Below are 67,833 nucleotides of genomic sequence, written 5' to 3' on the forward strand. Positions count from 1 at the left end.
ATTAATAAATTAAACAAAGAAAAAATAAAATATATAATATTGAATTTATACAACTAACAAGTAGAACCTCTATTAAATTATAAAATTTAAAAAAATTTATAAATAATTAATATCTAACTAGTTGATATTTATCCAAAATAACAATATATTATATGCCTACATACATTATTAATACATACACTTAATATGATAGTATATATCTATTTCATATATGGTTCTCACATACTCGTATATGAAATTATTAAATTTTATTGACTAATTATTATACAAATTGTAAAATATACCTGTGAAGTATATTCATTATATAGATATAAGTAATTAGACTACATATTATATATTTAATTATAAAAGTGGTATGTTTATATTATTAGCTAATACACACATAATATATATAAGATGTATGTATATATTTATCAATATATGAATGAGTTTTAATCGAGTCGAGCTAACGAGTCGACTCGAGCATAAACGAGTGGGCTTTAACAAGCCTTAGCTGAGTCGAGTCGAGTTTTGTCGGGTATATGTCGTTTACAAATCGAGCGAGTATTTGCTTTCACGAACAAGTTTTTTTTTTTTTACAAGTCGAGTTTGATTTGAGTTTAATCGAGCGAGTACTGAGCGGGCTATCGAATAGATTGTTTCATTTACAACCCTACTTGAGAGGGGCTGTGCAAAGAAGGGAAAGTGAGGGCTTCGGTAGTCTTCGTTTGGGAGGGGCTGCATAGAGAAGGGAGTGAGGGAGAAAGGAAGATTGTGACGTGGCGACGAACCGGATTGATAAGTAGGCATGTGTGTGGTGTGTGATAGGCAGACTAGAGGTTGAGTAGAATTTTTTATTTTTTTATTTAAGGGACAACTCTTTGAGTTGTATAGAGATGACTTAACAACTTATTAAATAACCAAACAAATATACATATTTTGAGTTTAAAAGTTATTAAATCATCATTTTTTTAAAATCTTATTGTCATTCTTGTTTGCTATCCGAAGAAAAATAAAGAAAAATAATATTGTACATTGCCCAAACATTCTTGTTTGCTAATTTCTTTTTTGTTTTACTGTTTCTGCCTCCGAGCACGGTAATTACTATTATAAATTTTTTAAAAATATTATTTGTAGTTATAGTTTTTATTTACATAATAATATGTGTTGATGTATCATTTATTAATATATTAGAAATTATAAAATTTAAAATTTAAATTTTTAAAGAAAACTAATAAAATAAAATTGTAAACAATATCATAAGTACAGCCTTGCAGATGAGATGAGTTGAGATTAAAATTAAAAATTGAATAAAATATTATTAAAATATATTTTTTAATACTATTTTTATTTTGAGATTTGAAAAAATTAAATTATTTTTTTTATTTTATATAAAAATTTTAAAAAATTATAACAATTAGATAAAATAAAATGAGATAAATTGAGAACTTACCACCCCTATACAGATAACACAATACTCTTCTTGTTTAGATTGAATATATTTTTAAATTTGAAAAAATACATTCTTCTTTGCTTAAAAAAAAAAAGAAAAAAAAAGGTAATTCTTGCCAGGGTGTCAACTGTTCCCTCGGGTGATCAAACGGAGAAAATCTGTAAGTTTAGCCGCGTCATCACCAAGAGCGATTCTCTCTCTCTCTCTCTCTCTGCATTCTTAAAATTTTAAAAATACAGTTAGCATTTTGCCCCAAAGTTGTCTCTCTCTCTCTCAATCGTTTCGATTTCTTCTTCTTTTTTATTTCATGTGAAAACTAGCAGCTGGATTGTTTTCCATTGGGGGGTTTTTTCTTTTCTTTTTTTCCCCCCCCCCCTCCCAAAAACTCCATCGACCTCTATTCGGAAGCAAAAACCAGTAGAAGGTTATTGATGTCATAAAGTTTATTATTATTATTCAAATCCGTGGAGTAAGGAGGATTTTGGTCGGGATCGGTTCGCCGAAAAGTTTGTGGAGGTGGTGGGGTTAGTCTCCGGCGACAATGGCGAGCGACTTGCCGATGGGCTCTCAGCTGGAGCAGATCCACGGTGAAATCCGCGATAATTTCCGAGCCCTTGCGTATGTTCCCCATTAATCTCTCTCTATCTCTCTCTCTATGATATGCGTGATTATTGTGTTATGGTTGTGAATATTGCTCTTTGGCTTTAATTGGAAGCTAGGTTTCGATGAGTCCATTGTTTGAAAATACGAGGTTCAAAGAATAGGGGTGGGAACCAATTACTCTCCACGAACACTCAGCTAAATGAAAGAGAGCATCTGGCTTTGTGACCAGAGCAATGCTTCCATTATTCGATACCTTTAGTGCTAGATGGTGATTCGTGGCTACTGACTATGCATATTAGCTTTTAACAAAAGACTATGCCTATTCCCGAAAAGGGTTACTTCATTGCCATGCCAAAAAGATTCTTGCTTGGTGCTAAGTAATATTGTGCTCTCTTAGCTGCCAATGTTTCTTGGTTGGAGTGTTGAATACTTTTTTCGTGCACAGTTGATATATTATTATCGTGGATGCCTTTGGTTTATGTCATTGACAAAGGTAGCTAACTTTGGTTGTCTCACCTAATTGTGTTATTCTCCAAGGAGAGCACGTACCTGTGCTTAAATCTCTCAGAGCATTTACTGCTGCTAAGTTATACGAATGCATAGGCAGCTCTTTAGAAACTTGTGTTGGGTATAATGGAACAGTTAGATGGGTTCAATCAGATTAGTAATAATTGTGTGAGAAAGCCTATTGAAGAAGAAAATAGAGTACAAAGGCATATAAGCTGGAGGATGTAGTTTTCAGTTGTTAGTATGGTGATGTGCTGGTATTAATATTTATCTGTTAGATAAGAGTCGTAATACAGTGAAGTGCATTTTCTGTATTTATCTAATTTGAAAGTTGAAGAAAAGAATAGTTCCTTCCCACAACGCCGGTGTAATCTTGTTTTGTGTCTGTAGATTTTATTGATGAATGCTTCTAGCAATGACTAAAATTGAATTCATGATACTGGGGAACTTGCTGTTACCGATACTAAATCGATGTTGTGACTATCGATCATTTCTCTCAAAAAATGTCTACACATTTCTAAAGAAGAGGTGCAAATGTCCACCCATCCTTAAGATACACATTCCCCTTTATATAACTTGGGCTGCACCCCTAGTGCTTATAATAAAATTTAGTACCTCTACTTATAGAAAAGAGGTGGCATAAATCTACTTTGAGAAGAGGATAATTTGATTCACCTGCGGGTGGAAGAAGGTTGATATGGCTACATTTGAGGTTTGCAATGTTTGCCTCACATGATTAATATTTTTTTATAAATAATTTTTTTTTATTCATACGAAAATAGGCATAGCCCAAATACACAAGACCTCACACAATTTATATAGTGTGTATTGTGCATGTACAGTAAAATAAGTGTTTTTTAGGTAAATTGGTGCGGCTAAGGTAGTGTCATCTTGCCCTCTACCCTTTCCCATCCAACATCTCTTTCTTGACCAGATCTACTTGACATTGTACAATGCTTTGAAAAGCTTCCATCTCTATTTTAATTTATTTTTTAACCTTTTGGTATCTTACATTTAAGTTCTTGTGTAACTAAGTTTTTACAGTTTTCTTTTGTCCCCAATCAATGTTCCATCTCAAGCAAAAAAGAAAAAAAAATTCCATGTTTATTTGAAAGTTCCATCTTGAACGAAAATGTAAGAAGTTTTTATTATATGTGAGCAAAATTTTTATTGATAATAAAGAAAAGGAATAGCTCGAGTACACTAGCTGTATACAAGAGGTGACATCTCATAAGTAGAAGTAGATACAAGAAGTCCTGAAAGCTTAGTCCATTGAAATCTCTAGCTATTGCCCAAAGGAACAAAGTGTCGAGAAAGAGGCTCTTAAGTTCATCCAATGTCCTTTCTTGATCTTTAAAATGCTGCCCATTCCTTTCTTTCCAAATGCACCACAAAAGGCATGAATTTTTTTTATAAGTAAAAAAAGACATGAAAATTATCTTCCACACTATTGTAAAAAGGTCTACCGCCCTCCTGGGCATTGCCCATGCTAATTCTATTCTACCAAAGAAGTCATTCCACAGGGTTAAAAGTTATTCCCCACTCTTCTTGCACATGCAACTCCAATCCATCCATCACAATGATCTGGCCTTCCTTAGTCAAGGGTTAAAAGTTTTCATTGAGTGCTCATCCATGACGACTCCCGGAATGCAAGAAGCTTTGAAGATCGAGAGTGGTCAATGGATGAACTTAGAAGCTTGCAGGTTGGTATGATTTTGAGGGAAGAAAACATGTAGCTGCCATATGGAAGATGATTTCTTTGTGCTTGATGTGGTGTTTTTGGTTGGAAAGGAATGAGAGATGCTTTGAAGACAAAACGTTCTATAGGAGAACTTAGGGACTTTTTCTTTAGGGGAGGTTTGGATACAAAAAGCCTTTTAACTCATCTTATCTCATCTCATCACATCTAGTCATTATACCTTTTTCAAATTTCTACACAAAATATAATAAATAATTTAACATTTTTAAATCCCAAAACAATAATAATATAAAAAATAATATTCTAATAATATGTTATTCAACTTTCATCTTAACTCATCTCATTTCAACTTATTATCCAAATCTCCCCTTAATACTTTGTGTATGTGAACTAAGACTCTTGTACTGAATGATGATAATTTTCTGGATTTGTAATAATCTTTTTTATTTTATTTTTATTTTTATTTTTTTTTTCTGCTTTCGAGAGTGTAGTAGGTATTTCCTTTGTATACGTCTTGTGTACTTGGGCTTTACCTATTCTTGGTAATAAAATTTCTTATTAATTATCTTAAAAAAAACTTGAATCATCATTTGACCGCTCACAATGCAATGCCACTTCATAGTCATGGATTGATGTTGTATGTGCAAAAATAATGGAGAGTCCGTAGATCATCTGTTACTTCATTGTGAGATTTCTATGACCTTGTGGAATGACTTATTTGCTTGGATGGGCTTAGCTTGGGTGATGCGGAAAAGGGTGATTGACCTCCTAGCTTCTTGGCGAGGCATCTGGGGCAACAGTGTGGAAGATAGTCCCAATTTGTCTGACGGTGTATTTGGAGGGAGAGGAATGCAAGAAGCTTTGAAGACCGAGAGCGGTCAATGGATGAGATTAGATGTTTATTTTTCAATACTTTACTCCATTTGTCGATTATAATTGACTTTAATGGCATGTCTTTTCATGACTTTCTTGTATCGTTAAACTTGCATGCATAGGGCGACGCTCTTGTATATGTCCTGTATACTTGGGCCTTTGTCTATTTTATGCTCAATAAAATTTTGTTTACCGATCAAAAAGAAAAAAAAAATCCAAGGAAATTGTCCAGGCAAAGAAAGTTGCTTTAGTGGCGTCTTACTCCTCCAAATACTTTTCCATCTAAAGGGAGAACTCACTTGAGAGATGAGGGCCTTGTAAAACGAACTTACAATGAATTTCCCTTTCTTGGAAGGACTCCAAAGTATCTTGTTTGAGCCTCCAGCTCCAAAATCAATAGAGGACAATAAGTTCAAGAAATCAGTGAGGGCACCTATTTTGAGTCAAATAACTCTCTAAGGAAACTTAGGCCTCGTTCGTTTTCTCAACTCTTCTCCACTCAACTCATCTCATCTAATCATTACAATTTTCCCAAATTTTCATACAAAATAAAATAAATAATTCAACTTTTTCAAATCCCAAAACAAAAATAATATTAAAAAAATATATTCTAACAATATTTTATTCAACTTTCAACTTTTATCTCAACTCATCTCATTTCATCTGCAAAAACAAACGAGACCTTACATTCTACTAAAGAGAACCACAAAACAATTCTAATGAATCAAACCATTGAAGGCTCCTTCCCGCGTGCAATCCTATGGATAATTGGGAAAGCATTCTTGAGAGCCCTATCCCTGCACCAGAAATCATGCTAGAACTTTATCTTGGAACTATGCCCTAGCTCTAGTCTAGTGTGTCTAGAGAAAACCCTCCATCCTTTTTTGATACATCTCTACAGACCCACCCCCATGCAAACCATGTACCTCATTTGAGTACCAGCCTCCCTATCCACTACCAAACTTGGAGTCAATTACTTTCCGCAAAGCTGCCCTCTCCTTTTGGTAATTCCACAACCACTTTCCTACTAGTAAAGCTCGATTGAAGTAGGATTTTTACCATGTTTATCCAAAAGTCTCAAATATGAAAGTTTCAACTGATCACAATGTTCATTTTGAAAGTGATGTTTTATGACAGGAGAGAGTTTTCCTCCAAACTTGGTTGGAGGGAATTTCCTCCAATACATTTATAAAATTGACAAGTGTCCATTGAGGATGTGACATTTAGATGTTTTTTTAAAATTCAAAGTAAAAAATTGGCACGTGTCCATTAAAAAAACATGTACTTCTCACATGCTCAAGGGATACATGGCAATTTTTTATACTTCTCTGTCGTATATGAATTATTATATGATTTAGGTAGTCCTGCAACTTTTTAAAGCTTTAAACTCTCTCTTAGTTTAATGTTCAGTTCAAGTGAATTAGGGGTGGTATGTCCCATTTACAAAACATTGGATGCCCCGCATTCTGTAGATATAATAATTTCATACTCCTCCGGGATGCTGTATACTCTCTTAATATCATTTTTTTTACTTGTTTCCGATTTCACATAGACATCATTACTGCAGATCACCTTTTTATTTTGTTATTAATATGTTGAATTTTGTTTATACAATTTCTTAAGTAGTACTTTATGTTGATTATCCGGCCTCCCTTTTGTTTGGGAGCTGCAGGATAGATACTTGTAATTCTTTAATGATTGTCTGGATACATTGCTGGGATGACTGGTTGATGATTATGATGGTGTTACCTCTTTGCATTCAGAAATGGCTTCCAGAGGCTTGATAAGATCAAAGATTCTAATAGACAAAGTAAACAGCTTGAAGAACTTACAGGAAAAATGAGGGAGTGTAAAAGGTACGTCACTGGGTCTTTCATGTTGGATTCTAATTCTTCAGAGAATGGGATTTTACTTATTTTATATGTAGCATTGTTTATATCCTTAACTCCCCTGCCCCAACAAAACAAAAAACAAAAAAAATTCTGGTTTGCCATTCATCAAACATTTGTGCATTGAACTTTGGTGTGGAGGATAGGAAAGTGTCCAACCATTTGTCATGTACCAAAAACTAATGTACGAATATTGTGGATAACAGTTCTTGAGATTTGTGTGTTTGGGATTTATACGTTATTAACTCATATTTTAGTAATTCATTTCAGATTAATTAAGGAGTTTGATCGTGAACTTAAAGATGAGGAAGGGAGAAATCCTCCTGAGGTTAATAAGCAACTCAACGATGAGAAGCAGTCTATGGTCAGTATTTGGAACCTTCTATGTTTATTTTTGGTGTTAATGACATGGATATACACATGCATTATAAACACACACATGCATGTACGTCTGTCATACATCATGTGAAATGATGCACTGCTTTTTTTTTGTGCCATGGTGCTGCTTATTTTTGATGCTGTTTGTGTTTTTTCTTTTGAAACTCAGCTTATGTTGCAATACTTCACATTTGCAGATCAAAGAGCTGAATTCATACGTGGCATTGAGAAAAACGTGAGTGTTGATATTCATTTTCTTTTTAAGGGTCAGGAGTTTGGATCTGTTCTGTCTGGGGTTAACTTGTTTTAGAATGATACTACTTGAACCATGAAAGAAAATATTCAGCTTATCACTTATAATTTGACAACTAAATTAAAAAATTTACTTGGTTGTCATATTCAGCTAGCAAATCTAACAAAATTTCTGTCCACTCTTCATCTGCTGGGTATTGTTGGACTTCAAATGCATGTGTAATAATCTCTTTTGCTGAACCACAGGTATATGAATACCCTTGGTAATAAGAGAGTTGAACTCTTTGATATGGGAGCAGGGGTTAGTGAACCTACGGCTGATGACAATTTCCAAGTAGCATCATGTGAGACCCATCTCCACTCTGATTCACAGATTGTTCCAACTTGTTTGATATTATTACCTGAAAATAGCTGTGCTAATATGTTCCATTGATGAATATGTTTTGTGCTAGACCTATGGATGCACTTTGAACTTGATATATTATTAGCTGTCAATCAACTAATTCTGTGTTAACTGTACCTATGCCAATTTTCCTTTAATTCAAAAGCTTCAACCGATGCAATGATAACTGACACAGCCTTTGGATCTGGAATAGATCCATCTTCATAGATGAGAGTTGTGGGAATGCGGCGACACAACTATTCTACTAATGTTGTGTCTACATTTGATATGTGAAGACTCCAGCAAGAGATTGCATGCATCCGTAGGGATTAGTCTTGACCCAGAATGGGTTGGAGATACCCTCCTTCACTAGAAAAGAGAAAACAATAATAAGAAAAATGAAAGAATGATGTGGTACTCTGAAAAGAAAATTCTGTGGAGTTTGGAAGGGGCCGGAATTATTTCATTACTAGTCAAGAAAATTCTGTGGAGTTTGCTTAATATTGGATGGAATAATGGTGTTTTTGGATTGAGGCATATGATGATTACTTGGATTTTTATTTGATGATATATTTGGCGAGCATTCCTCACAGTGACGGACATAGTTTAGGCCTCATTGGAGATATGGTATGCACAAAAAGTTAACTTTTTGGATGAGGTTAACATTTCATCTAAATTCTCTGTCAAACATATTTGGATCAATTTCTGACTGTGGAGAAGTGTAATAAATTTTGCTGACATATTATGGTAGAATCATCATCTCCAATTGAAATATTTTTTCTACTGAGCTCTAGATGGTTCTGATCTTTGATTTACTTTAGAGACCTAACGAACTTAATGAAGGAAACTCACCTAAGTCATCTCCTCATCGTTTAAATGGATTCCGTGAGTCCAATCATTTCCTGAGAATCTGAGTTAAATTTTTTCTACTCAGGTCTATAAGATGGTTCTGATCTTTGATCTACTTTAGAGAACTAACGAACTTAATGAAGGAGACTCACCCTAAGGCTGTGTTTGGATGCTAAGGTGATTTCAGACGATCTAAGGTCTTGTTCACTTTTACAAAACTTCTCAACTCATCTCATCTAATCATTACAACTTTTTCAAATTTTCACATAAAATAAAATAAACAATTCAACTTTTTCAAATCTCAAAATAAAAATAATATTAAAAAAATATATTCTAACTATATTTTATTCAACTTTTAACTTTTATCTCATCTCATCTGTGAAAACAAACGAGGCTTAAGTTGATCTATAAATAGTAGTGGTTTGTGGGTTCTATTAAGATGTGTTTGAATGTATGAAGTAGGTTGAGATGAGTTTAACTTTTTATAGGAAGTTGAAAAAGTAGTAGGTCCCATCAATGATTGGTTTGAGATGGGTTGAGGTGATCTTGACATCCAAACATCTCTTCCCCTCATTATTTAAATGGATTTCCTGAGTCCAATCATTTCCTGAGAATCTGAGGGTTTTTTTTTTTCCCAATCTTATTAACTACCTGTGTACGTGAGAAAAGGCTTTGATGCCAGAGTTTCTTGTCACAAGATACCTCTAATAACACTTGATTGTATTTTAATAAGTTGCCCAAACTTCATATGACTGCGAAATATATGTGAATCAAACATTTGAAAGATAAAGAACCTGGGATTTTTATGCAGATATGTATGTATGCATGTAGTAATATCTTTTTGTAATTCTTTGCAAAGAAGAGTTCTAAAAAAATTACTTTTACGTGTCTTGTCCTATAGCAATGACAAACCAAGAACTTATCAATGCTGGAACGAAGACAATGGATGAGACTGATCAGGCCATTCAACGCACTCAAAAGGTGAAGTGTTTTGAAACATGTGTTAGCTCAAAATGTTTATGTTGCCATTATTCTTGACACTTGAAATTGACCGTTAGGTTGTTGAACAAACAATTGAAGTGGGAACTCAAACTGCTGTTACATTAAAGGGTCAAGTAAGTATAACCATGGAGTAATCTCAGTTATTCTTCTTCCTATCTGTTTGTAGCCTTCTATACTATAATCTGATATTTTGCAGACCGACCAAATGGGCCGAATTGTTAATGAGCTGGACACAATTAACTTCTCAATTAAGAAGGCTTCCCAGCTTGTGAGGGAGATTGGTAGACAGGTTGGTTCTTTCTTCCCCCTTCCCCGGGGAATACAACTTGTTTTCCATTTATTTTCTTGAAACTAAATTTATTTGTTTATTCCAGGTAGCTACAGATAAATGCATCATGCTTTTTCTATTCCTTATTGTCTGTGGTGTAATAGCCATCATTATTGTCAAGGTATTACCTCGAATACGTAGCTGTAAAATTCATTTATCTATTACCTTCGAATACTTAGCTGCAAAATTTCTGAGTCATGGACCAACGTGTTGATCCCAACTAATTTAACTTTTTGATTGAATTCTATTATTGGAGAAATCAAAACGTTTTGGTCGGGTAAAACATTATTTTTTCCCCGCGGAGGAAAAAAAGACATTCTCAAGGGAAGGAAGAAAAAATAAAAAATAAAGGTGAAAGTAAAGTATTAAGACTATAAATGAATAGTATGGTATGAATTTCTTGCTTTTTTAGCTGATTTCAGTTATGGACTAGCGTATTGCATTATGTAAATGCATTTTGTACATATATGCACACCAAAGCTTACAAAAACTTAGCGTATTTCTCTGCAATATGTACAATTTCAGATTGTGAATCCCAAGAACAAAGACATCAGGGACATCCCTGGATTGGCACCTCCAGCTCCCTCAAGGAGGCTTTTGTGGGCTGCAGAACATTTCATTTAGATTCATTATTTCGGAGCACTTTTTCCGCCCATAATGGTTTGTGTTTTAAATTCATGCAAAGGGGTGCTCAGAGTAATGCCGTTTGCGGGTCGTTTGTCGTTATTTTGTTTTTCTAATTTACTTTCCATAATTATTTTGGTTCTTGCCTGCTATGTGCATATTCTGTTTTCGATTCTTCTCTGTTGTGTGTAAATCACATGCGAGCGAGCCCTTTTTGCTTTGTTTTGAATGCCATATCCCTTTCAATGACAGCATGCTTTTTGGGTAGAGCAATGGCATGTTGTGCTAAATTAGTTTGCTCTCCACTTTTTGAGGAATCCCCACGAGTATACGAGTAAATTCTGGAAAGGGCTTTTCAAATTCTTCGGTTCCAGTGGGCAAAACAAGATTTGCTGAGATATATACCGTAGATAAAAAAAAAAAAAAAAAAAAAAAGGCATGTCCAAATCAAAAGGAAAGGTATTATTCATCATTATCTTTTTTAGGGTTGGTTTGGTTTTAGAGACGAGATTAGATGGTTTTAGATGAAAGATAAAAATTGAAGAAAATATTGTGAGAATATTATTTTATAATATTATTATTGTTTTGGGATTTCAAAAAGTTGAATTGAGATTTGAAAAAATTGAATTGTTTATTTTATTTTGTGTGAGAATTTGAGAAAGTTGTAATGATGAAATAAAATGAAAGAGAGGCCCTAATCATCATTCTTTCATCATTGGTGACCACTTCAAATGATTAAAAAATTAATTACTATAGTTAATTTGTTTACTTAAATCATTTGATGACATGTTAATGCTAGGAGATAATGAAAAAATAAATGTTAAAAGATAACGAATAGCATTTTTCAAATTTAAGACTTTGATTATGTCATTATGCTACAAATAGAAGTAAATACAAGCTATAAATATAAGTAAATACAAATGAATCGGCTTTGAATCCGGAAATGTATAACAATAATATATGGCCTGCCTTTACGCTGTCATGAATCATGCATGAGCTGCGAAGAACGTCCAATGTGAGATAGCCTCGATGTTGAAAGTAGAGTTGTTTCTTCATCAAAATCCAAATCAGAGTCGCCACTATTCCCTCCAGCTATAGGTACGAATATGTAAGATGACTTCTTCTCCAACTTCTAATCCTGTATGTATTGTATTACCCAACATTGAAAGCACAGCTATTAGGAGAGAGAGAGAGAGAGAGAGAGAGAGAGAGAGAGAGAGAGAGCACCAACATTTGAAGTAAACAGATTATTGAATGCACCAGCCTTAGTATATAAGAGTTATCGAACCAATGAGTAGAGCATATCATCCAGTAAGTGATTTATTAGGTGTGTTGTCCAGATTCCACACTGACTTATAAATAGAATTTTTTTAATATATAAAGGATAATATATGAGATTGACCTTAGTGATCCTTCCAGGCATACTTTCAGCAGATTGTTGAGATACTCGAACATCCTTAAGCTTAATGTAATTGTAGATGAAAACGCCACATAGTGCTGTAGGGGTAAAAAGGAATTTTAATGTAAAGTGAAAGTGTTGAGGTCTAGATTAGGTAGGAAATGTGTTGTGTGACTGAAAGCTTGCACTTAAAAAAGGATGGAGACTTACCAACCCCATAACCAATTATATTCAACCCTGTAATTGTGTACTCTGGAAATATGACAGCTGAAAGGGCTATCAACATCCAGTCTTTAAGAACGCCAGCAACCCGGATGGTAACTGCTCCTGTTCTACCAATTACTAAGAAAATGGAGAAATTCAGGGCCAAAGCACAGAGAGCATTGGAGAAAAAGATCCAGAAGTTAAACTGGTTCTGGGAAACTTGCATCTGAGTCTTCTCCAGTAAACACCAAGGCACAAACAAAAACACAAAACTGCATGTGAAAGTGTCAACAAGTGAGAAGCTGATACGTTTAGGTACCCACCAATGTAAGTGCTTAAAAATCATTGTGTATATAGATTTATGAAGAAGAACAAAACTTAATAGCTACAAAAGACTTCACAGAATTGTTCATCCTCCAAAATTTATATATTTTCTGCAATATAAATTGCAGTATTTATAAACCAAAAACAAGAAACTAAAAAGGTTGATGTCAACTGTTATATAATTTCGTTTGGTTATACAAACCATCTCATCTTATCCAATTATTACAATTTTTTTAAATTTTCATACAAAATATAAGAAACAATTGATATCCCAAAATAAAAATTATATTAAAAAATTATATTTTGACAATATTTTATTCAACTTTTGTCTCATCTATGTAACTAAACAAGGCAATCCTAAGCATACGTTTTCAAGAGAAAATAAGCCCAGAAACTTCAAAACAAAGTACCTGCACGGAGCTATGTAATATAAGCTGGTGATAGGGTTTAAAGTCAAGCCCTTCTTGTTTAGAAGGACTTGAGTTAAGACCAGCCTAAGAGCTTCTGCAAAGATGCCTGTAACCTGGTAAACTGTACCGAGTACATTAAAATGAATCTCCCCATATGAGGCAATGACAACTCCAATACTGACTAGCAACACGCTCAAGAACACGTCACACCTTGGTTTGTCAATGCCACACATAATAGCCATGATGAATGTTGCCATAGGCACTGAAACATCAAAATTAAGATACAAATGGCGATCTAGTTGTTAAAGAAATTTATCATGATACTAACAAAATATGCAGGTACTCCAAACATACTTAATGCTTTGAGCATCTGAATGAAGGCCACAGAAATGTGCAAGAAAGCGGTGTTACCAAACCTACATGAGAAGCAAAAACAAACTTGTCAACGGACGTCAATCCACCAACATCAAGATTGTTTCAAAAGACCTCACCTCTGATAACAGTCCAAAACCTAAATAAGGCAGTGGTGGCCCTTCTATCAACAAAGTTAGCTTCTGAAACACTACCACACATGCACGAATGCAAGCGCGCTCATATTTAAAGTAAATTTCACTGTCTATCCAAGAATCAATAAAGAAAAACTTTATTGTCTTAAAAAACCAGTGAAATCATCACATATAATAAAAAAAGATCAAGGATTTCACCTTGATATTGTGCAACAAAACACATGCATGCAGAGTAGATCCATAATTAATCTTTGGTGGGAATATATGGCACATGTTTATAGTAATAAAAGATCACAAATTACAAATAAAATAATTCAAGGGGAAATGGAGAAAAGCCCTGCAAAGAAAAAAAAAAGTAGAAGAACATAAGGAAAATCTGGATAGAAACTCAAAATGAAAGGTATGGTTCAATTATATATTTAAAAATTTAAAATGCCCAATGAGTGTGAGAGCAAGACACGGGGATGTATTTTTCAACACATTCATAGACGACTTTTCACGATGGTCATGTTATTTGATCTCCCATAAGTCTGAAGCATTGGATTGCTTTAGGCAATACGTGAGCTTGGTTGAGAATCAATTAGACAAGAGTATAGAGGCTTTAAGAGCTGACCGTGGACGTGAATATTTGCCTGAACAGTTTAAAAGGCTCTGTGATGAAAAATGAATTAAAAGGTAGTTGATGACGCCATATATGCCACAACAAAATGACATGGCGGAAAGGAGAAATCAGACACTGCTTAAGATGGATAGATCGATGATGGTACAAGCAAATCTACTAATATTATATTGGGAGATGCACTTTTGATTGCAATCTACATCCTTATCAGAGTGCTCTCCAAATCAGTGTCGTCTACTCCATATGAACTTTGGACTGGTGGGAAACCCAACTTGAATAACTTGCGGCCATGGGGTTCAGCGGGCTTCATTTACAATTCTTTTCATAAATATAGAAAGTTGGGCTCTAGAGGGAAGAAGTGTATATTTATAAGATACCTTGTTCACTCTAAGGGATATGTATTAATCGGTGAACAACCTGATGGAACGGTATTTGAAATTGAGTCACGAAATGTGAATTTCATCGAAAATGAATTTCCAATTAGAGGTGAGGTTGATAAGAGCTTGGAACTCTAAGAGCTTGTTGATCAAGAGGAAGCCACTTCAAGCATCTAGTTGAGAATGATGGAACATCTCAAGCTCCTAGGAACAATGGGAGTGATTTGGCTCCAAGTAACAAAATACCACTTGTTGGATATCCACAACAGCTTCAACCACGTAAGAGCTTACGTGGAAATGTTCCCCGTCATCGATTTGGAATTGAAGGGAAAATTGTCATGGTGAGGCAGCAAGATGATGATGGGCCTAGAACCATCCAAGAGGCTCTCTCATCTTCTACTAAAGATGAGTGGATGAAAGAACTAAATGATGAGATGGAGTCTATGAGGATTAATCAAGTCTGGAATCAGGTAGACTTACCGCTAGGCTGGAAAGCCATTAGGAACAAAAAGGTCAAACGTAGAGCGGATGGGTTAATAGAAAGGTATAAAGCTCGCCTCGTGGTGAAATGATATATCCAACAAGATGGTGTAGACTATGAGAAAACCGTTTCTCCAATAGTAAGGTTTGCTTCAATTCGCCCGATTCTAGCCATTGTAGCACATTTGGATTTGGAACTCTATAAGATAGACGTTAAAATGGCTTTTCTCAATGGAGAACTAGATGAAGAGATCTATATGCATCAACCCTTGGGTTTTGTGATTAAAGGTCAAGAGTGCAAAGTGTGCAAGATTAAACGATCTATATATGGTCTAAAGAAATCATCTAGATAGTGGTATCTTTGATTCCACAAAGCCATTCGCTCAAATGAGTTTTTGATGATCGTAGAAGACCACTGTGTTTATATAAAACGGTCCAAAATGAGTTTTGTATTGTTATCACCATACGTTGATGACATTTGGAAATATGATAAGCGGATGATTATCGTCATTAAGGAGTGATTGTTCCTCAATTTTGAGATAAATGACATGAGTGAGGTAGAATATATTTTGGGAGTTAAGATCTATAGAGATCGTTCAAAGAGACTTCTGTATTTGTCTCAATAGACTTACATAAAGAATGTCCTTGAACACTTCCAAATGAGTAATTGTAAACACATTGATAACTCCATTGCTAAAGGTGAGAACATATGCCAAGAAATGTGTCCTAAGACTCCAAGAGAGATAGGGAAGATGACTTGTGTTCTCTATGCTAGCGTTATTCGTAGTCTGATGTACACAATGATGTGTACTCGACGATATATATGCTATGCAGTTGGCTTGGTCAGTAGATTCCAATCTAATCCTAGACTGGCCCAGTAGAAAGCAATCAAAATGATTTTTAGATATCTTAAGAGAACTATAGACTATATATTGTACTTTTAGAATTCATATTTGCAGCTAAATGGTTACAATGATGCTGATTGGGGCAGTGGCCTAGATGAGCGCAAATCCACAATTGGGTATGTTTTCTTGTTGAACAATGGCGCCATTACATGGAGTAGCAAGAAACAACTCTGCATAACTTTATTCACCATGGAGACAGAGTACATAACATGTTCAACAGCAGTTTAGGAGGCTATTTGGTTGAGGAGGTTCCTTCAACTTTGCGATAGCATGGCTGCTCTTGCATATGCTAAAGATCCAAAGTATCACGGAAAAACCAAATACATTGATGTTTGATATTACTACATTAGAGACATGGTGGCACAAAAAGAAGTGGTCCTGAAATATCTATCTACGAGTCACATAGTTGTTGATCCCCTGACAAAGCCCATAGCAAAAGACGCTTTTATGGCTCATGTTAGGAGTTTAGGATTGTGTAGACTATGATTATAATTTTATTTCGTTGACACAGTAATGTAAACTTTCTTTGGAGATATTAATGCAGTGTAATATTTTCTTTCAATTTTTTTATTTATCATATTGCATGAATTGTACACGCCCACAAGGTATGTTAACAGACTTAGATTGGCTCACTCACACGAGTGATCGCCTTTGTCACTGTAAAGAGGTAGTGAACAAAGATGAGGTATTGTGTTACTCGATACTTGTTTAGAAAGGGTTAAGTATGACGCAAAAAAAATAATAATGTTGCCTTAGTGAGAACTACTATGCATGGACACCTCACAATCCATGTAGCCTGTGGTAAGTCAGATGCGAAATTCTCTTTGACGCCTTGGAGGTGAGCAAATGGAGAAACTCGAGTTAGACGCAGAAATTGTGTCTGGACTAAGATCTGTACAATGTTTGATATGTACATACGCTCTTTAAGAAAAAGAGATCCACCATAGCATGTATTTCATACTACATGTGCTTATGCGAGAAGATATGGAAGTGAATAAATGGTTTCCTGTTTCTTCACTGTGTGAGTCCTATATTTTTCTTTTAAATGCCCTTCTTGACCTTTGACAATATCATAAGATGGAAGCTATGACGTTTGCTACTCTAGCACACTCACACATCGGGTGAAGGCAAATTCGGATTGAACGGAGGTTTGAACACTAGATTCACTCGTGGAACAACTACACAGATTATCCTTGAGATATTTTTTCCGCTATATATATTTACATAAAATTCTAACAATATGGCACTCATTTATAGTAATAGAAGATCACAAATTACAAATAACATAATTCAAGGGAAAATGGAGACAAGCCCTGCATAGAAAAAAGAAAGTAGAAGAACATAACGAAAATCTGGAAAGGGACTCAAACAAAAGGCCTGGTTCAGTTAGATTTTAGTGCTTACCAAAGACTTGATGCAAAGAAGGCACTTATCGGTATGACACTGGTTGCATATCTGCTCACCATTAAAAAGAGATCAAGAAAAAGGATTTTTTTCAAAGAGAGGACAAATGAAGAAAATGAGAGCATAACAACAGAAAAAGAAAGGACGGGGGTAGAAGAAATTGAAAAACTATGTCACTTACATTTCAAATGTCATTTTCACAGGAGAAACAACCTACACATTCAAAGAATAATCTAACTACATCAGTGCATTTCATCTTTTTTTTTTCCCTCATGCATTTTTTAACACTTTTAAATATATATATTTTTAAAAAAATCCACAACATCATTAAAAACACTTTGTTAATCATTAAGTAAAAAAAAAAAAAAAAAACCCATCCAGCAGGAGCTTTTCTCTTAAAAGAAAAACACAGAAGGCAATGAGAAGTAATGAAATCATGTATTTGCAGCATGTGTAGCAGAGTGCAACAGCAACACAAAGCACAAAATGGATATCTCTGCCCAATTTATCACAAATCAAATCTATGTGAATAAAGCACAAAGTATGAACCAGATTGAAGTAACACGAATAACAGAACATAAAACAGAAAAAAGAAATACAATTGAGGATGGATTTTCAATAAAATTTCGAGACTTTAAAAACCAAACAAATCGTACAGAGATAGATACCTATGATCACCACTATAAGCGAGAAAGATGAGTGACCATGAAAGTACCAGAGCAAACTCAGAATCAAACACTAGTTTGACTCACAGTCAGGCATAAGAAATCCATATACCTTGAAAACCCTAACAAGAAAAAATGCAACGGCTCCGGAAAAGCCCATGTGAATCATGGTCAGCGTTATAGGAAACGGAAAGTTGAAGTATTTCGTAGACAGAACCCACTGCACGGAAGAAATCCACAGCATCAAGACAAATATAAAAGGAAGGTACACACCCAGATTATAGGAAAAGAAATCAGTACGTACGTACCTTGTTGTACAATATGACTCCGGCAGAAAGCAATATGTATGTTAGTAGGTAGAGGTACGTGAAAGCAAGCGTTTTGTTAATCATTCTCTCTCTTCCTTTCACAAAGATATGACCATAAAATCCTGACTACGCTCTCTGTTATAGGCTACAGCATCTTCACCACAAACGAGACCTGAAAAGATGAAACTACGCACTGATGACTTCTTCCTACTTCTAAGCGAGTGTGTGTGAGCCTTCTTCCTCCACCATTAAAGCTTTCTTATACCTCCACTAACCAGAGAAGACACCATGCATCTCTGTTCGTTTCCAACCTCGTCCCGTATGCACGCAGCTGAGTAAGCATGTTTTCCTAACGTGCGTCGTAACATCACACGTTCACATGTATCTCCGCGTCAAGATACCTCTACTCTAATATGTTATACTTCAAAATTTGTTGGGAGAAATCTTATTAGTATTAGAGTTATTCTGTTATGAAGCCGGTGTGGTCGAGCACAACGATATATATTGCTGCTTAAATGTTAAGATTTGAGTCGACTTAAATTATGTCATGTAAATATTTTATTAGATGTATTCTACACATCAACTTTTTTTTAAGTAGAAATTTTATCCTGTCAAACCATATCATCTAGTTTTATATTGAATGACCAAGAATTAAATCATTTAAGTTTAATGGAATTTGAAATTAATATTCTATGTTTATCAGGCCAGACTACTCTGCCACTCATCTAGTGTTAAATAACATAGCACAAAGACCAATTCAAAGTATATAAAGACCCCACATACTTAAATACTTTGAAAGGATGTTAAAGGAAAGTGAAGCAAGTGTTCCTGTTGAAGAGATGAGGGGTGTTGAGAACAAGTGGGTAAGGGTTTGCTGTGTTCTATTGATGTGGTGGTGAAGCTTTCCAATCCCTATCAATGGGGCTAATTTCTTAGTTACTGAACAAAGGATATTGGTTTTTTACACCATCTTCTACACCTCATGGACCACCTAATATATATCAAATGCAATCCAAGAAAAAGAAAAATGAGAGAAGAGAGAGAGAGAGAGAGAGAGAGAGAGAGAGAGAGAGAGAGATTTCCCTCCACAAACCGGATCATAATAGCTACATAAAAAAAGGCTTTTTGATGGTTGGCTTTTACATGCCAAAAGTTTGGTTCAAACCTTCTTTAGCTCTAAAAAAAAAAGGGAAAGGAAAAACCCCAAGAGGCTTACACATCATTTTCAAAACATTGAAGAAGTTGTACCCACGCTGAACAACTATATAGTCAGACAAACTCGTGCTTTGTTTGTATGTGATGAACATATTATCTGCAGATTTGACGATAAAGTTCTCAAGTTTATGGGGGAATATTGTGCACATCCTTTGCTTTGCCGAGCCGTATATAATACATTGACATCTGAAGTAATAATAATAATCTAAAATGTCAGATATGCTACAGAATCTGATTCCCCATCAACTACAGAATTTCTGTTCATCATTCAGTATGACATCACTGATATTGCAAAATCATGCATGGAAATCTCAAAGCTACTGGTTATTGTGTCTCTCTTATCTTTCCACCTTACTCATATATAGTTGAAATTTTCACTTAATTAATAAATAAGACTCTCCAGCACTTGAAATGAAAAATACCATCATCATTCATAATAGCAATCCATTTTGTCTAAACACATGAACTCATCAGTCAGCATTTTCTGCAGTCTAATGGTATGGATTTAATGTGCCTGGGTTTATATGAAAGACTGATCGAACATGACTAAGGGTGGAGCTGTCTGCTCTGCACAATGAATGCAAACCTTGTGTTATTACGCAGGATATTTCTTTTTTCTTAATCAGAAATTACAGCCAGATCAGTCTGTGTCAGCTTAGAATGATCGGGATTTATAATTCAAGTTTGGACCACCATGATGTTGAACTTTCACTAGGAATGATCCAAGAGGCTTATAAAGATCAACTCATGTGTTGCAGCTGCATTACCATCATATAAATTATAATATTAATTGCTCAAAAAATTATGATCAATGCCATGTGCAGTAGGGCCGTTGAAAGTCTCATGCACGCAGATAAGGTTGCGAAACCTTTGTTTGATCATAACCTGCATATATATATATGCTTTATTTCATGATCAGTATCAGCAGCTAGCTAGGGATCATCGGTTCGAAAGAGTTAAAAACTTAATTCTCCATGTAATTACTACTTCCATGAGTCATGACGAGATATATCTCTCTTTGATAATATATAGAATATTCCTTTTCGACAAGGGTCGATCTGTTCACAACCATGACCATGAGATGGCAGGCAGGGGGATGGAGTAGTTAGTTCCGTGTTCACATAGATTTCCATGATCAGCTACATGCATGCATGAAGCATAGAGCTAGATCGAAGCCTGGAAACAAAGAAAAAGCTAGAAGACCCAGCAGCTTACAAGTTAGATAGATATATATATATATATATATATATATATATTTATATGTTCTGCAGGATCATACATGGAAGCTTAAATTAGCACTCCTTTAACCAATAAAAGCCATAAATTATAAGTAAAGAAAACAAAAAAGATACAAAATATAGAAAAATATCTAACTAATTATATTGCCATAAGTTTATAATTATTCATATTCTCTAGATCATATATAAGAGAAAATACGAATTATACTGCATGAGAAGTCATTTTAGAGAGTTTCAAGAAATTAAACAATTCGTGTACTATATGTGTACTCCAATTTCTGTAAACTAGCTAGCTAGCAAATTGTTAAGATTCCGAGTGTTTTTTAGAAAGAGAAAGTATATATCCCTTCTCTCTAGAAAACTCAATCCTTCTGAGTGTTTTCGCCGGAAAGGAGGGTGGAGTTGTGTATCTCATCACCCTCCTCTCCATTCCCTTTCCGAAACCGTTTAGTGTATATGCTTTTATGATAATGTTTTTTTTTTCCTTTCCTTCCCTCCACCGGTTCAGTTTTGGTCAGATCTATCGTTTTCTGGCGACCACCTGTCGACACGCGCCTCTACAGCCTTCGATCTATTGGAATGACGTGACCCGCACGCACGATTTGTTTCCGCACATGGCACTCACGCACCACCACAGAGGCGCGGGCTGCAAATCAGTCTATCCGATGCCGATCTCGAAAAAGGGATTACTATGTTATCGCTTTCCCTAATCGATGATCTTGAAAAAGGGATTAAGGATCTCTCCAAAAAATATCTCAAGACAATAAACTGTAGTGCACTCACAGCTTACACCGCTTCCAGCGGTGGTTTACTTAAAAACTATCTTTTAAGGTGGCACTCTCTTTGTAGGCTAAGAAGAAGGAGGAGGAGGAGGAGGAGGAGGAAGGAAGGAAGGAAGGAAGGAAGGAAAAAAAAAAAAAAAACCTAGCTAAGCAAAATATCCCTCCGTACGACACACATATAATGTACCCTACAGATAGCATGGCTTAATTAACATGCATGCAAAAGCTGGGTCAAACATACACACTGATGCGCATGATCTTTGGATGTCCAAATTCATTGAAAAGTGTTCACTCCTTTTGGGAAAGCAAATTGTTCATGAAAGATATGTACATATATAATTTTTCCATAAAGATAGATATATATTAAAGGTTTGCCCTCCATGCATGCATGCATATAATGGTTATGTACGACAGTCCGATGGCCGAAGTTTATATATATATACTTTGGCTGGTCAAATATGACTGCAGACTGCAACAAACATGGCAGTAGTTGAGGAAGCATAAGCCGCTTTTTTTAATTATGCCTGATCGATGTTCAAGAACCACATTAATTAATTTCCTTAAATATTTCAAAAGAGAAAAGAAAGTGATCTCATTTCCTTAGACGGGAGAAGATAATGGAGGTTGAATTATTATCCCCATGTTCTAATTAATTTCGCCCATCATCATTATAAGAAAAATGATATTTGGGACCATTTGTTTGTAATGAAAAGATTATTTATAATTAAAATAGATTTATTTTAACTACAAATAATTATTTTATTAGAATTAACTAACCGTAAATAAACAATTTTCTTATAATACCTAAAAAAAAAGAGTAATGCGGCGTTAACTTGTTCTCCTAGCTCCCTTTGTAGACACTCCCACCACCTCTCTTTGCATGAGAAGGCTAGGGATGATTTTCTTTTACTATTATTATTATTATTATTATTATTATTATTATTTCACTTTTTTTCTCATTTTGTATTTTCTATGTTAGAGGTAATGTAAAAAATAGAGTTTAAGGTCTGGTTTGGATATAAAAAGTATTTCATCTCATCTCATCATTATAATTTTTTTAAATTTTCACATAAAATATAATAAACAATTCAACTTTTTCAAATCTCAAAATGATAATAATATTAAAAACTAATATTTTAATAATATTTTATTCAACTTTCGTCTTAATTCATATTATTTTAATTCACTATCTAAACGACACATAGATCGTTTAATGTGGTTTCTAATACCGGTGATGTGGCATTCATTAGGGTTTTTGTATGGAAGATGAAGAGACTATTTTGATAAGAAAAATTCTATTAATAAGCCTCATACACCACACATCATATATTTTGTGATTTTTTAATTTGTTTCTCTTATCAAATGTGTGGTATATGAATTATGAGTAGAAAATTTTAATTATTTTAAAAATGATAAAATTAAAAAAATTAAAAAAAATTAAAAAATGAAAAAAATTATAGTGTATAGCGAGTGAACTTATGAATAGCAAATGCTCTTGATAATGAAAGTAGATCCAAAAATTGTTGCAATTAATAAGAAAATTGAATGAGAATTCTTGAACTGATCATGATGTAAAAACTCATGGACCATTATTATTTTTAACCCAATATATATAATTTTAAAAGCTAGCTGACTCTAAGAGCTAGTTAGGCATGCCTGATTGGTAGGCTATATAGGGTTGTGGCCACACACACTTAGGACCATTGATCCGATTGAGAAAAGACATATCGAGAAGAGCCAATATTGTCAATTATCCGTACAGCATGCATGTGCATGTGCCTATTATTATATAGACACCTTGTTTGTTAGTGATCATGGAAGCAATACTCTCCTTTGAGATTATAAAATTGTAAACGATAATTATATATAATTTATAATATATAAATATATATATATATATATATATATATATATATGAATAATTCTTCTCATCAGTCACTATTTACTATCCCATACTTCACATTTTATAAAAAAAATTATCAAATATGAAATATGAGGATAAATAGTAACTGATGTATAGTAACATCATCTATATATATATATATATAAATATATATATATATACACGCTTCTAAAAATCTTTGAAGAGTACATTCATTTTCAGCACAAAAAGTTTTGCAACAACTTAGAGTCTCAATATTCATATTTTTATTTTTGACAATAGTCTTTAATTATGAAATAATATTCATCTACTACTATTACATATCTTTGTATTAAAATTTTAGTAATTTATTTCTTAATATAAACTATATATCTGAGTGATCTTGATCTTCCATGCATAAACTCATATATCATTATAGAATATAAGCTAGTAATTTGTACATGATTTTAAGTAAAACTCAGATATTTTATAGCACCTAATTAAGCATACAATGCTTCAGTTGAGACTTAAATAGGTCAAATAATCTGTGTGATAAAACTTCTCAACTAATTTTCATATAATATGCCAGCAAGTATAAATGATTTTCACAGTATTTATATCACTTTTTGATCCATATTGAGAGGCATAATATTATGTAACAACTTTAGGGCTCATATTAAGAAGCCTTTATTTATTTCTCGTAAACTTAGTTTTAATTTTAATCTTTTGTTATCACTTTTGTTATGCCATCAGTGATTTTGTTATCACATGACATCATTACTTCTCCTATTACTAGTACTAGGAGAGGTAATAAAGTGAGTTTTATATAGAGCCCATTGTCTGATCTCAAAAGAAATGACTTAAAATCTATTTAGGCTTTAAATATTTTAGACAATTTGAATAATTCCGCTCAAAATATGAATTTTGTTTGAAGTCCATTGTATCATTCCAAAAATTGGGGTTAAAAACTTAGCTTGATTAGTATTTAAAATGGAGCCCACTTAAAAAAAAGCCCAAAACATATATAGCTCAACTTCATAGCCTAAATCCGACATCTGATCTGACTCCACTCCTTTTTAATGGAGAGTCGGAGTCGGATCAAATTTTGCATGTGTCGAAGTCGAAATCGAAATCAAATATAGATATCAAATTCTGACTAAATCGAAATTAACTCCAACTTGTAATATCAGATTCCGACTAAATCGAAATCGAAATCGAAATCGAAGTCGGAGTTGGAGTTGAATCAACTCCGACTTGTTCGGTGCTCAGTTCAACTCCGCTATTTTATTATAGATGTATTATTTTTGGGGCAAAAGGCTGAGGAAATTTGTAAAGGTGCCTAATTTGGAGTAGGGGCCTTAGGCAGCCGGCTGGGTTGCTTACCCGTTTAGCCTCCACTACTGAAACAACACTGAGGTTGTATCAAGTGCAGAATGCAATTCCTGATAGAATTCCATCAATTGGTTTTGAAAAAAACAATTAAGTCCATGCAACTTAATTCAGTACCTTAATGCCAATGAAATTGTGTTAGCTACGATAATGTTTCACTTAAAATATTTTAAGTCTAAGCTGATACCTTAAATAATTCAACGGCCAGCAGACTGTGTTGGGGAGGAGCACACAAAGTGTCGCACACGGGCAGGCCGCATGTAGAAGAAGACAATAAGCTGTAGATATGGGAAACCAATGGCTTCTTCCTCGCAGGAGGCATCCCCTTTTCTAAAATCTTAACAACCAACAAGAAAGATTATCCAGAAAATAATAATTATGGTAACTACCAGTCTACCAACATCAAAGATTCCTTCCTATATATTCAACAGGGTTGAGCTAATTATTATGGTTAATTAATGTTTATGGTTCCTAAGGTTATTGGCATTCAGCATGTTAAAAATACTTTAGCTACAAAAAGATTATATAAAAATAAACTCACAAATTGATATGACTTGATGTGGTATGTCAGATTATAAATTTACTTTTATTATAAAGTAAATCTAAAGGATTCCGTAAGTTATATAAGTTTGTAAATTTATTTCGTGTAATTTCTTTGTGTCTATAGTAATTCTCGATTATAAATATTTGCAGGTTGCATGCATCCAATTCCAACTTATATATGAGACCCGGAAAGATTTTCTGAAGGTTACACATTGAAGGATAGAGGTAGGTGATCAGGAAATAATAAACTGATGAATAACTTCTTTTTTCCCTTTCTTTTCTATTTGTTTAAGAATACCAGCCAATTAATAATGTCATCTCTGCAGAATTAATATGACCATAATAACTACCGACCAGACAGAAAACCCAGAAAAACTAAGCCGGGTGAAAATCCTGTGGACCAAGAGGACAACATTTTTATAGAAGTTATATAAGTTTTATATGACCTATAAAATATAATGTCTTTGCTGTTGATTAGATAGTACCAAGAGAAATTTGAGATTAAAATTGTCTTAAAAAAAATAATAAAAGAAAAATTAAAGAGAAAAGGAGAAAATAAGAAGACAAGATCAAGAATAGTAATATCTTGTGTGTAAACAGTGGGATATGTTCTAAAGTTTTTGGTCGATGCCATCGGATTCGAGTTAATCAAATCACTTGAGAGATCGCCGATTATCTTCACTTCTAAACTCACTCTAGTGTTAAGCTGGGTTATGGTGGTTGTCGCCTGTCGGGATAATGTTCAAGAGACAGAAGATATAGAACTTCTTTCACAACAGATTCTGCAGGTTTTTAGGCTGTCTAGTGGGTATTATGGTAGTTGGCCTATCTCTGTTATCTAATGCATAATTACACCCACATTACGCCTTCCTAACATGGGTATTAAGGGTATAAGAAAATAACCTGGTATGGTGTCCAGTCTGTTTCTTTGACCATCGTATTCGTACCTACTAATCGGTATAGCCGAATTCCATTAAAAGCAAGAAAATTTACAGAACTCAAAGATGGATACGGTTCTGCATTGGTTTTGGGTCTGCTCGTTTGACCTTCAGGCCTTTGGCCTTTGACAGTATATAATGAGCATGGCACTTGTGTTATTTCTTCATTAACACTGATCGCTTGTCTTCAGTAATCATGAAAGAAAATATTTTTCTATATTCTGAAACTAAAGTGGTGTTTGACTGGCAAAAGGGAAAAATATATTAAAAGAAAGGGGAAAGAAAAGACAGAAATTTGAAGAAACAGCAAAGGCAGCTTCAAATGCTCATGCTTCTCTTTTACTGTATGTAATTTGAAGGCATGCTCTCCTCGTCACCAACCACTGATAACTCCATCCCTTCTCTCTTATTAACTCGGTAACCCTACCACCATTTCCTCTTCTCAGAATTTCATGTGCCTCTTGGGCTGTCCAACTTCCTCATAGTTCTCAAAACGAGTCAAAGCTCTTGCTGTGGCATTTCTTTTGTTCTGGGTGTTACAGAACAGGCAAGTGTGGCCTGAGAAAGCTCCATTTTCAAGCTTGTATATAGCGACGCGACCCATCTGACCATTTGACTAAACCCAGAAATAAAACCCAAACAAAATTCCTGTGTATTTGAAGTTTTGGGACAATGGGATTGATTTGAGCGCCTGGAAATAGGACTTCCTCCTTATGTCGGTTTAGGGGTTGTTTTAGAAAGAGATCTAATATTTGAGTTTTGTTCATTCTGTGAGGAGGTGGCTGTGAAGAAGTGATTTCAGAGTGGTTCTTCAAACAGGTTAGCAATGAAAAAGTTTTCTTTACATGGAGCCTATCCGTGTTACATATTCTTTGTTTGTATTAGGAGGAAAATGAAAAAGGATTAGTTACTTGTTTAATACTCCAGGCATGCTGTCGGTGAGAGCAGAAGTACGGTAAGCACACATGGTTCTAGAGAAAATCAGAGATTTTGGTTTTCTTGGGTCCCAGACGATTGAAGTTTAAGTCTTTAATATCTTTTTTGTTCTTTCCTTCTTCTTTTTTTGGATGAACGAGTTTTATGGTTATTGGTCTGTTTGATATGATTTATTAGATGGGCTTGTTGAATGTGTTGATACTTCAGAAAGTGACATCTTAATCTATTCAATTTTTATTTTTGTCCTTGGTGAAGTTTGGATGGGTTTGGACCTGAAAAACATTAAATTCTCTGCACTTTTTTCGCTCTTTAATGCCTCTGGTTCTCTCTTCGGAGATTGAATAACATTTTATAATGTACTGTGCCACTTCGTCTGATCAATCTTCTGATTTATTCTATTATCTTTCAAAAAATCTGTTTTGGCTCCTACTCTATCTCTTTCACCATCAATTTTTCTTTTTCCTGGTTTGTGCGACTATGCAGTTAAAAATTTATTGATGCTGCCAATTTCATGGTGTTGTATTCATTTCTAATGATAGACATTTGTATTTGAGAGGGAGATATGCTTATATTGTCTGTTCGTGGCAGATGCAAAAATTGGAGATTTTGGATTTATAGGATTGCATTAATCAAATGTTTTACTGTCTCATATTGCAGGTAAGTAGATATCAGAAAAATGGCAACTGATCTTAATACTGGGCTGTCCATGAAGACGTTTGTTTTTGGTTTGAAGTTGTGGGTGTTAATGGGGATCGCTGTGGGGTTGTTTATTGTAATTATCCTCGTGGTTCTATCATTTTTCCTTACTTCGAGAAAGAAATCCACAAGGGCTAATGACATGCTTACCATTACCCAAATTCCAACTGTTTCGGATGAAATCAAAGTGATTAAGGTTGATCAAGTTTCAGCTAACCGGTATGTTCCCAATCATGATGCTTTCCTTACCCTTAATGACAAATTGAAGGACAGGGAGTTGGAGAAGGTTATGATCGATTCAAAGAATGGGGATAATAATACCCAATCAGGCTCCTTTAATAATACAGAGCAAGAAGGTATCAGTTCTCACTCGGGAGAAGAGGGAGGTTCAGGAACACTTCCTGCATACAGGTCTTCTTTGCATCCTGTAACTGCTCCTTCACCTCTGTCTGGTCTGCCTGAGTTCTCTCACCTTGGTTGGGGTCACTGGTTTACACTAAGGGACCTAGAACGTGCAACAAACCGGTTTTCAAAGGAAAATATTATTGGTGAGGGTGGATATGGAACTGTTTTTCGAGGCCATTTGATTAATGGCACTCCTGTAGCTGTTAAGAAGCTCTTCAACAATTTGTAAGTTGTCTGCAAGCTTCTTTCCCTTATACATTTTTTCCTTTAAAGACTTTCCATAGTTTGTAATTTCTTTCTACTTATATGAATATATGAATTATCTTATAGAGGACAAGCTGAGAAGGAGTTTAGAGTGGAAGTTGACGCTATAGGTCACCTGCGGCACAAAAACTTAGTTCGTCTTTTGGGGTATTGCATTGAAGGAACTGGAAGGTATGATACCTGTTTGCGCTACGTCCTTGTTTCTTTGCTGGAGTAATTATCTTTTAAGTTCACAACTTGTTTTGGAGCAAATGTTCAGGAATTAATTTTTATTAATGAATGGCATATTTTCTCTCAATGTTTCATTTAATGTAACTAATCTGTGGATCAATATTCTTCATATAAAAATTAAATCGCATGAAGAACCTGGCCACAAGAATATTGTTGACAAGAAAACAAAGTTAACTCTAATCATTTCAGAATTCATATATATATATATATATATATATATTGCATGCATTTTTTCATTTGAATATCCAAGAATGCTGTTTATGTTAATCTTTGGATGTGAGTGCGTGTGCTCAGGGGTGTGTGTGTGTGTGAGAGAGAGAGAGAGAGAGCTAAGTTTACATGTATTTAGTTAATTGCTTGCCAGGTTGTTGGTATATGAGTATGTCAACAATGGCAACTTAGAGCAGTGGCTCCATGGAGCTATGCGTCAACATGGATATCTCACTTGGGAGGCACGGATGAAAATCCTCCTTGGTACTGCAAAGGCGTAAGTCAACCATGTCTTATTTTGATTATTTAACCTTGTCTTGAGTTCATATCCTTTGGATTACATAATGCAGGCTGGCTTATTTACACGAGGCTATTGAGCCTAAAGTTGTCCATCGAGATATAAAATCAAGCAATATACTGATAGATGATGACTTCAATTCTAAGTTATCTGACTTTGGTCTGGCCAAATTGATGTGTGCGGGAACCAGTCATATTACAACTAGAATTATGGGTACCTTTGGGTGAGTGATTTTCCCCATCTTTATGATAAACAGTTTCTTGCAACGTTAATAAGTACCAATTTTTATACCATTTTAAACTGCTTAATTTCCTAGGTTGATGGAATGTATACAGGAAAATATCACTGTGAGTGATTGATATTTAACTATCTTTATTCCCCCTACTTTGGTCCTATTGCAGATATGTTGCTCCAGAATATGCTAATTCTGGCCTCCTAAATGAGAAGAGTGATGTCTATAGTTTTGGCGTAGTGCTTCTGGAAGCAATTACTGGAAGGGATCCAGTGGATTATGGACGACCTCCAAATGAGGTATCCAATCAAATCTCTTTCTACTGAAGTAATTTGAAATTCCATGCAAGTATAGTTATTTCACTGTACCTGTTTCTGAGCAGTTACGGAAGGGGTTTAATATAATTTAAGTTCCCTTCTTAACCTTGTGTAAGATTGCATGACTTGTGGAAATATAACTTGCTCTTTCTATAAATTGGGTAATGCATATCAAATTACTTTGGAGTTCGTAGTATCTTAGTTTGTTATGTCATGCAGTCTTCTTTCCTGCAACTGATCTATTGACCTCCTCTTAAAATGCATGCCATTTTACTGGTCACTATTGTCTTGAGATGATCCTATTGGGTGATTCTTGCAGGTAAATCTAGTCGACTGGCTCAAATTGATGGTTGGAAGCAGGCTCTCCGAAGAGGTCGTGGATCCAAACCTTGAGACTAGGCCATCAACAAGTGCCCTTAAACGAGCCCTTTTGACGGCTTTGAGGTGTGTGGATCCGGATGCTGACAAGAGACCACGGATGAGTCAAATTGTCCGCATGCTTGAATCTGAGGAATATCCTATACCTAGAGAGGTTTGACCATAATGATTTTATCCGATGCCAGATATATATATATATATATATACACACCAGATATATACCCGTCTTATTGCAGTGTCATTAATAGAAAAATTATGCATGTGAGAAACAAACGAGACACTGGCTTTTTTCATTCACAGAATCACATGTAGGGAAATCAACAACCTCGTAAAGGTGTAGATTTAATGAATGCCAATAACATTAAAACACAATTTCGCCCTTAAAATATGTATGTGCAATGGTTTTCAAGTGGAAAGTTTTTGTTATAAAGTGGTAAGCTTACTGACCCTTTAAACGTGGTGTGCTTGGAATTTTCAGGATCGAAGACGCAGGAGTCAGGCAGGGAATGCAGAGCCTGAGTCTCTCAGAGAGAATTCGAAACATATAGGAGTGACAATCCAGATTTGAGGTCTGATGTCAGAATGAACCATCAGGCGTAGACATTATGAGCCAATTACTGAATCTGAGGGTATTATTCAAGTTCAAGTCTTGCATTCTTTCAATGTCATTGTTAGGAGGATCAAGGAAGGGAAACATGAAACATGAGAAGAGTGATTGGGGGATGGCTTAAATGCCTTTTCTTTTTAGTACCTAGATTTAGATTTTGAGAAAAAGATTGTTTTGTTTATGAAAGTGGCAATTTTAACAGGAAACCCCAGCCACTGGTGGTGTGTATAGGTCTATGGATATGTTATTTCCCTTTTTATTTCTGCCTTTTTGGTTATAGCTGTTAGGTAATTTATTTCATGAGGATTGTCATGAAAACTCCCTGCTGTGAGGTGGAAAAATGAAAGGGAAAAAATAGGTTTTGTTTATTGACTGCATTTGAGAGGTTATGCTCTCTGGATACAATTCTGCTCTCCCCTCTCTTTAGTCGGTGAATAAAAACTCCGGCTGATTTTCTCTTGAATTCTTGGACCTAATAAATAAATCTTGAGATTGTTGGAATTTTGTATCTGATCATCCAGATCATAATGACCGATTCCTTGGAATTTCTCTCAAAACTTTTTCTGGTCTTATGAATTGCGTGCTGTGATCTTTAGTTAAAATAGATCTATAATTTTTTTAATGCCGAAAAAATCGCACAAGAAGTTAGAAAGGAAGAAAGAGTCATTTTCGGTCCACTATGGAGATTTGGGTCTCGATCGGTGTGGTCTAGAGTCCCTAGCAATGGTTCAGTGCAATTGTACGGTGTCGGTGTGTACATCCATGTCAGTGAATAAGAGGTAAATGTAGGGAAAATAAAGAGAGTGAGTACACAGATTTTTGTGGTTTGGCATAATGCCTACGTTCACGGACGTTTGAGGAGGAAAAATTCACTATAATATATTTGTTTTACAGTCCCTCGTAGTAACTAATTTCTTACCATACAATAGAAATCGAAGATCTATTTTCTAGAGGAGATAATCACGCTGGAGTTCTTGTCACGAGGTTGAAGAAATTAAAGAAGAAGTCCAGTTGAAGCCACTCTTCTCATCGAGTCTGATCCATTTTTTTATCCTTGGCCTTGGGAGTGATGAGGGATGGTAGTTTTATTCCACCCCTCGTTGGCATGCCTAACTTGCTTCCTTCATTTCTCCATTTTCTCTTCTTTTCCGTTCCTTCCTTCTTTTCCCCCTGACACTTTTTTTTTCTCTTATCCCCTCTTTGTCTCCTTTTCCTCTATCATTCTTTTGTCTTCTAATGGGGAACCCTTTGATGGGTTGGGCTGGTTATCTGGGCTCGAGATATTTTATCACCTTCAATTGCCCGCGATTCTCAAGGTCTGTTTGTTAAAAAAAAAAAGACATTGAGAATCTTCAAAGCTAAAATATGTAATTGAAATAATCAGTCAAAGTCTGTAGAGAAATAAATCTCGGGAGCGGGTTCATGGTTATTGTTTCATTTGCATTAAGCAATAAAGATTTTCGAACACGGAGTTAGGAGGGAGGTGTACTCGACCACGTAAGATGTGAGCGTGGAATTTGAACATGGCGGGAGATATACTCTACCACGTAAAGTGCGAGTGCGAAACTCAGATGTGGCAGTAGATGAGCTTAACTGCGTAAGATGCAAGCGCAAAGCTCGGACATGGCCGGAGATATACTCAACTGCGTAAAGTGCGAGCGCGGAGCTCAGACATGGAGAGAGATATACTCGACCGTATAAAATGCGAATGCTGAGCTCGGATGTGGCAGGAGATAGGCTCGACCACATAAATCGTGAACATGGAGCTTGGCTTTGGCAGGAGATGTGCGAGAGATAGGCTCGACCGCGTAAAGTACGAGCGCGAAACTCATCTTGGCAAGATAAGCGGGAGGCAGGCTTGATCGTATTAGGTGCGAGCACAGAGCTTGTCTTGACGTGATAAGTAGGAGGTTGGCTCGACCGCGTTAGGTGCGAGCGTGGAGCTCGTCTCGACGAGATAAGCAGGAGACTAGCTCGACCACTTCAGGTGCGAGTGCAGAGCTCGCCTGAGATAAGTGGAAGGTCGGCTCAACCGCGTCAGGTGCGAGCGCGGAGCTTGTCTAGGAGTGCGAAGACCGGGCATTCGAATGATCTGCCTACCTGTTGGGTGCCTGAGGAGTCGGGCGGTCTTAGCCTTTCCTGTTTGTTGACTCGTTGGCAAAGATAACTCGGGAAAGGCGGTTGGGGCATAAGTGTAACATTCAGTGTTTGCTGAAGGAGATGCCGTCTTAAGAGTAATGTCAGGCAGCCGAAAGACTAGACTCGCACTTCGTTGTGAGACAGGCCGAGTTGCCATAAGGCTCCACCCGCCTTTTGACCCTTGATAGGAAGGTAAGTAAAATGTGTTTGACAGTATTGCAAGAGTCAAACTGGTTAGTGTAAATAATCTCCAATCACAAGTGCGAAATTTGCAAACCTGAATTATCTTGCTGGAATGTGGTGAAGGTCTAATGCGGTTGTTGTGGCATGAGTAGAACACTCGGCATTTGTTAGGGAAGATGTTGTGCTGGTGCTATCCATGGGAGAGTCAAGAGACTCTCAGTTTGGTGGCATGAAGGTTGGTAAGTCGATGGACTTGTGTCTGACTGAACATTTGGGCAAGTCCAGAGACTTGTGCCCGACCTAAACTTCGTAGCGAATCAAGGGACTCATCTTATAGCACGGCGGACGACAAGTCAAGGACTTGTATCCAACTGGTCTTCTGGACAAGTCTAGGGACTTGTGCTCAACCTGAATTTTATGGCTAATCAAGGGACTAGGCTTGTAGCATGAAAGTCGGCAAGTCAAGGGACTTGTGTCAAGTGGGTCGTCTAGTGCCTGGCTTGACTTCGTGGCTAGTCAAGGGACTCGGCTTGTGGCACGAAAGTCAGCAAGTCAAGAGACTTGTGTTCAACTTTTGCATCGCGACGAGTCAAGGGACTCGGCTTTGTTGGCGAATGTGCTTGTCTGTGCTAAGAAAGCCAATCCAGTTAGCATAAATAACCCAAATCACAAATGTGAGGTTAACCTGAATCACTTTGCTTGTGCAAGGTAAAGGTTGGAGGTGTGCCAGCAAGGCCTGTGGGCAGCCGTGTTTCGGCGATGATGAAGATTGGGTGCCCGCGATGCCAAGTAGCTTATTCTAATATAGACATATTAAGATGTTCAGGTGATGCCCGAGTGGGCCTGCGTAGTGGGTGTTCCATACCACATAAACCAATTCTATTACTATAAATGAAATTCACACAAATCTCGAGAGAGATTAACCAGGATTTTTTAGTCGTTGTAGCTGATCTTTGCTTGACTGAAATTGTCTGTTGCTAGTGGTTGTTGTTTCATCGTCCTCTCTTCTTCTTTATTTATTTATTCTCTTTTTTTTTTAACTGAGTTTGTTCACTGTTGGGAAGTCGTCCATCTCTAAGTATCTTCAAAGCGATGTGGACTTAACCACCTCTTAGAAAATTTCCTATTCATTTTCTCTCGGGTCGTGTATTGTGGGCGAGTCAAATACTGGGTGGTTCCTTGTGTTCCATTACATGTATCGTGCATGGCTCATGTGAGGTGCACGTTACACAAGCATAGCACCCGCATAAACATCTGTTGTTAACTGTCGAGAAGTTGTCTACCAAGTAAGGTGGCGAGCGTCATGCCCTGCATGAATGTGGCTGAGGAAAATGTCCAAGATGAGGGGCTTTGGCCAAGCTGTTGCTCGGGCTTGCCTTTGGTGGGTTGTTACCTGCTCGTGAGGTCGAGATACTGGTGGTCAAGCAACTAGTGGCCAAGACGCTCATAGCCGAGAAGAGTGGTAGCTCAGTCTGTGTGGCTGAGCAGAATGGGTGTGCCGAGCAATGTGCATGTGGTTGTGCATGTGATTACCGATAAGAGTGGGTTCCCGCCACTATGTGGCCGAGCAAGGTGCATGTGGTCGTGCATGGCTGTGGCCGAGATACACGCTGCGGAAAGTTGGTGAGGAGCAGGTGGGCTAGATGCCCATCACTGGCCAAGTGAGAAGCCATGCTCGCCACTAGGTGACCAAGCAAGATCTTGGGCCGAGGGATTGGTTGCTCGCCACTGGGTGGCCGAACAACCTCCTGGATCAAGGTGGGGTACCCACCATTCAATGGGCGAGGAACTTGGTTCGTGGAGCATCCTGCCGAAGACAGAAATCGCTAGCGGGCTTGGCAGTGTCGTGGGAAAGGGCCCACTAGGTTCACCCGTTGCCTCCTACAGTGCACGACGTGCACATCCTCCATTGACGGGGACGTCCGGACGGGGAAAGAAACTGCTGCCGGGCCACGTGGTGGCCACCAACAGGTTCATCAAGCTCACGGTTGGCTGCCGTGAGCCTCTCGGGTGCATGTTTCCATGCACCCATTAGGTGCACCGTGCTTAGTCTCCGGCAGCGAGGATGAGCCGGTCGGAGACAGAATCCTCCTACAACCCGAGTGGTGACTGCCAAAGGGTTTTCAGGCTTGCGGTGGGTAACCCTCTCGCTTACACTGCAATGTGCACCCCATTGTATATGCCATGCATAGTCAGGACGTGCATGGACAGCGGGCACTGTGCACTTGTGCGCTTAGGTGCACAATGCTCGCCCGACTATGCATGTGCCTGGGTACTATGCATTTATGTGCACAGTGTCTTTGCATGTGCATGGGTACTGTGCATTTAAGTGCATGGATTTTGCGTGGCACTGTGCACTTAAGTGCACAGTATTTGTCCGCAAGTTCATGTGCTATGTGCATATATCCCGTGCATAAAAAACACATCTAATTGGTCGGAAATATGAGTTACTCGGTCACTTGAGCTACAGGTGCCATGTGCAGGCACTTAAGTACACAATATCTGTAACTACATGGGCGAGGAAGAGTTTACTCGTCTGATGTTTGCGATGGCATCATTAATAAAAATAAGAGTAGGAAAGTTGAGAATACTTATCTGGAGAAAAATTTATCCACTCAATCTTAGATGAATTTGCAAGTAAAAAAATCATCATTATCCAACTTCTGGTGTAAAAAATTAGTCGATCCCACAAATGGCACCAACTGCTTATGCCAAAAAAATTGCATAACAGACCGAAAGGGAAGAAAAACTCATTCCCAGCCCGCTATGGAGATTCATGTCTCGATCAATGTGGTCTGGAGCCCCTGATAGTGGTCCGGTGCAACTGTATGGTGCCGATGCGTACATCCATAGCAGTGAATAAGAATCAAATGCAAGAAAAATAAAGAGAATGAATACACAGATTTACGTGGTTCGGCATAATGCATACGTCCACAAGTGTTTGGGGAGGAGAAATCTATTATAATATGCTTGTTTTACTGTCTCTCATAGTTACTCATATCTCACTGTACAATAAAAATCAGCAATCTATTTGCTGGAGGAGATATTCAAGCTGGAGCTCTAGTCATAAGGTTGAAGAAGCTGAAGAAGAAGAAGTCCAGTCGAAGCCACCCCTTCTCGTCTGGCCTGATCCCTTTTTTATCATTGGCCTTGGCTGTGGTAAGGGATGACAATTTTATTCCACTCCTTGTTGGTGTGCTCAGTGGTGGAACCAGCAATTTCTTTGAGGAGGGGCCAACTTTTTTACTATGTGACACATTTATGTAAAATAAACAGAAATTAAAAAATCATAAAAACATTACTACATATAAAATAGGATCTCGATAATTTGCTACATACACGTAAAAATAAGATTCTTTAAGTACAACTTAATATATGTTTTAGATTTCTGACAATGAGGTTTCATAAAATAATATACATCCATTATTATTTGTGTAATGAAATATTTAGAATTTAATTTTTTCATAAAAACTATCAAGTGATATTTTAGAAGGTCATATTTTATTCTATTATGTAAGTTAGTTTATTATATTTTATGTAAAATTTCGATATTTTTGTGTCATATTAAACATATAATGTAATAATTAAGACCTTAAATAAATTCTTTTTTTGCTTAATGAAGTCTAGAGGATAAAACCTCTCAACTAATTTTCATATAGATTATCGGGCTTAAATGATTTTTCTTGTATTAATTTCAATTTGTACTCCATACATTTCAGAAGCCTATTATTATATAACAAAAAGTTTTGAGATCCATATTAATAAGTTTATTATTTCTCTTATTAATTTTAATTTAATTTTGATAAGACCACAACCTTGAAAATAGATATTATATAGAAATTATACAAAATTTAGGAACTATAAGAAAAAAAATTGGAGAGAGACATTTCTAAGTATATTGAAATTTTAGAAAATTTTAAAAAGTATATGGAGATTATAAATTTTTTGGGGGGGCCATTTCTATATTTATAAAACTATATTGAATAAAATCTTAGAATCTTGGGGCTATTTTGAATTTTCCATAAATTTTGGCCCCCCTCAAACTAAATGTGGTTCCGCCACTCAGCGTGCTTGACTTGCTTTTCTTCATTTCTCTCATTTTTTTTTATTCGTCTCTTCCTTTTTTCTCCTCTCACACTTTCTCTTTCCTGTCTCTCTCTTTGTCTCTCATTCCTCTATCCTTCTTTTGTATTCTAGTGGAGACTATTTGATGGGCTGAGATGATTATATAGACTTTGTGATATTTTATCTCCTTCAATTTCTATTCTTACGAATTCACGTGGAAGGTTTCTTCCGATTAAAAAAGTTCCTCAGGTGGCTAAACATACGAAATAAAGTGAAAAATTTACAACAAAAAAAAAAAGTCAAATTCGATCAACAAGTGTACGAGGGAAAAGAAAAAAAGAAAAAAGAAAAAAGAAAAAAGAAAAACGAGAGCTAAATATTATATATATTTAACAAAATCCAGGTGGCTAATGAGGCACATTCGGATTCGGGTCAATACGACTCAAAAAATTCTCTAGAATCCAAAAGACAAACTCTCTCTAGAGTGGAAAATGAGAAAATCATGAACAAGAAACAATGAATATGGGACAAACAGGAAAGATAATTGAGTTAAGAGGGGAGAGAGTATGATCTCAATTGCAAGAACAATTTTATGTTGGCAACAAAAAAAGGTGTGTTCATGGTTAAAAAAATCAGTCGCTCTTTTTATTTCTTCTAGTATTCTCTCTCTGTTCTATCTCACAGTATCTTCTTCTTCTTCTTCTTGTTGCCCACTTGTGTTCCCCCCCTTCCTTTAGCAAGACTCGATCCTTTTTATAGGAGGAAATGGTCATATTAGCAGGTTGCCTATCCAGGAAACATAAATTACGACAGCTGTGCTTTTGTTCTGTAAGTCTGACTGCTGCTGGAGCAGGCCATAGCCATGGCCATGCTTCTTCTCAAGATGTCATCACAGTTGAAACTTGGGTAAGTTTTGAAAAGATGTATGCCCTGGTTTATCCTAACCTAATGCCAACATATTCATTAGCTCACATTACTTTTGATGCCCCAAAGGTTGCATTTGGATAGAAGAATTTGGATTTAGATTTGAATCTGAATTTAGATTTCTAATCAACCATGATTTTAAATCCAAGATTTTAAAAGATTATCTCATAATAAACCAAAGCTTGTCGTGCTTTGGTGCAAATCCGAACACAGACTGCAAATGTAATCCAAATCCTCCTTTCCAAAACCATGCATGCAAACACATCACAAGTTCAAAGATGGACCAAACTTCCCATTGTTACTTCTTCGAAGATTAGTGCTTTCCCAGTTTTGTGCATGAGCATCATTCTTCAGAATGACTCCTTAGTCTTACTTTTTCCGGTACTTGTTTTCCCCTACCTGACAAAATTTCTCAGAACGATTTTCTTGGAAACAATTTCCTCAGAATTGCATTTGTTCTGACCTACTTTCTTGGGAGAACTTACTTGGAGTGGTATTTCCTTGGAATGATGCTTCCTTGAAATGGTTGCAATGGGGACTCGTTTACTTGGAATCAGTGAGTCTCGGATTGGTTCCTTGAATGAGGAAGATACTCGGACTAATGCAACAGTGACTTAAATGAGGTACATCTTTTCCGTAGTTTGGTCTGTTCTCAGAGCTGGTTTGCTCCTTCACCTAAGTTGAAGTTGAGACCCACTTTTTACTATCTTCGTATTGGCCTAGCTTTCATTATGTCCATAGTCCTACAAATTGTAAGAAATCCCGAATCCTTCGGCACAGTCAATTTTGAAAAAGTTTATGTTGCCAGACGGTCTTTTTTATAATCTTGGAGGATGCATGATCCATGCTTTAAATAAAAGATAATTCACATTCTCATCAAGCATTAGAAACATGTTTGTGCCCAACAGGCAACAACAATAATGCCAAGCAAGAACTGAAATAAGCATAGGGCACAACAACATTCTCATTTTCTCAATCACTTGGTAAAAATACACAGCAAATGAGATAGAGCTAATGTGCACAATCAAAAACCCATAGAAATCACCCAAAGCACTTCAAAAGTATGTAGAATAATTATGTAAATTGCAAATAAAGGTCTAAAAAGCTTCAATGAATGAAATACAATCTAGAACACGCTGTTTATGAAACATATTGAACAGTATACCCTGCAAGAAAGTTTGAGGTGCTAGGAAGAATTCACAAGTGCGGTTTTGCACTTGTGGGGCCAGACCGAGTGTTCAACAGAGGCTGTAGAGCTGTAACTACAATGCTCATATTTGGCCGAAAGTCAGCTTCATATTGCACACACAAGGCAGCAACGGCAGCCATCTGTTTCCAGTGTAAACCAATCATAATGTGATTATCAATGAATGCTAGCATAAAATCAGCTGCAAGTTGTCATCAAACTGAAGACATGATTCTTATGAGAATAGTGAACAGCCCTAAATGCATTTTCTAATTACAGAAGATAGCCTTGAATACCTTTGCAACTGCCTTGGAAGGGTATTCTCCATCTAGTTTAGCATCAATACATTGCTTCACCTTATCTTCACTGAGTTTCGGTGTTGCCTAATTGAGTCCAGAATCATAAAAGAATCAGGTTCAATGGAACTTGCAATTCCATATCCCAGCAAATTTCTCTCCCTCAGAGAAAAAAGGATGGAAATAAAGCACTTAAAATATAGTTACTAGCAGAACCAAGATTCGTTACCCATGTCACAAGGCTCTGCTGTCCACGTGGCAGGGTGTGATCAACAGGTTTTCGACCAGTCAAGAGTTCCAGCAGGACAACACCAAAGCTGTAAACATCACTCTTTGAACTCAGCTGCCCAGTCATCGCATATCTGCCATACAAAATTAGAAATTTAGGCCTGACCTTTGGGAAGGTGTCTACTTCAAAGTGGCAATTACATAGCATGCCCAAGAAAGTTATTAAGGAGTAGAGCAAAAGGGATGATAATTTGTTTACTAAGGTAGGTATGAGTTATCAGAAGTGAGACTATATCCCTCTCTTGACCCATCTAGCATTTTTGTTTTACCTCTTTCCTGTTCCTTAATTGTGATACATTACCATATCCTTCAACCCAAAAAGATGAGAAGCACCTATCTGAAATGTCCAGGAAAAACTTACTCAGGAGCATGATAACCAAAAGTGCCAAGTACACGAGTGGAATGAAGACGTGCAGCATTATCAGGTGCTTGATTTGATAAATCAAAATCAGCGATTTTCGCAACATCATCGTCAAAAAGCAGTATATTGCTGGACTTGATATCACGATGTATGATGTGAGGTTGTGCTTTTTCATGTAGATACTCAAGTCCCCTTGCTGCCCCAACTGCAATTTTAACTCTCTGTGCCCACGACAGAACTGGGCCTGGCTCTGCTCCTTTGACACCTTTTCGTCCTATAGGCACGTATTAAAGAACATTGTTTGTATTAGCAATGTTATGGAAGGTATCATGTTACTTCCTGAAAAAATTGTATGCCTGCCAATGGCCGTCTGGCTTAATGGCACCACCCAATGGTCCCTAAACCCATGGTCCTTAGGGACCATTGGGTCCATGGTTGGGGGTTCAAACCACCCCCCTTCCCCTCCCCCCAAAAAAACAGAAAAAGAAAAAACTAGGGCTGATGTCCCTAAAAAATTGCCAAGCAAAAAAAAAAAAAAAAAAAAAAAAAAAAAAAAAAAAAAAAACAGAGACAGAGAAAGAAATATGTATGCCCACTAAAATTTAATTATGAAACTTAGGCCCCGTTTGGATGTTAACATCTAAACACCACTCAAACACAAATACTTTTCAATTTCAAATCTTAACTTTTTCATCTAATCATTACACTTTCCCAAACTTCTAAACAAAACATAAAAATCAATTCAACTTTTTCAAATCCCAAAAGAAAAATAATATTAAAAAATAATATTCTAACAATATTTTAACTTTATAATATTTTCATTCAATTTTTTCTCTCTCCTTTCCCAAAATCCCATAAAACATCTTAACGCAAACCATTTCATTACCATTCACAAACTATTTCACTACTATTCACATATTTATCATCTCATCTCAACATCCAAACGAGGCCTTAATGAGATGCTTCCCACAAATAGTTGCTAAACACTCCGCGAGAGGATTTTTAAAATGGGCAAAGCAGGTTTCTGGTTCCTATTAAATGACTACACCCGTGACATAGAATACGGGTTCAATAATTATTATCAATTACAGCACTAAATTTCTGCAACAACTAAGAAAATTTTGAATATAGTTTATAGAAGAAGTTTGTCATATATAACCGCTGTTACTGGGCTAGAAACACAAAACTTTATTTCTCTGGTCATCTTGAAGTAAAGGATAAATGAAAGATTCAAATTTTGTCAATATAATGGTACTGGTGTTTACATATTATGTTGAAACATAAGAGTAATATGCTTACTTACCGTGTAGTATATCATGAAGAGATCCATTAGGAGCGTACTCATATGCGAGGACACGGAGAGGACCATCAACACAATAACCAATAAGTCCAACAAGATTTTCATGTTTCAGTCTTGATACCATGGAGATCTGTATGTTTTTAAGCCAATTTCTAAGCAATCGAAATCAAAAGGGAGAAATGGTACCAGTAGGCAGTAGTAATTGTAATGAACTCATACGAGTACCTGTGCCAGAAATTCTTGGTCAGGTTGTTTACTGGAGTCTAACTTTTTAATGGCTGCAGCCTGTTCACTTGCTAGGACACCATGATATACTTTTCCATATGAGCCCTCGCCAATTAATGCCTTTGTACCAAAATTATCTGTAATATCTCTCAATTCATCTACTGGAATGGCAGGGACAGCGATAGGCTGGATAGTTACAGTCTGTGTATCTTTTGTCACAGCTTCCTTGGAAGAATAACCACCACTAATGCCTGTGTGGTTCATGAATGCATAGTTTCACAAAATGCTGATGCATGATAATTGATAGCTATAATTACACAATATATAGGTCTAAACTTTCCAAAAAGTGGGATATTGAGATGCCAAGGATGTGGCGAAAAAAGCATGCAAAACAAGCATGAAAAAATGTGGAAACATACGACAAACAAGTTGCCCTAACTAGATTACTTATAAAGAAAAAAAACAAGTTGCCCTAACTAATGGCAAGGCAGAATTCAAAGAATATAAGCTACAAACTTTGATAAAGAATCAGGCATCTTTCTTTCACCAACCAATATTGTTTTAAATAGAAAAGATCAACCAATGTGTGTGAAGGAGAGAGTAGCTTGATTCAATGATAAGGGAAAAGGAAAAACTAAGTGCGGCTTAGGAATAAAGATCACCTGCTGAATTATTTCCCATCAACTGCCCAGTATCAGCAGCTCTATGGATATCATTTTCTACACAACAGCCAAAGCAGCTCATTATCCCTTTTCCTATAGGAAGATCTCAACTCTACTTTCTGCACACCTGAAACAAAGTGACATGTAACATAAGCAAGAAAACCATGCACACTTACGCATTTAAGAAATTATTCCTCATAAAGGCCAATGCCTCCAACAGAAAATTTACTCATGTTTAGATTATTTACTTTGTACGGAGGAAAATTGCCTATATCTAGTGGAAATAACCACCTTAACATGTAGTGGCTAGTTGGGTTGCACCGCAATTTCAAAAGTTTCTTCTTTTCAAAAAGAAAATAACAGACTCAACTCTAGATCATGACTAACTGTTGGTCCTCTGATTGCAATTTCATATTGAAAGCAAAAGGACCATACCTTTTCTAATCTGTCTCGCACCGATATATAAAATTCCTAAAGCAAATGTAGGAACTTCGATAAAGAATTAACTAGACATCACATGACATTAGCACTCTAACAAAATGACACATACATTGAAAGAACGTATCCTATGCTCCCTATTTCGTTATACCTGCAATTTGCCATGTGCTAGTGCCAAGAATTTTAGCAGCAAGAAATATGCGAGATGACACGTAGAAATTACGTCCAGGACCTTATATTTTACAGAAAATGAGTTACTGAGTCCTTCCAACTGGATTGTTGAACAATAAAAATTGGCTGTTCCTATTTTCATTGGAAAAGAAATGAAAAATCTGCATTGGCATCTAAAAACATATAAAAAGTTTCAAGGCAAAGTTGAGGCGTTATAATTGACCACAATAGCAAAAGTAATTTACTGTCATCATGATCATTCAAATCCAAGGCAAATTTGAGCAGCACATCATGATTCATGGATGCCGTATGAATCCAATTCAAAAGGCATTTCTAACTAAACAGCATAAGCAAACGCCAATTAAACTCTCATCTACTATTTATCACACAACAAAATATCTCATAACCCTACAACTTAAGAAAATGAACCAATTAATCTCAGTAGATTATTATGATCCTCGTACAGCATCAATTTGCTAAAAACCATATAAGATAACATTCAGAAACTTCGATCTCTTTTATTAGCATATGCTTCCTCTACAATCAGAAGAGGGTAATGAGGAAAAAAACAAAACATGAACTGAAAAAAACAAAAGAAATATAGTTCTAAGAACAAATAACTAAACCCAGAACTTAAAAAAGCGATCACTGCCAAAAATTGACAGGATTTCAGGACATACCCAGAATTTTATGGGCAAGAAAACAGTCACCTTTTAGGGTAGGGAAAAATAATGATGCTTGCAAGTGATGCTTTCACTAACAGCCTTAAATTGTTATTCTTTCCTCAATTTACAGAATGAAAGAGGGAATGATATGATCTGAAGCCTACCAAGATGGAAAGGCAGAGTGTGAAAGAAGAACAAAGTGCAAGGAAAAGTCTCGTCTACTCTTGACTTCTGCTGGGCAAATATTACAGCGAGCCTGCGAGGGGCTTTACTCTTCTTTATAAATATTATATATAAATAAAGACCGTTTGTCAGTCTGCTTCGGTTGTTGCGTTTCTGTCAACAAGTCATATGGAATTGGGAAGGAAATGTTGGTCAGAATGCCAAAGGAGAGTCGTATCGATTGTATTTTTCTTTTTTCTTTTTAGTTAATAGTTAAAGGAAATGTATTTTAATGATTTTGTAAAAATTTTTTAAATGTTTAAGAAATTTAAAAAAAAAAAATTACACTTGGGGTAAGAATTCTCCGTGGACGTAGCAATCCCCATCTATGATCTGGGAAAGGGCAGTTTTACTGAATTCGAGAGGTTTACCGATAGACCCTACTGACTAGTGCATTGTTTTTTTTCTTTATTTGAATAATAAGTTAATCTTGATTATTTTATTTTATTTAATTATTATAATTTTTTAAAATTTTTAAATAAAATGTAATAAATAATTTAATTTTTTTAAATATTAAAATAAAAATAATATTAAAAAATAAATATTTTATTAACTTTTAATTTTTATCTCATTTTATTTCATTTCAACTCATCATCCAAACCTCTCCTGAAATATATTTCATAGACTGTATTTGGATGTTGAGTTGAATTCAATTCTTTATGAATAGTAATCAGTTGAGTAGTGAACGGAGTTATGTAGAATCCATCTAAACTGAGTTTAAAATGTATTTGGATGTTAAGATGAGTTTGATTCTTTTTGTGAAAATTTGAAAAAGATTGTGAGTTCTACGTATAAAACTGTGTTAAGTTCAAAAAGTTTGTGAGTCTCACGTGTAAGTAAGTTTTGAATTGAGATGAGTTTAATAATTTAATAAGTAGATATTATTAATTTTAATTTAAAATTAAACTGAACTCAACTGATTTCAGCAACCAAATGAAGCCTAATGTTTAAAAAAAAAAAACCCAATTCAATCCAGTTTTTAATGTTTAAGAAGAAAAAAAAAAGCACCATCGGTGCAAATGCCCGATAGATTATCTGTCCACCGTGGAGTAAATTTCTTCAATAAAATTATTTAACTTCAAATAGATTTTACTGCTTTGTTCTTTTTTCCTTCCCTCGAGCATTTTTTTTTTTTTTTTTAATTCTTAGATTCAACTGCCCTACATCGTATGCTTGAATTCTTATATTATATTTTATCTTTTTTTTTTTTCCTTAACATGTGTATGATATACGATTGCTAAATAGAATTTTTCATTTCTTTTTTATTCCCTCGAGCTACCGTTTCTTTTCTAACTTCCATATATTCACGAGAAATGCTACAATAAAATTTTATACCACACACTTCTACTTAACTAATATGTGATTTGATATATATATATAAATTAATATGTGATTTATCATTTTTATCCTTTTATTTAAGCATAAATATTTAAGTATTAAGTTAAAATGACAAAAATGATAAATTAGATATTGATTAAATAGAAATATATGGTATAAGACTTTCATGTAAATAGAGAAAGAAAAATGTAACATGAAACAATTAATTTTAAAATATAAAAATTATTAAAAAAAATCTTAATAATTAATTACAATGGTAAAATTTAAAAAATTTTAAAACACAAATGTAATTAATTAAAAAATTAACTTTTGTGGTAGGGGAAACCTTCTTGTGGCTGGATACAATTTCCACTCTAGAGACTAGAACCACCACATGGTGGCTAATGAGTCATCTCGCGGTGGTTAGAAGGAGGCCTGTAGGCCCATTCCTCGACGAATAAAGCTTGCCTCCCACAAGGTGGTTCCTTGCCACCCTATGGTGGCTAGTCTAGCCATAGGCGGCCATATCCGGCCAACTCTAGTGGTTTGGCAGCTTATGGCTAAATCAGCCACCATGGAAAGGATTTTTCCTTCCACCCGTTTTTGTTTTTAAAACTAGTGTTTTCTTTTAATTTTTTAGTTTAATTTTTATTTATCAAGTTTTAGATTTTTTTCTTATTTATTATATTTTTATTTCTTTAATTAGGGTGCTGATGTGGCGCTTAAATGCTACTTTATTGAGTTTTGAGTAGTTGCATTAAATGTGTGCATTCGGACCCTTTTTTTTTTGGTCCAGTCCGGAACCCGAAAACCTGGGTGCAATCCTGGTGGGTATCCGCTCGGATGACACCTGAGCAGTTAAGAAAATTTCAGATCCGGTTATATGATCTGGTTATCCGTAACCGGGTCCTTTAAAAAAAAAAAAAATTGCCCCTTTCTCGTCTTTAGTCGAATCGCTTAGGGTTTGCTTTTTCGTCTTATTGAATCCGCCTTCTCTCTTAGTCTCCAATCCGCCTCCTCTCTCGCTTAGGGTTTGCAGCTTTCTCGTCTTCCTCAATCCCTTCTGGCCTTCTCTCTCAAGTCTTTCCAATTCTCGAATCCCTTCTAGCATTATCTCTCAAGGCTCTGTCCTCTCTCAAGTCTTTCGACCTCATCGAAAGATAGAAACATAAACTTCGAAGTGCTTTGTGCATCTGGGTAAGACACGCGAAGGCTACCATCCATATTCTCTCTCTCTCTCTCTCTCTCTCTAAGCTCTTAAGATACTTTTCTTTGTACTTGGAAATTTTTCTCAGATTTTTCTCAGAAAAAGCTCAGATTTGTTTGGTTTATATTATTTTTCCTTTGCTCTGTAAACTTATTTCGATACCTTAGTAGTAGATTTTTTCCTTTACTCTGTTTTTCACATAGAATTTAGTTTTAATCACTTTTTTATGTAATACTCTGTTTGTTTGGTATATATTATTTTTCCTTTACTCTATTTTTCACATGGGATTTAGTTTTAATCACCGTTTTATATAATATTCTGTTTGTTTGGTTTATATTATTTTTCTTTTGCTCTGTTTTTCACATGGGATTTAGTTTTAATCATTGTTTTATATAATACTCTGTTTGTTTGGTTTATATTATTTTTCTTTTGCTCTATTTGTTTGGTTTTCTTGCTATTACAGTGGGTTTATGCCTTTTATTTCCGTATGCTTTTGATGGAGACTTTGAATAGCCCACTTTATTCTTTTTCCATGTTTGTCAAAAGGAACTCCTTGTAGTGTTCTTACCTGGTTGAGGATTGTGGTGGAGGGTTGGTATATATTTTACCCCCCAAAATGGCAAGATCTTAGTAATTAGAACTAATAGCATGCAATTCTGCAGTTATGCTAAGAATTTTTAGATCGCAAATTACTTGATGGTTTGAAGAGGTTTGGAATACTTTCTGCTTTATTTATGTTAGATGTCAAACAAAGTGCTTCCAAACACTGCTTTTAGGTATGTATAGCTTTTGTTTTTTTCAAGGGAAAATATACACATAAGAGTTGAAGGAAAAGAAGGGGTTGGGAAGCTTTTTCAGTGTCACTAATCATTAACAAACTCTTTCCAGTTGTGTCAAACCTATTAATTATACTAATCTCACGTGTCTTCTCCCTTAACACCCAAAGCTTATCACCCTCAGCAAATCTTTCCAGTTTTGTTTCTATTTTTTGATTTTTTTGATCCAGGTTATCAGTTTTGGAGCTTCACACCCAAACCCATGCACAATAATTTTTTTGGCTATCACGTTAGCTGTTGATTTGATTTTTATTATATTTCTTTTTTTTTTTCTTATGTTTAAAACAGATGGAAGGTAATTATTAGTATTTTTGTGAGGTTTTGTTTCAAGTTTTATTCTCTGTAATACTCTATTTTAATAATTATTTTATGCAATACTCTATTTGTTTGGTTTATATTATTTTTCCTTCTGTTTGTTTGGTTTATATGAAATGAAAAAAGGCAAATTGTACTATTTGTGTTCAAGCCTTAAAAAAGTGGACAATAGATTCCCATTAAAACGATGCCACCCCTTTATTTATTTACTTATTCAAAGACAATGACTAGATCTATAGGTTCGTATTATTGAGATATGGTTGAGAGACCTATATGGATTTGTTTGTTCTAACATATCAATCTGAAGATAGTTGTGTGCCTTAGCTTAAATGACCATCTCTCTTGTCATTGACTTATGTATAGTCTCCATCCCTACCCTGGTGGTTTGACATGGATCTTCACCCTCTTTCATGAAGGAATGAAACATTCCTTTGGTAATCAATGGGTCTCCTTTATTCTAATATCTCCTTCATGACCTGTGTGGCCTAACTTGAACATGGCAGTAATTTCAACATTAACCCCTTCATTTGTTTGTTTATTTTCTTTGTAAACATTCTATTGGCTTTTAGGTATGATTGAGAGACTCATGTGAGTGATTGCTTTTCTTATTTCAGAGTTGTTTTCGCTTTTCCATTAATATGAGAGTGCTCCTAGAAGAAAGACGAGACTTTTTCTTGGCGATATAGACACAGGAACTAAAGCTATAAGATAGTAATTATTGTAGTGTCTTTATGAGGTTTTGTTTCAAGTTTTATTCTCTTGTTCTTTTTTATTTATTATTTCTAATCATTATAGGTTTCATTTATCTTTTGTAATTGATGTTGTTGGTAGCTTATGGAGACTCGGTCTAGTAGAAAAGTTTCCAAAATGGCATCACCAGATCAAGGTGAAAGAAATCAATGTTTCCCCCCAATTCTAGATTCAAGATGTGAAGACTAATGCATTTTGATATTTGTAAATTTATGTTTTAGTTTAATTAGTTGTGATGTATTATTATTTCTTTTGTTCTTTGTAAATTTATGTTTTAGTTAATTAGTTGTGATGTATTATTATTTCTTTTGTTCTTTGTAAATTTATGTTTTAGTTAATTAGTTGTGATGTATTATTATTATTATTTTTTTTATAAATTTATGTTTTAGTTTAATTAGTATTTATGTTGTAGTTTAATTAGTTGTGATGTATTATTATTTCTTTTATTCTTTGTAAATTTATGTTTTGCATTGTGATGTAACAACAATATTATTTATTTTACATTTTTTTATTTTGTTCTTTAATTTATTTCTTTTTATAAAAAGTGTTTAAATTATTTTTAAAAAAATTTTAAGCATATTAGAATTTTTTTAAAAAAAATAAGTGCTATAAAAATATTTTTTTAAAAAAATAAAAAATTAAAACCGGATTTATCCGATTATAACCCGGATTCGGATTAAATCCAGTTATCTGCCTAAATTAAATCTAGATTAGTCCAAGCAGATAACTGTCTAGATTTTAGCATTCGAATTCAGATCCGGTTGAACACCTCTAGTTGTCATGTGTCAACCTTGCTGTTAGATGAATTGATAGAAGAAGACGAAATGGCAAAATTTGCATACCTAAAGAAAGTGATTTGCAATCCGACTGAAACTTAGGAAATGATTTTGTAATTAACACGTTTCTTTTAAAAGTGAAGAAAATCACTAGCAAGTTGTGATTAACACTAATATAATACCAACAAGTTGTACACCTTAGACCTATAAAGAATTATTTTCTATAAAAAAATATTTTTAAATTTGTTATTATATATATATATATATATATATATATATATTTACAACACGATATAGAGGACTCAAGACACACCCTTTACACTGTTGGCATATCCTAATTTGATTCGTAAGAAAAGTTTAACTTTTTTTTTTTTTTTTGTATAAATGAAATCATGACATATTAACAGTGTAAATGACGTATCTTCCACGTGGACTTATAACTAGTTTTACTAAAAAAAGCCTCGCCACCTAACTAATCTTTATACCTTATGCCCAAAAAAAAAGAAACTAATCTTTATACCTTGAGATGTCATTTGTTCAATTAATTTGCGTGTTCTCAAATGTTCTGTTTGGATAATAAAAATATTTCAATTCATCTCATCTCATTATTACAATTTTTTCAAATTTTCATACAAAATATAATAAAAAATTTAAAATTTTTAAATATCAAAATAATAATAATATTAAAAAAATAATATTCTAATAATATTTTATTCAACTTTCATTTAAAATCATCTCATCTTATCTCACACATAATTATATTGGTACTTGTTTGTTATTTTCTACCCTAACTATATATATTATATGCATCAAAACCTAAATACTTCCCATAGTTTTTAGTTATGCAAATCAAAATATTGTTTGCATGCATGCATGCATTGACTTTGAACAATTTATTTATTTATTTTTGAAGGAAATCATCTCTCACATTTCATTAAATCAAAGAAGAAATACATTTTTTGCTAAGTGTGAAATTTCTCCTGACATGAGAAGTTTCACACTTAGCAAAACGACTAAATAAAGCTCTAGCCTCACTCACAAACATGCTTGCATTGGACTAAGCCTCTGCAGTGGCCTTGAGATTATTAGTAACCTACAATGAGTCCCCTTTGACGACCACCTGGCCAAGGCCTACGTCAAGTCCAAACTTAACTGTCTGCAACGCACCATAAGACTCAGCTAACAATGAATCAGGAAACATTTGTTTATTAATCCTCAAAGTAGCAACAATCTGATCCTCACAGTCCTTAACGCATATGCCAATGCCAATCAAACCTTTAAGTTTATCTATAGTCCCATCCCAGTTGATTTTATACCAGTTGGAAGGAAGAGGAGACCAGGCCTCTCTTGATGAGCAAACTGGTTTGACTCTGCAGTTTGTTCTCTGCTCTTCCTTTCTAATCAATTCTAGTGTATGCTTGGCCTCCTTAACCAAAGAATTAGGATGGATAAATTCTTTGTTAAAGATAAAGTTGTTTCTTCTTCACTAGATTCTTTTAGCTATTGCCATAAACTCTTGTAACACACACTGATCCATAGAGACTGTAATGGCTTCGACAAGTTGCAACATCGAAAGTTGGGGCAAATAACACTTTTGAAACTTTTTTGCACACTGACTCCAAACATCCCTTGTAGCTCCACACCCCCAAAGAACATGAACTACAATTTCCTCTTCCAAATTGTAGATGGGGCATAAATGGTGTTAAACAATTCTCCTCTTGAATAAACTGGACTGAGTGGGAAGTGCTTCAAGATAAGCTCTAGGGGTGAAAACCGACCCCTTCGGTTCGGTTCTTGGGCAAAACCGACGCCGACCGACAGGTAATTTGCGGGGAGAAACACCGGCCGAAACCGATCAACGAGGAGGAGAAACACCGGCCGAAACCGTTGCTTCCTTTCTCTATCGGTTCACGGTCGGTTCCCGGACCGAGCTTCCTCTGAGAGAGTAGAGAGAGAGATTGTTGCAGAGGAGAGAGAGAGAGAGAGAGGATGAGAGTTGGTAAGAACGCGAGGAAGAAGACGCGAGGAAGAAGATGAAGCTATTTTGAAACGATGCCGTTTGGTTTAAACGAAACGGCGTCGTTCTACTTAATTTTTTTTTTAAATCGTTATAAATTAAACGACGCCGTTTGGTTTAATACCAAACGGCGTCGTTCTACTTATGTTTAAAACACAACTAAGGCTTAAAACGACGCCGTTCCACTTAAACTTAAGTAGAACGGCGTTGTTTTAAGTTTAAAATATATATAAAAGGAAATAGTTTATTTAGTCGGCCGGTTCAGCGGTTTTAATCTGGTTCGAACCGACGCCGAACCGGCCGATATCGGTTTTCTCTATTTTATGCCGCACGCCGACCGGTTCCCTGCCGGTTTCGGCCGGTTCCGAGCTCCGGGGGCCGGTCTGAGTCGGTGTAGGTCGGTTTTTCGGTTTTTTGTACAGCCCTAATAAGCTCTCCACATAAAGACTTTTTTCACTTGGGGGCACATTTGAGTGCCAAATCTGTTGCCATACCCTCTTAAAACTGACCACCAGATGATGACTGATCCTGATCTGCAAATTTCCTCTCCTTCAACATATGATAAACACTTCTCACAAAAAAACAACCATTATGAATTCCCTTTCAAATTAATTTGTTCTTGCTATTCAAAAAGCTTATTGGGGTTCGTAGGATAGGTTCTGCCTCACCACTGTCAAAAGTTTGCTGCACAAGATCTCTCTTCCAGGTTTTTGGTGTCTGGGTCAATTAGTGATGCTACCGTGGCCTTCCTGTCCAAGACTTTGAACAATTTATTAAGTCCAAATTATCGACAATCAAGCATATATAGAGTCATGGTCTTATAAAATTAGTACCCAAAAATACTTGCGTGATCATTTTTGACATAATTTTTAAGGCAATATCCAAGACTATAATATTCACTTTATAATATCTCTACCAATATATATATATATATATATATATATATATATATGTTTTTCATTTTAACCACTAAATTCTTAGAAAATTGTCCGGACCACCAAGCAAATGCAGAAAGATATTGACGTGTGGGCTTGGTGGTAAAGTCATTAACATTGACAAAGCAAATATGGGCTCAGGGAACTGTTATTCATTTGGGCCTGCTGCATTTCATGAAAATCCAATGTCTAATTGTCAAGAAAAGTGTCCATTTCGGAATCCGGAAACATAGTGGACATAGACTATGATATACATATACATATATATACTAGCAGTAGGGTAACGTCCAAGGATGTTTGCTTAATTTTATTTTTATTTTTTTTATCTACTGATTGAGAAAGTGTTTTTTTAATAATATTGTGAATTTTTTATTTTTTTTAAAATATTTATGATGATTAAAAAAATACATGAAAAAAAAGAAAAGAAAAATAAAAAAATGAAATACACATTCAGGACATATTTTTGAGCTACTTTTTCGTTAGTTATAACAGTTCTTTTTAATTAATTAAGAATATTATCATATTTAAATTATGTTAAAACTCTAATTATTTATATAGTTATACTTTTTAAAAAATATTTAACAAAATTTCATTATTTATTTAATGATGAAATATTAGTATTTTATAAATTAAATTTAATAATATTCTTAAATTAAATTTGATAAATTTGATAATATAGCATTTGCATTGCACAATATGGATCTTAATAGTATAGCAGCTGATAGTTTGTTTATGATTTTTTGTATATATTATTTTTTTGCAATGAATTTATAATGATTTTATTAAAAAAATTTTTGCTTCACGTTGTCTCTCTCTCTGGCCCGATTCATCCGCACGGGCCGTTCTTCTTCAACCCAGCTCGGCGCCGCCGTGCGCCGGCCAACCTCACCGCCACCACCAGGGAGTCTCTCTCAGCCGATGACCGACCGAGGCACCATCGATGTCCACCACGCGCAGCCCTAACTCTCTCCCACGGAAACCCATCCGAAATGGTTTTCTCCCATTTCTCTCAACCGGCGCCGCCGTACGTGGCCACCTACCATCATGACTACCACAGGCGACTCCCCCTCACGCCGGCGACCAACCCAGCCACCACCGATGTCCCCCACACGCAGCCATATCTATCCCCCGCGGAAACCATCTGAAATTGGTTTCTCCCATTTCTCACAACCAGCGCAGCCGTACGTAGCTACCCAGGCCACCGCACCTCCACCACTTCACATCGGTGACAATCTCTACTAGACCCAGCCACCACGATCCTCCCTTTCCCTATCCATCGCACATTGCCATTCACACGCACACGGCAACTCTCTCTGTTCCTCTCTTCAAACAAAAAAGAAACGAAGAAGAAACAAAACCGAGATTCGAAAATACATTTGAAATGAAGAAATAAATCTTACGGGGAAGAAGAGAAACGAAGAAGAAATATACATATGTTGTTGAGCTGAAGAAAGAAAACAAACATGCGATTGAGCCGTAGAAAGAAAAGAAACATGCTAGAGAGAGGAGAAGAAGAAGAAGAAGATGCTGGGTTAGAAGTTTAACATTCAACTAAGAAGAAGATGACCCCGGATTGAGCACTGTTTTAAACTGTTCATTACTGTTGATGTTATAGACACTTTTAAGATATAGGTAGATATATATACTAGCAGTGGTAAATGTGCACATCTGCCAAATTAAAGAAAAAAATAAAGTGTAACTTCGAATATTAAAATAGTCTGATATATAAGAATAAAATTATTCTTTATTTATGTTCATCATTTATTATGAAATTTAAATTATATTAAAAATTTAAATTAATTAGATAGTTTTTTTCTCTTAAAAATGTACAGTAAAATTTCATCATTTATTTAATGATGAAAAATTAGTATTTTATAAATTAAAGTTGATTTTTAGTATATGATATAATATTATTTTCTTAAAAATGTTCAGTAAAACTTTATCTTTTATGTAATGATGAAAAATTAGTATTTTATAAATTGAAGTTAATTTTAAGTGTATGATAAAATATTTATATTTTAATTATCTATTTTATGTTAGTTTAAATCAATATTTAAACTTCTACCGTTAGATTAAATCTGAAAATTGAAGATGAATGGTTGAAATTTAAAACCCAAAAACCAACATTTTTTCCCATTTTTCCTTTCTCCATCTCTCTCATTCCCCACGCACGTTTGCATAATTTAGTTAAATAAGAATATTATCATATTTAAATTATGTTAAAACTCTAATTATTTATATGGTTTTAATTTCTTAAAAATATTTAATAAAATTTTATCATTTATTTAATGATGGAAGATTAGTATTTCATAAATTAAATTTGATAGTTTTTGTATGATATGCTATTTATTTAGTTAATTAAGGATATTATCATACTTAAATTATGTTAAAATTCTAATTATTTATATGGTTTTAATTTCTTAAAAATATTTAATAAAATTTCATCATTTATTTAATGATGAAAGATTAGTATTTTATAAATTAAATTTGATAGTTTATGTATGATATGCTATTTATATTTTAAATTAGTTTAAATCAGTGTTTAAATTTCTATTGTTAGATCAAATCTAAGGACTTAAAATGAAGGGTTGAGATTAATTTCTTAAAAATATTTAATAAAATTTCATCATCTATTTAATTTATTTCAATGTTTCTAATTAAGTTAATGTTTATGTATATTCAAATCAGTATTTTAATCTTTTACAATTAGATCATTTTGAAGACCCCAAGACGAAGGGACTAGATAAATACCTAGACCCTTTTCATTTTTACTCACTTTTTCCTCCCCTCTCTCTCTCCTCCCTCAGCTCACACGTACGCGGTACGCTGCCCCTTTCCTAGTCGAATCTTTCTCTTCCCAGCACGGCGCCACCGTGCACCGGTGAGCCTTACCACCCCTTCCACTGGCACCACCTCACTCCGGCGAGTCCCCTCACACCGGTCTCCCTCTCTCACGCTCTCTCTTCCTCTCTCTCACCTGTGCACAGCCTGAATGGGCTTGATGTTGCTGTGCCGCCGTGCGCCATCCTGTTAGGCCCCACGTCGAGTTGCCTCTAGGGAAGTCGCACATGCCCTAGTCATGATGGGGGAAGACACATTGACTAGCCCTCAACCATGCCTTGGCTCGTGGGAGACCACCCACGGGGCGCCCAACATGCGGGCTAGTGAGGTTAGTGGGCGACTGCCCAAGCGCGCAGCCATGCGCGCGGCACAGCCATGCGCGCGGCACAGCCCGCACACGCAAGTCAGCCCGTGCGTGCAATTCAGCCCACGTGCGCAGCCATGCGCTTGGCACAGCTCATGCGCTTGGCATGGGGCGCAGCAGCGCGCCCACGCACATCCCAGTGTGCGGGCCCGTGCGCACGCTAATGGGCCGCAAGGCCATGCGAGTGCCCAAGTGCTGCAAGGCCATGCGCACACCCTTGTGCCGCACGGCCAGCCCAGCCAGACCAGCCAGGCCAGCCAATGCGCACGCGCACGCACAGACCACCAGCATGCCGCACACAAGCACCTCCCAAGCCCATCACCCTGCCGCACGCCAGCAGGCCAGTGGCATGCTCACCAGGCATGTCATCCAGCGCATGGCTCCAGCCCATGCCTTGCAGCCAACGCCTAGGCCATTAGCCAAGGCCATGCCGCACACCACCATGGCTGACCTTCAGCAAGCCATGTCGCACCACTTGACCATAGACCAGCCAGGGACCACCATGCACCACCTTAGCCCATCATGGGCCATGCATGCCACGACTAGACTTGGTCCATGACCACTATCATATTGTTTTCTTTATTTATTTTATTTTATTTATTTATTTTATTGAATGGACCTATTGAGAGTTTCCAAATTATTTTTCTTATGAATAGAACTTTATGCAATTGCTTTAGGATCTTTTGATAAAACTCTTAGTGAGAGAATACTTGTTTGAGAGATCATTTTTCAGTGCTTAGGCACTTGGGCAATTTGGGTGCAATTCATGAATCCCAAATTGATTTATCAATATATGAGGTTTATTCATTTCTTATGCAATTCGTGAATCAAAATTTGATTGTGTTTGTTTGTTCATTTGTTTATTCAAGTGCAATAGTGTTCTACACTTTGTTCTTGAAAGTTCATCATTGTTCTTGAGGTTCTTTACCATTGTTGCTCTTCCAATCCTTTTGGCCCTAGAATTCGACCAACATAAGTGTTAGTCAACTTTCCATAAGTTGATTGACTCTCTCTTGTTGCCCTAGCCGAACATCATCTTTTGTCAAGCCAAGTCCAATTCGGCAAACATTTGTCATATTGAGACTTGCCTAGCCGCCACTCTTCTTACCAAAATTAGTTTTCCTACATTTTAGGAACCCTAATTGACCACACCCTTACCATAGCCGGCCATATACACATTCCAAACCCTAGCCGCCCATCTTACTTTCCCAAACCCTAAACACTAGTTCCAAATGGCGCCAACCCTAGCTCCACACTAGTGTCGTGCGCCCCTACCATCATCCTAGCTATACACTTCCTTGACCAAATCCCATCATCCCAACACTCATACTAGCCTAAACACTTAACCTCACCATCTCCTTTTGGCCATTTTGACCATCATTGAACGTGGACCAAGCAAGAGAGGAACAAGGATTCGGTCACTTCAAGACTACCATTGGATTGGAGAACCAAGTGTTTGGGGACTAGACCGAGGTCCCTAACATTTATGGTGCTTTCATTGAGAGGATTCTTGTTTGGTGAATTTTGAGAAGTTCTTACTTCTCCATGAGGTAAACAACGCGTTAACTCAAAACTTTGTGAATTGGTTGGGGGAGACCCTCGTTGGATCCCATATATTGTGTTGTTTGTGAAATTGAAGTTTGGGGGTTGAGGTAGAGGATGAAGTAGAGTTCTTGAAGGGATCGACCACCCTTCAAGGTGGAGGATCCAAGGTTGGACCGTGTGTGTGCAAGAGGGGTTGGCCACCCACGAAGGTGGACAACTCAAGGTTGGACTTGGTAAACCATCTTGCCATCCAAGAGAAGTGCACGTGCTGTCCAAGCTACCCCAAACAAAATTTTTCAGTTTGCAAGCACTACCAAGAGGTTAGTTTGCAAGCACTATGACCATAAATCATCAAGAGACCGAAATGATGGCGACTTCCAACCGGGAACGTATTGAGAAGCTCGAGGAACACAATACAAGAGTCTTGGACATTTTAAGTGAGGTCAATACCACTATGGCCGAACTTAGAATGGCCATGAATGTGACTACCCTTGATAATGAAGAGCATCGAAGGGCCACGGAAGCATTGATGAGAGAGACCCATGAGAATATTGAAAGAATTGAGAGAAGAATTGTGGAAGGCCAAGCTCCACGACAAGAAGCAAATGGACAAAGGCATGATGTTTTTGTAGATGGAGTGGAAACTAGTGTGTCCGAATCCATGCATGATCCTATGCATGAACCCCCAAGAGCTGAATATAGAAGAGGGTGAAGAGTTGAGAATGACCACATAGCCGTGGAAAGGTGGATCCGTGATGATGTCCGCCATTCTAGAAGTCTGAGTATATTGAGAGAACCTCAAGATGTGAGGTTTGAAGTCCCAAGGTATGAAGAACAACATGAGGCCGAGTATGACTTGGGCCATGGAAGACCGAATGGTTATGATGAGCATGACCATAGGAGACGCCACAACCTTGAAAGGGGAAGGGGCAATAGAAATGGAAGGCATGAGGAAGACCATTATGATAATCGAGTTGGAAACCGGGCACATGACCGGGGACCAAGGAAACCAAAGGTGGATTTCCTTAAGTTCAATAGGGGGGATCCATAAGAGTGGTTAGACAAGGTGGACCATTATTTCCGTGTGTATGAAGTTGTAAGAGATGAGAGAGTTTCTACGGCATGTTTCCATCTTGAAGGAAGAGCAAGTAAGTGGTGGCGTTGGCTACATGACCAATATGACAAAGAGAGGAAGCGCCTTGGATGGACGGCTTTCGAAAAGGATTTCTTGATGCAATTTGGCCCGTCACCAATTTTCAATCATCTTGGACAATTGGCTAAATTGAAATAAGAAGGAAAAGTACACCAATATATTGATGAATTTCAGCAACTCCAAACCTTGGTAAGGGGTTGGACCGAAGAAGTTTTGATCGGCACCTTTGTAGATGAATTAAAGCCTTGGCTTGCCAAGGAGATAAAGTTGAAACAGCCCACACGATTGCAAGAAGTGATGAGAATGGCCGAGGTATTGGAGGAAAACACTCACATGGAGAAACGCCATTCCAAGGATATGGGGAGCAAATTTCCTAAGCCTTTGCAAACCAAAAACCCTTGGAAAGGCAAAGAAGTAGAAGGGAGTGGATCTAAACCAAAGCCTTATGAAGTCAAGAAGTTATCAAGATATAAGGTCCAAGAGAGGATCAAAAGGGGGCTTTGCTTCAAATGTGGTGACAAGTAGAGCAAAGAACACAAGTGTAGGGCCGGCCAAGCATATGTGTTGCTTGAGGATGAAACAAATGAAGATGAGGAAGATGATAGTAATGGAGAGACCACTAGTGAAGAATCGGAGCTTGAAGAGGCCAAATCTAGTGAACCACTAGAAGAGGCCGAATGATCCTTGAATGCAATTTCGGGTGTTCCTAGACCTACATCCATGAAAGTAATGGCATGGGTGAAAAAATTTGAAGTAACTCTTTTGGTGGATAGTGGATCCACCCACAATTTCATCAATGCCAATATTGTGACTAAGATTGGGTTGAAGCCATGTGCCATTGAACCTTTTGAAGTAAAAGTTGCCAATGGGAACAAGCTTAGGTGTGAAGCACTTGTTAAGGAAGTGAAGATGAACGTGCAATGTGTGAGGATAGTGGCCGATCTTCATGTATTAGCACTTATTGGCCTTGATGTAGTGATCGGCAATGCATGGCTTAAGGGCCTTGGAAAGGTCATTCATGATTACCACAATATGACCATGGAGTTCAAACTTGGCTCCAAGAAAAGAGTTTGGAAAGCCTTGACATCGAAAGAAGTGAAAGCTTGTGAGGCCCTCATGTTTGAAAAGTTGTGTAAAGGTGGGGCTTATTGCTTTGCCATTGTGATGGCCAAAGATGACTCCTTATGTAATGTGGAAAAGAGTGGAAATGAAGGCAACAAAGATGAATTAGAGGGGCTGCCCGTGGAGGTAAGAGAGGTATTGGAAGTCCATCGGGGAGTTCTAGAGGTGCCTTCCACATTGCCACCATCTAGGCTCTTTGATCACTGAATTGTGCTAGTGGATGAAGTGAAATCGGTGAATGTTCCACTTTATCGATATGCCCATTTTCAAAAAGGGGAGATTGTGAGGCAAGTGGATGACATGTTAAAGAATGACTTGATAAGGCCAAGCACTAGTCCATTTTCTTTCTCCCGTTCTTCTAGTGAGAAAGAAAGATGGGACATAGAGATTTTATACCGATTATAGGGCCTTAAATGAGACCACGGTGAATGATAGATTTCCTATCCCAACCGTGGATTAGATGCTTGATGAGCTACATGGAGCAAGAGTGTTTTCCAAATTAGACTTGAGGGCGGGCTACCACCAAATAAGGATGAAGAATGAGGACATCCACAAGACGGCTTTTAGAACACATTCCGGGCATTTTGAGTATCTTGTGATGCCCTTCGGATTGTGTAATGCTCCATCCACCTTCCAAGCCGCCATGAACACCATTTTCAAACCACTTTTGAAGAAATATGTTTTGGTGTTCTTTGATGACATTTTGGTCTACTTCAAGACTATAGAAGAGCACAAGAATCATTTGAGAGATGTGATGAGAATTTTGGAGGAACACCACTTCTTCATTAAGGCTTCCAAATGCGCCTTTATGGAGAAGGAGCTTGAGTACCTTGGTCATTTCATTTTGAGAGAATGAGTGAAAGTGGATCAAAGAAAGATTGGGGCCATGGTTGATTGGCCACTACCTAGTGACATCTCGGCATTGAGAGGTTTCTTGGGACTAACCGGCTACTATAGGCGGTTTGTGAAGAACTATGGGTTTATCGCTAAGCCACTCACATCTTTGTTGAAGAAGGACAATTTCACATGGACCCCAAAAAGTAAGAGAAGCTTTTGAGGAATTGAAAAAGGCTATGACTACCACTCCCGTGCTAGCCTTGCCGAATTTTGAGAAGCCATTTGAAGTGTACACCGATGCGAGTGGTGAGGGAATAGGGGCTGTTTTGGTCCAAGAAAAAATACCAATAGCTTTTATTTCCAAGGCACTTGGACCCATGACGAAGGCATGGAGTATGTATGCAAGAGAGATGCTTGCGATATTACATGCCGTGAAGGTGTGGAGGCCATACTTGTTGGGGAGAAGGTTCACCATTGTCACGGATCAACAAGCCTTGAGGCATTTGCTTCAACAAAAAATAGTGACACTCAAGCAACAAAAGTTCCTAGTGAAGCTACTTAGATTTGAATATGAAATCATTTACCAACCGGGTAAGGAGAACAAAGTGGCGGATGCATTGAGTAGGAAAGAGGGAAGTTCTATTTTGTGGTTAGTGCATGAAGAAGAAGACTCATCTATGTTGGCCTTGAGTGGGGCCGAATGGAGGGTTTGGGACAAGATCCGTGAAGCTACAAAAATTGATGCTAGAGCCATTGAGATAGTGGAACTTCTAGATGCCGAGGGTAATGGAGTTGTGGGATTTAAAGTGAATGATGGGTTGATTTACTACAAGGATCATGTGTATGTGCCGAATGTTCCTAACTTGAGGAAGGAGATCCTTGACCATTTTCACAATAGCAAGGAAGGTGGCCATTCGGGTTGGCTAAGAACCTACATAAGAATTAAGCATTTCTTTTATTGGGAAGGAATAAAAAAAGCCGTGAAAAAGATTGTAGCCGAATGTGATATATGCCAAAAAGTCAAGTATGAGACAAGACCACCATCCTGGTTGTTGCAACCATTACCCATTCCCAAGTTGATTTGGAAAGATTTGAGTATGGACTTTGTTGAGGGGCTACCTATTAGTGGAGGATTTGAGGTGATACTTGTTGTGGTGGATAGGTTGAGTAAGTATGGGCATTTCATTCCACTTACTCACCCCTACACGGCCAAGAGTGTGGCCAAAGCTTTTATTGATCATGTGTTGAAACTTCATGGATTTCCAAAAAGCATTATCACGGATCGGGATAGAGTGTTCATGAGTTCCTTTTGGAAGGAGTTGTTTGAGGTTCAAGGAAGCAAGTTAAAGGCAAGTTCATCTTACCACCTACAAACCGATGGGCAAACCGAAGTGGTTAATAGAACACTTGAGCAATACTTGAGGTGTTTTTGTCATGAAGAGCAAAGGAGGTGGGGGGGTTACTTGTCTTGGGCGGAATATTGGTACAACACTTCATTCCATGCTTCCATACAAAGAAGTCCATTTGAGGTGGTTTATGGAAGGACACCACCAATATTAGTGAATTATGAGAGGGGCACGGCCAAGAATGAGGAAGTTGAACAAGAATTGATCACTAGAGATGAGGTATTAGCAAAGGTGAAAAAGGAACTTGCTAAGGCCCAGCAAAGAATGAAGAAGTACTATGATGAAGGAAGAAGGATGGTTGCCTTTGAAGTTGGAGATTATGTGTACTTAAAATTGCAACCTTTTGGCCAAATGACTTTGAGGAAGAAACTTAACTTGAAGTTGGCCAAGAAATATTATGGTCCTTTTAAGGTGCTTGAAAGATTGGGAGAAGTGGCTTATAGGTTGGAACTTCCCCCAACCTCCAAACTACACCCGGTTTTCCATGTGACCGTGCTCAAGAAAAGAATTGGGGATCCTAGCCTCATTGTGGAAGAGCTACCCAAGTTTGATGATGAAGGGCTTATGCTCTTGCAATCCAAAGAGGCCCTTAATTATAGTGTCGTTCCAAGAGGAAGAAAGAGGCAAAGTGTGTGGCAAGTGTTGATCAAGTGGAGTCAGCCCCCAAGAGAAGAGACTACTTGGGAAGATTATGATGATATAAGGACAAAGTTTCCAAATTTATCCTTGAGGGCAAGGATATACTTGAAGAGAGGGGGATTGTTAGGCCCCCACGTCGAGTTGCCTCTAGGGAAGCCGCACATGCCCTAGTCATGATGGGGGAAGACACCTTGGCTAGCCCTCAACCATGCCTTGGCTCGTGGGAGACCATCCACGGGGTGCCCAGCATGCAGGTTAGCGAGGTTAGTGGGTGACTGCCCAAGCGAGCAGCCATGCGAGCGGCATAGCACGCACGCACGCACAAGTCAGCCCGTGCGCGCAGCCATGTGCGCGGCACAGCACGCACGTGCAATTCAGCCCGTACGCGCAGCCATGCGCGCGGCACAGCCCATGCGCGCGGCACAGCCCATGCGCTTGGCATGGGGCGCAGCAGCGCGCCCACGCACATCCCAGTGTGCAGGCCCGTGCGCATGCTAATGGGCTGCAAGGCCCTGCGCGAGCCCAAGTGCCGCAAGGCCATGCGCACACCCTTGTGCCACACGGCCAGCCCAGCCAGCGCGCGGGCGCACGCACAGACCACCAGCATGCCGCACGCCAGCACCTGCCCAAGCCCATCACCCTGCTGCACGACAGCGAGGTTAGTGGCATGCCATCCAGCGCATGGCTCTACCCCGTGCCTTACAGAGCAGGCCAGTGGCATGCCCACCAGGCGTGCCATCTAGCGCATGGCTCTAGCCCATGCCTTGCAGCCAACGCCTAGGCCATGCCGCGCACCACCATGGCTGACCTTCAGCAAGCCATGCCGCGCCACTTGACCATGGACCAGCCCGAGACCACCACGCACCACCTTAGCCCATCATGGGCCATGCATGCCACGGCTAGACTTGGTCCATGACTACTATCATATTGTTTTCTTTATTTATTTTATTTTATTTATTTATTTTATTGAAGGGACCTATTGGGGGTTTCCAAATTATTTTTCTTATAAATAGAACCTTATGCAATTGTTTTAGGATCTTTTGGCAAAACTCTTAGTGAGAGAATACTTGTTTGAGAGATCATTTTTCGGTGCTTAGGCACTTGGGCAATTTGGGTGCAATTTGTGAATCCCAAATTGATTTATCAATATATGAGGTTTATTCATTTCTTGTGCAATTCGTGAATCAAGATTTGATTGTGTTTGTTCGTTCATTTGTTTATTCAAGTGCAAAGTGTTCTACACTTTGTTCTTGAAAGTTTATCATTGTTCTTGATGTTCTTCACCATTGTTGCTCTTCCAATCCTTTTGGCCCTAGAATTCGACCAACATAAGTGTTAGTCAACTTTCCATAAGTTGATTGACTCTTTCTTGTTGCCCTAGCCGAACATCATCTTTTGTCAAGCCAAGTCCAATTTGGTAAACACTTGCTATATTGAGACTTGCCTAGCCGCCCACTCTTCTTACCAAAATTAGTGTTTCTACATTTTAGGAACCCTAATTGACCACACCCTTACCATAGCCGGCCATATACACTTACCATTTGAGTTCCAAGAACTTAGGAAACTTTCCTAATTTCACTCAACTACCCAATCAACACATAATCCACATTCCAAACCCTAGCCGCCCATCTTACTTTCCCAAACTCTAAACTCTAGTTCCAAGTGGTGCTAACCCTAACTCCACACTAGTGCCGTGCGCCCCTACCATCATCCTAGCCATACACTTCCTTGACCAAATCCCATCATCCCAACACTCATACTAACCTAAACACTTAACCTCACTATCTCCTTTTGGCCATTTTGACCATCATTGAACGTGGACCAAGCAAGAGAGAAACAATGACTCAGTCACTTCAAGACTACCATTGGATTTGCGAACCAAGTGTTTGGGGACTAGATCGAGGTCCCTAACACATCCTCCGACGGCACCACCACCTCCATGGTAGCCTCCTCTTCCACCGGCTATCCCCCTCCAGCGAGCTAGACCTTCATCTCCCTGCCGTTTGCTCCCACGAAGTCCACCTCCCTCACGCACGGGTTCTCCCACTTCCACCGCCGTGCGCCACGACCCATGGTGTCCAACCACTGTCATGAGCCTCCTCTGGCCACCATCGACCTGCCTCAACTACCCATGGTCCCGATCTACCCCTCATGCATGCCCTCTCTCTCACTCTCTCACGGACTCTCCCTCATTTCCAAGCTCCAACCGATGACCATGATTTGTGATTTGCGATTTGCATAGAAACCTGTGTGTTGATTTGGTGAGTTGTGTGTTTATTTTTTTTATTTTATGGTATTTTGTATTGATTTTGTTGTGATGATGTAGAGAGGGACGCAGATTGTGGTATTAAATTGCACACTAACATTCACACAGACGAAACCAAAAAGAAATAGAAAAACTAAATAAATATGTGAGGAAAAAAAAAACTTCTTTATTGTTTATTACTGTTGATAAACAATAATAAAAAGATAAACTCTTTTAAGTTATAGGAAGTATATATAATATATATATATATATATATATAATAAAAATATATGTGACTTCCTCTACGATTTGTTGACATTTGTTCATTCAACTTTTGACTTTTGGGTGTCTAACTATAGATAAAGCCTACGCATGCCTAATTCCTTACACCTAATTTAGTTATACCGAATCAGATGATATGAAAAATTTATAAATAATAATAAAATTATTTGAATTAAAATATTTTATAAAATTTTGAAAAAAAAGAGAGAAGTAATTAAATTAAAATATTATTATAATATAAATTTTATTTTGAAATTTAAAAAAGTTGAATTATTTTTTGTATGAATATATAATAATTAAATGAAAAAGTTGAAAATTTAAAATTGAAAAATATCTATATTTAAATGTTGAGATGTAATGAGATGAGATGAGATGAGTTGAAACCATTTATAAAACCAAACGGGGCTACTATGTCCTCGCATATCTCTAAAATAATCCATTTATAAAAATATTTAATATATGATTAATGTTAGATATAGGGTTTGTTTAGATAGAGAAACGATCTATTCTCATCTTATTATTATAATTTTTTAAAATTTTTGCATAAAATATAAATAATTTAATTTTTTCAAATCCTAAAACAATAATAATATTAAAAAATAAAATTCTAACAATATTTTATTCAACTCATTTAAAAGCATCTCATCTTATCTCATTATCCAAATGAGTTCATAGTCTTAATTTGTCTAAATTGTTTTTAAAAAAAATAAAATTCACTATTAAAAAGTGAGATTTAATCTAAAATTTATTATTTTTTCAAAATAACTCAACCAATTACACAATCTCATTACTATTCAAGTAATTTATATTACCTTAATAAATAATATATACATAGGGAAGCAGCTTAATTAATTTTGAGGTGAATAATTTTGCACGTAAAGTTGAAAAGAACAGGTGAGTTGTTCGATGCAAAAATAGATTTGTTGTAAGAATTTACTTACATTATTGGATTGGGAGTTTTATATGCACTTCTTCGATCTTGATCTTCTTCTGGTTGCCGTGCCGTTAATACATTTTTAATTTTTTTTTCTTTCAAATATTTTTTAAATATATTTAAAAAAATATACACATTCATTAGTAATCATTTTCTTAACGAAAAAAATAAAAAAAAAATTAAAACACACAAGCAGTTAGACTGAGGGAACAAATTAAAATCAGGAGACTACTTAATTGATATTTTCCTTAATATAAATATATTATATATATATATATATATTTATATATATATTAGAGATAAGAGGAGCCATAAAACAAATATTAGGTAATGTATATTATATCTTCATCATCTCGTTCCTATTCTTCTTTTTAGAGTTTGAGTAAAAACTCAAGAAAATAAAAAAAAAATTAAATCTATCTAAAACACAAATATTGAGGACTAAGGATCCAAAAATAGAGAAAAACAATGATCTCGTTTATTACACGAGGATCCCATTAATATACAGAAAAATATTATAAATATAAATAGATTATACGAAAGTAAATTCATAAAATGACGTGGATAATTCATATAATTTATTAGATCTATTTTATGATAAAAATAATTTTATAATATTCTGACGTATCAGTATATTGCCTCTGAGTCATGGCTGCTGGGGGTATTCGATCTTATTTCATTTGGAATATAATTACCGATCGAGTACTACAAATATTGCTTTGCAATTTCCTAGCTACATACCTGGTCTACCATATATGATCATGTCCTTGTCCTGGTCTTCAATTTTAGGTTGACCTCATCCATCTAAACCATGTGCAGTGAAAAGTGGGAAAAACCTTGGAATTGTAGGTATAGCTGATCTATATCTTCCATGACATGCACATGATCTGCCACCCATTTAGTCTGGCATGGGACAGCAACTTCTTCACTTTTGTTTGGGATCTATTGGTCTGGGGTGGACATATACAGCTACGTACTCCCACAGAGGGAGGCCACCGAGAGAGTCACCGAATAGGCAATTTTTTTTTTTTAATTTTTTTTTCTGTTTTTTTTCAAACATTTTTTTAAGCTCATTAAACATTTTCAAAAAATAAAAATAAAAATTAATTAAAAAATACTTATTTAATTATTAAATAAAAAAAAAAACTCAATCGGTAGTAATCGGTAGCCACCATCCATGAGATATATAAGCATTTTTCATTGGATCTGACCCCATGGGACATATACCCCTTTAAGATTATTGTTTTTTCATTTTCTTTAAAAAATGTTATGCTGTCCTACAAAGTGACCATTCATTTTGATTGCTAATGTAAAAGTGTATTTTTTTTAATATTTAAAATTTTTTTTACACTTGCAGTCAAAGTGAGCGGTTACTTTGAGGGATAGAGTAGCAGCACCCTTTTTATTTTTTTTCTCTTATTTCTTCTTCTTGATTGGATTGCAGGAAATTAGCTAGCTAGCTTCCAATAACATGCATGGCAACATGTAGATGTACTTCTAACTCTAATTAATTAATCATCTTCCTCATGATCATATAGTAAAATAATTTTGTCCAAAAGGCGCCACTAATGCAATGAACTGCATTTTTAGGACAAAAGTGGTGCATGAAATGATGATCTGCAATTGAGGGTTGGGATCCTTGCTGTACTTATAGGATTAGTCCCTATCTTGCCTTAGAGACATATCCCATTAATGGTGGACAAAGTTAGACTTCTTTTCCTTGTTTTAAAGTTCATGAATTAGTCTCTGTCAATGAGAAAGTTGTTGATGGGTTAAGAATTAGGATGTGACTGCTCATGAAGGTTTAAAATTGAATCAATGAAGGGATATTGCGACCTTATTCTAATTTTTTAGGAGTTTTTTTACAAGTGTACATTTGATAATTCAAGCAGAAATTCTCCCAACAGATCATGACTCGGCCAAGAGTGTGAATATTGCGGAATCTCAAAGTCAAGACGTTTGGTTTATACAACTCGCCTTGGATTCACTATGCCATTGATCATTACGGGTGGATGAGTACACCTTAGTTCGTTTTACCGAGAGTAGACAATAAATTATTTCCTACATATCGAGCTAGCGAGCTACTATACGTACCGCGTACTGCTTTGCATACATTCCTATCACAAAACAACCTTTATTGAAAAGTATGCAAGGTGATCCACGTGATGGTGGCCATCCAACTCTCTCAAAAACTGATAAAAAAATCGCAGAACAGTTTAAAAGTGGAG

At 36.4% G+C, this 67,833-nt stretch overlaps 3 protein-coding genes and 1 pseudogene across 6 annotated transcripts; 2 read left to right on the forward strand and 2 right to left on the reverse strand.

Annotated features, from left to right (window-relative positions):
• Window positions 1–1,590: 1,590 nt before the first annotated feature.
• LOC109013048 (novel plant SNARE 13-like) lies at window positions 1,591–11,038 on the forward strand. The gene is made up of 10 exons (XM_018994983.2): window positions 1,591–2,050; window positions 6,878–6,970; window positions 7,274–7,367; window positions 7,579–7,616; window positions 7,880–7,977; window positions 9,766–9,845; window positions 9,923–9,979; window positions 10,063–10,155; window positions 10,241–10,315; window positions 10,720–11,038. The coding sequence occupies exons 1-10, from the start codon at window positions 1,974–1,976 to the stop codon at window positions 10,816–10,818; spliced, it is 804 nt and encodes a 267-aa protein (XP_018850528.2). The 5' UTR covers window positions 1,591–1,973; the 3' UTR covers window positions 10,819–11,038.
• A 594-nt stretch (window positions 11,039–11,632) lies between these two features.
• Window positions 11,633–18,902, reverse strand: LOC109013047 (probable sugar phosphate/phosphate translocator At3g17430). The gene is made up of 9 exons (XM_018994981.2): window positions 18,420–18,902; window positions 18,224–18,331; window positions 17,628–17,659; window positions 17,447–17,497; window positions 13,510–13,571; window positions 13,156–13,417; window positions 12,428–12,693; window positions 12,221–12,315; window positions 11,633–11,956 (listed from the first exon to the last, which is right to left on the reverse strand). Exons 1-9 carry the CDS (start codon window positions 18,501–18,503, stop codon window positions 11,951–11,953), a joined length of 966 nt encoding a protein of 321 aa, XP_018850526.1. The 5' UTR covers window positions 18,504–18,902; the 3' UTR covers window positions 11,633–11,950.
• Window positions 18,903–26,473: 7,571 nt separating this feature from the next.
• On the forward strand, window positions 26,474–31,327 carry LOC109013046 (annotated as a pseudogene).
• A 7,878-nt stretch (window positions 31,328–39,205) lies between these two features.
• Window positions 39,206–44,141, reverse strand: LOC109013045 (pto-interacting protein 1-like). Of its 4 annotated transcripts, none has more exons than XM_018994972.2 (8): window positions 44,027–44,141; window positions 42,589–42,715; window positions 41,927–42,177; window positions 41,705–41,831; window positions 40,402–40,675; window positions 39,982–40,114; window positions 39,753–39,839; window positions 39,206–39,599 (listed from the first exon to the last, which is right to left on the reverse strand). In XM_018994972.2, exons 2-8 carry the CDS (start codon window positions 42,668–42,670, stop codon window positions 39,468–39,470), a joined length of 1,086 nt encoding a protein of 361 aa, XP_018850517.2. In that variant the 5' UTR covers window positions 42,671–42,715; window positions 44,027–44,141; the 3' UTR covers window positions 39,206–39,467. The 4 variants fall into 4 exon arrangements, with proteins under 4 accessions (XP_018850517.2, XP_018850519.2, XP_018850518.2 ...); XM_018994974.2 differs by having other exon boundaries at window positions 43,908–44,132; XM_018994973.2 differs by having other exon boundaries at window positions 43,878–44,132.
• Between the last annotated feature and the right edge of the window lie 23,692 nt (window positions 44,142–67,833).

The sequence above is a fragment of the Juglans regia genome, chromosome 12 (genome assembly GCF_001411555.2).
Source record: "Juglans regia cultivar Chandler chromosome 12, Walnut 2.0, whole genome shotgun sequence".
In the NCBI taxonomy this organism is placed as follows: Eukaryota; Viridiplantae; Streptophyta; class Magnoliopsida; order Fagales; family Juglandaceae; genus Juglans; species Juglans regia.

Bases quoted from the DNA above. Each gene is read 5' to 3' on its own strand.
- LOC109013048 (XM_018994983.2), top strand. From the start codon at position 1,974: ATGGCGAGCGACTTGCCGATGGGCTCTCAGCTGGAGCAGATCCACGGT. The intron at 6,971-7,273 runs GTACGTCACTGG...AATTCATTTCAG, and splicing joins AAAATGAGGGAGTGTAAAAG to ATTAATTAAGGAGTTTGATC. The intron at 7,978-9,765 runs GTGAGACCCATC...CTTGTCCTATAG, and splicing joins CAATTTCCAAGTAGCATCAT to CAATGACAAACCAAGAACTT.
- LOC109013045 (XM_018994972.2), bottom strand. From the start codon at position 42,670: ATGAGCTGCTTTGGCTGTTGTGTAGAAAATGATATCCATAGAGCTGCT. The intron at 42,178-42,588 runs GTGATCTTTATT...TGAACCACACAG, and splicing joins GATGGGAAATAATTCAGCAG to GCATTAGTGGTGGTTATTCT. The intron at 41,832-41,926 runs GTACTCGTATGA...AAAAACATACAG, and splicing joins ACCAAGAATTTCTGGCACAG to ATCTCCATGGTATCAAGACT.
- LOC109013047 (XM_018994981.2), bottom strand. From the start codon at position 18,503: ATGATTAACAAAACGCTTGCTTTCACGTACCTCTACCTACTAACATAC. The intron at 17,498-17,627 runs GTAAGTGACATA...AATGGTGAGCAG, and splicing joins GTGAAAATGACATTTGAAAT to ATATGCAACCAGTGTCATAC. The intron at 12,316-12,427 runs GTAAGTCTCCAT...TTACCCCTACAG, and splicing joins TATAATTGGTTATGGGGTTG to CACTATGTGGCGTTTTCATC.